Source organism: Lathyrus oleraceus, chromosome 3, assembly GCF_024323335.1.
Source record: "Lathyrus oleraceus cultivar Zhongwan6 chromosome 3, CAAS_Psat_ZW6_1.0, whole genome shotgun sequence".
Lineage (NCBI taxonomy): Eukaryota > Viridiplantae > Streptophyta > Magnoliopsida > Fabales > Fabaceae > Lathyrus > Lathyrus oleraceus.
In genome coordinates this window covers 57,097,292-57,169,380 of record NC_066581.1, presented here as the reverse complement: position 1 = coordinate 57,169,380, position 72,089 = coordinate 57,097,292, and the positions used below count along the sequence as shown (strand labels likewise).

At 38.2% G+C, this 72,089-nt stretch overlaps 3 non-coding genes across 3 annotated transcripts; 2 read left to right on the top strand and 1 right to left on the bottom strand.

Moving 5' to 3' along the window:
- The first annotated feature begins 32,034 nt into the window (after positions 1-32,034).
- Positions 32,035-32,141, top strand: LOC127133350 (small nucleolar RNA R71). The gene has a single exon (XR_007807331.1). It is a non-coding gene; the product is annotated as a small nucleolar RNA R71 (small nucleolar RNA).
- A 7,590-nt stretch (positions 32,142-39,731) lies between these two features.
- Positions 39,732-39,838, top strand: LOC127133530 (small nucleolar RNA R71). Its single transcript, XR_007807492.1, has one exon. It is a non-coding gene; the product is annotated as a small nucleolar RNA R71 (small nucleolar RNA).
- Positions 39,839-53,304: 13,466 nt separating this feature from the next.
- On the bottom strand, positions 53,305-53,411 carry LOC127134133 (small nucleolar RNA R71). The gene has a single exon (XR_007807900.1). It is a non-coding gene; the product is annotated as a small nucleolar RNA R71 (small nucleolar RNA).
- Positions 53,412-72,089: the final 18,678 nt, after the last annotated feature.

Genomic DNA, 72,089 nt, shown 5'->3' with positions numbered 1-72,089 from the left:
GACATGCCTGGGCTGGACACAGACATCGTGGTACACCGCTTGCCTCTCAAAGAAGGTTGTCCTCCGGTCAAGTAGAAGCTCAGAAGAACAAGACCAGAGATGGCTGTCAAGATAAAGGAAGAAGTGCAAAAGCAGTTGGATGCAGGGTTTCTAGCAGTCACCAATTATCCGCCATGGATTGCAAACATCGTCCCAGTACCTAAGAAGGATGGAAAGGTACGGATGTGTGTCGACTACCGGGATCTGAACAGAGCTAGCCCTAAAGATGATTTCCCATTACCTCACATCGACGTTTTGGTGGATAATATAGCTCAGTTCTCGGTATTCTCCTTCATGGATGGATTTTCTGGCTATAACCAAATCAAGATGGCACCAGAAGACATGGAAAAGACAACTTTCATAACCCCATGGGGCACCTTCTGCTACAAGGTGATGCCGTTTGGTCTGAAAAATGCCGGAGCAACATATCAGCGAGCGATGGTGACTTTGTTCCATGATATGATTCATCATGAAATCGAGGTTTATGTTGATGATATGATTGCCAAATCTCAGACAGAAGAAGAACATTTGGTGAATTTGCAGAAACTGTTTGAGCGTTTGAGGAAATTCAAACTGAGACTTAACCCGAACAAGTGCACTTTCGGGGTGAGATCGGGAAAATTGCTGGGTTTTATCGTTAGCGGAAAAGGGATTGAGGTGGATCCTGACAAAGTGAAAGCAATACAGGAAATTCCTGAGCCAAGAACAGAGAAGCAAGTCCATAGTTTCTTAGGGAGGTTGAACTACATTGCAAGGTTCATCTCTCACCTAACAACCACGTGTGAGCCAATTTTCAAATTGCTGAGGAAAGATCAGGCTATCAGGTGGAATGAAGATTGTCAAAGGGCTTTCGAGAAGATAAAAGAGTATCTACAGAAACCTCCAATCCTTATACCTCCAGTTCCTGGGAGACCTCTGATAATGTACCTGTCGGTGACTGAGAACTCGATGGGGTGTGTATTGGGACAGCATGACGAGTCTGGTCGAAAAGAGCATGCCATATATTACCTTAGCAAAAAGTTTACCGACTGTGAAGTCAAATATTCGCAGCTTAAGAAAACTTGTTGTGCTTTGGCCTGGGCTGCTCGCCGACTGAGGCAGTATATGTTGAACCATACTACCTTGTTGATTTCTAAGATGGATCCAGTGAAATACATATTCGAGAAGCCAGCTCTCACCGGAAGGGTCGCTCGTTGGCAAATGATTTTAACAGAGTATGATATTCAGTACACGTCACAGAAGGCCATCAAAGGTAGTATTCTGTCAGACTACCTTGCCGAGCAGCCGATTGATGATTATGAGCCGATGAAGTTTGAATTCCCTGATGAAGACATCATGTTCCTCAAGATGAAAGACTGTGAAGAGCCAGTTGTTGAGGAGGGACCTGATCCAAACGAAAAGTGGACTTTGTTGTTTGATGGGGCTGTCAATGCTAGAGGAAGTGGAATTGGTGTTGTCATTACAACTCCGAAAGGTGCCCACATACCTTTCACCGCTCGTTTGACTTTTGAGTGCATAAATAATGAAGCTGAGTACGAGGCCTGTATCTTGGGTATTGAGCAAGCCATTGATTTGAGAATCAAGACTTTGGACATCTTCGGAGATTCAGCTCTGGTGATCAATCAAGTGAATGGTGATTGGAATACTCTCCAGCCCACTCTGGTCCCCTACAGAGACTACACGAGAAGACTGTTGACTTTCTTCACAACAGTAAAATTGTATCATATACCTCGTGACGAGAACCAGATGGCAGACGCACTTGCTACTCTATCCTCCATGATCAAGGTAATTCGTTGGAACCATGCTCCCAGGATCGATGTGATGCGCCTTGACAGGGCCGCATATGTGTTTGCTGCTGAACTGGTAGTCGATGACAAGCCCTGGTATCACGATATCAAGTGCTTTCTGAAGAATCAAGAGTACCCTGCAGAGGCATCCAACAATGACAGAAAGACTTTGAGAAGATTGCCAGGCAGTTTCTTCTTGAACAAAGACGATGTGCTGTATAAGAGGAACTTCGACATGGTTTTGCTCAGATGCGTGGACAGGCACGAGGCGGACATGTTAATGCAGGAAGTTCATGAAGGTTCCTTCGGTACTCATGTCGGCGGACATGCAATGGCTAAGAAATTGTTGAGAGCGGGTTATTACTGGATGACCATGGAATCAGATTGCTTCAAATATGCTCGGAAGTGTCATAAATGCCAGATTTATGCTGATAAGGTGCATGTACCGCCGAATCCTCTGAATGTGATGTCTTCGTCGTGACCGTTTTCTATGTGAGGTATTGACATGATTGGAAAGATTGAACCGACTGCTTCCAATCGGCATCGCTTCATCCTTGTTGCCATCGACTATTTCACCAAGTGGGTCGAGGCAGCGTCGTTCGCGAATGTCACCAGACATGTGGTTGCCCGTTTCATCAAGAAAGAAATCATTTGTCGCTATGGGATTCCCGAAAGAATCATTACTGATAATGGTTCTAATCTCAACAACAAAATGATGAAGGAGTTGTGTCAGAACTTCAACATTCAGCATCACAATTTTTCCCCTTACCGCCCTAAGATGAACGGCGCTGTTGAGGAGGCAAATAAGAACATAAAGAAGATTGTGCAGAAGATGGTCGTCACGTACAGAGATTGGCATGAGATGCTACCCTTCGCCTTGCATGGGTACCGCACTTCAGTACGTACATCGACCGGGGCAACCCCTTACTCCCTGGTGTATGGTATGGAAGCAGTCCTACCTGTTGAAGTGGAGATTCCTTCTCTAAGAGTCTTGTTGGATGTCAAGTTAGACGAAGCCGAATGGATTCGGACAAGGTTCAATGAGTTGAGTCTTATCGAAGAGAAGCGAATGGCAGCCATTTGTCATGGGCAGTTGTATCAGAGTCGGATGAAGATAGCCTTTGATCAGAAAGTGCGTCCTCGTTGTTTCCAAGTCGGAGATTTAGTGTTGAAAAGGATCCTTCCTCCTCAGACAGATCACAGGGGCAAGTGGACTCCTAACTATGATGGACCGTATATTGTCACCAAGGTTTTTGATGGTGGGGCTTTAATGCTTGCAACTATGGATGGTGAAAACTTCACTTCCCCTGTGAACTCAGACGCAGTTAAAAAATACTTCGCATAAAATAGACCCGCTGGACAGTAAAAAGAATAGTCCAGGCAAAAAATGGGCATCCCGACGAATCAAGAAAATGAAAAGGTTCGGGCAAAAATTAGGGATTAAAAATGAAAAGATCGTACACCCGGTAAGTTGAAAACCTGAAAAGGCAACTTAGGCAAAAATGGGTATCCCGGTGGATTGAAAACCCGAAAAGGGCGATCCAGGCAAAAGTTAGGGATTAAGCGAATGACTGCGTTCTGAGTTAGTTCTGAATCTCATCTCATGTCGATGACTGGAAATTTTCGAAAGGTAGGAAACAGTCCAATCACCTTTTCAGAAGGCTGATCATCTGGAGGATCTTGAAGACGAGCAAGTCATAGCAGAATTGGAACCCAATAGAAATCCATTTCACATTGCCATTAGATTAATTTCTGTTTTTATCTTTTGTGCGATTACCTCTTTCCAGGGATTGCTTCCTGATGTAAATGCCTATTCAGAGGCCATTCAATCAATAAAATCATGTTATTCAGTATATCTATGTTTTCATTTTACTGTTTTGTTTGCAAAAATGACGTCCGAATTTTTGATAAACATTGCATCATGACACATAAGGGCTTTACAGGTACATGCTCAATAAACATTTAAAATTGCTGTAAATTTTAAGTGCTTTGGATCGTCTATTCAGAACAGGTACCCTCGGGGCATTTCCTTAAAATCCCCTGCAGATGATCGTGAATATCTTCCCCAGTGAAGTCGCCAACAGACGAATCTGGTGTCTTATCCCTGCAGAGCTGATCAGAGTGTTGGATTCTTCAATCCCCAGCAGGTTCTCACCACTGTACTTCCCCAAGCGTTTGTTTCAGGACATACACTCCCCAGTAGAGTTGATAGTGCCAGAATGTATACCCCCAACGGAGTTGACAGTGCCAGACTGTATCTTCCCAGCAGAAATGGCTACTCCTTAGAGTTCGAGGCCATATCGATAATCCCAATGCCAGATCCATGGTTTCTTTCCTTGAAGCAGAACCTCAGTACCGTATCAGTGTTTGCTTCCCCTGTTGAGTCATCTCTCGCAGATCGTGGTTGCCAGAACCACTATCGCTTTCCCCAACAACAGGTGTTCAGTGTCGTTCTCTCCCCAGTCAGAATCTCGGTATTTCGTCATTGCTAGAACACCGTGTGGCGGGTCATTTGCCCACAGAATTCTTTGCGATGTGCATCTCCAACAACCTTGCCAGGGTCCAGAAGATGGTGATCATTTCCCCAGTAGATCCCCTTGCCTCAGCTTGGCATTCTACCCAGCATTTCGCATCCCTGCATGTAGAATCATATTGCATTGCATCCTCCCAAATCGCGTAGCATTTCCATTTTCATGGAGCATTACGCCATTGAAAGATTCAAACATACGCATGTAAGCATAAAACATTCTCGGTATCCCAAGTGATAAGCTAGAAGTTGTTTCCAGTACTCAGACTGAAGATTGTTCATGACCCACCTTGGTTATCCCCAGCAAGTGTCATTGGCCCATGCGCCGCCTCTATTATCATTCCCTATTTCTGCCAATGCTGACAGGCATGAAGTTTTCCGATGTTCAGATCGAAGAAGTTTCCGACGTTCAGGTCGATGCAACTTGTGGCATTCAGGCCAGTTTTTCGGTATCCAGACCGAAGTGGCATTCAGGCCAGTTTTCCGGTATCCAGACCGAAGTGACATTCAGGCCAGTTTTTCGGTATCCAGACCGAAGTGGCATTCAGGCCAGTGTTCCGATGTTCAGATCGAAGAAGTTTCCGACGGTCAGTCGATGCGACTTGTGGCATTCAGGCCAGTGTTCCGATATTCAGATCGAAGTGGCATTCAGGCCAGTGTTCCGATATTCAGATCGAAGTGGCATTCAGGCCAGTTTTCCCGATATTCAGATCGAAGTGGCATTCAGGCAAAGTCTTTTCGATGTTCAGATCGAAGAAGTTTCCGACGTTCAGGTCGATGCGACTTGTGGCATTCAGGCCAATTTTCCGATGTTCAGATCGAAGTCCTTTCCAGTATTCAGACTGATGAGCGGCATTCAGGCCATGGTTATTTCTGTGTTACCATTTATTTTGGTATCCATTTTAACATTCATTTTCGATATTCAGACTGACTCTCACCGTACCAGACGGATTCTTCTTTCAAGGCCACCTCTTTGCCGATTCTGATAGGCATTGTCACTTCACTTCACTTCAGTGCAAATTTTTGGGCTTTTATTTTATTCAATCCCTTGATACCTCGAAAGTACGAAAGCAGCTGCCATCTTCTTTCCGGGTCTCCAGTTGATTGAATAGGGGCAGTTGTAATACCCCAAAATTTACCCTTCATTTTTCCTGGAAGCATATGCTTTACACCTCATACATGCATTCATTTTTAGGTCATTTAACATTAGATACATTGCATTTCATCATGTCAAACAGAATTAGATCCAAGAAACTAAAAATAATATAAAAAAAATAAAAATTAAAAAAATAAAAAAAACGAAAAAAAAACAAAAGAAGAAGTTAAAAATAAATAAATAAATAAAATTAATTAAATAAATAAATAAAATATAACAAATTTTTTTGGACTTGGGTCTCCCTCATTTGAGCCCACTACCCACGAAAATCAGTCTATAAATACTGAAGTTTCAGTAGAGGAAAAGACACTTGGAGTTACACTGGGAGATTCACTGGAGAAAAAGGAAGAGAAGCAAAATACTCTGAGGTTTCCTTGGAACAAAACCTTGGACAAAACCCGGAGAAAAACCTGACAGAGAACTCAGAGCAGCCTCCAAACCCTGAAGGGAACTCAACTGCACAGAATCACCTCTGCCTCACATAAACCCTAAAGATTGTTTTGTAAACCTCACGGGTGCAACTCAATTTCAATCAAGCTCTCCAATCAGGTTTGCCCTTCTTCCCATTACCTTTATGCTCTTAATTTGAATGCTCTAAATGTATGAGGTATTATGGGTGAATTTGATACCCTTTTGATGCATGTGTTTGACAAGAGGTTTAGGCCTCCTACCCTTGATTGCTTTTTGTGAGCTCTTTGTGAATTTTGATGGAATTATTCATGTGGTTACATTTTGATTTAGGGGCAACTCTTGGTTACCCTATTTTGTTTCTCTAACCTGTTTGTTGAGTTTTTTTTGTGAGGACTCACATGACGTTTGCAGGGATAACTTGCGTAGTTTCCCACTTTATTTGTGGGATACCCCCTGGAGGTTCATTCCGATTATCTGCACTGACCCACTTTCTTTGATGATGTTAGCTTGGAAGGATCTCAGGGTTTCCCATTCCTCTAATTGTTGTTACTTCGGATCTTTATCCGCGTGGTACTTTTACATTTTTCCCGCATTTTACTGCTTTCCTAGCTGAAAGACCTCGATAGGAGGCAATGTTTTTGTGTTTACTTTATGCAGGTTCCTTTGTCCAGGGTTAAGAGCTATGAGGTCTTATCCTCATTACCCTTTTGCATGCGCGTTCCTACAATGCAAACAAACCCTTCATTGATTTTTCTTCTCCATAACACACGTTTACTCCTTCTACTACAGGTGAGTAAGTCTCCAAAGGTCGAGCATCCGGTAGATTGCGTAGTAACGTCGTTCATCCAAAACCCAATCCATAACCCCGTAGTTAGCCGAACTACGGCTTGCTCTGATTCTCATTCCAGATGAGATACGTAGGCATAAGACGCGATGTCTTAGCGAGCACACATCCCCCCAACCCATAGGTCAGCCGAGCTACGAAGACTCTGATTCTCATATTCAGATGAGATACGTATGCAGTGGATGCGACATCCGCGCGAGTCATTTCTCTTAACCTTTTTAGTAAATAAACACATTAGGTAAACCCACACCCTTTAGACAAAAACCACAAAAGTGGATCCCGTAGAGTACTACGGATGCGTAGGGGTGCTAATACCTTCCCTTCGCATAACCGACTCCCGAACCCAAGATTTGGTTACGAGACCCCGTCTTGTCCTTTCCTTTTTCAGGTTTATTTCGAGCGTTTCCTTTCCCTCCTTTGGGATGAATAACGCAGGGTGGCGACTCTTCTGTTTTTTTCTTTCGCCGGTTGTTTTTTTCGCGCACTGTATTTTTCAAGTTGCGACAGCGTGGTACTTTTACATTTTTCCCGCATTTTACTGTTTTCCTAGCTGGAAGACCTCGATAGGAGGCAATGTTTTTGTGTGTTTATTTTTCCTTTATGCAGGTTCCTTCGTCAAGGACTGCCTTTTTGCATGAGTTTACCAAACCCTAACCGTTCATTGATTTTTCTTCTCCTAAACACACGTTTACTCCTTCTACTACAGGCGAGTAAGTCTCCAAAGGTCGAGCATCCGGTAGATTGCGCAGTAACGTCGTTCGTCCAAAACCTAATCCATAACCTCGTAGTTAGCCGAACTACGGCTTGCTCTGATTCTCATTCCAGATGAGATACGTAGGCATAAGATGCGATGTCTTAGCGAGCACACATCCTCCCAACCCATAGGTCAGCCGAGCTACGAAGACTCTGATTCTTATATTCAGATGAGATACGTATGTAGTGGATGCGACATCCGCGTGAGTCATTTTCATTTAACCCCTTTTTTAGTAGATAGCACAAGATAAACTCTCACCCTTTAGATAAGAACTACAAAAGTGGATCCCGTAGAGTACTACGGATGCGTAGGGGTGCTAATACCTTCCCTTCGCATAACCGACTCCCGAACCCAAGTTTTGGTTGCAAGACCTTGTCTTTTCCTTTCCTCTTTTCAGGTTTACTTCGAGCGTTTCCTTTCCCTCCTTTGGGATAAATAACGCACGGTGGCGACTCTTCTGTCATTTTCTTTCGCCGGTTGTTTTTTCGCACACTGTATTTTTCAGGTTGCGACAGCTGGCGACTCTGCTGGGGACCCGGTTTCCCTAAGCGAGTCCCTCATAGCTTTTGTAGTTTGTTTGTTTATTGGGTGTTCATGCTTTTGTACAATTGTTTATTTACCTGCTTTACCTTATTGCATTGTGTACATATCATTGTTGTATCTGTTGGCTAGCTATGACTGCTTGGTGATCTTTGTGAGATGAGTTCTATACCCGAACTCGAGTGCACTTAGGATAGGAGAATGGCATAGTCTTGTCGACTTGTGTGGAGTTATTCCTTAGCAAGTTGACTTGTAAGCCCATTCACTTGGTGGAGGTCATGTTGAGATCAATAATGTCACACAAGTAAGTTGTGGTTAGACATTACTTTTTCCAATATAGACCTTAGAAGCCGAGGACCTTAGTTTACCAAACCCATCTTGGCCTATTCGTAGGACCTAGTGCGAAAGTCGTTCAAGTGTAAGATTTAATACGATTGTTACGCGATACTACACTCATAAGAGTCTCTTTTGAGAATATTTTTGGAATACGAGTAGTCGTTCCTCCGATAATATCCGAAAGATGGGATTATGACTATGGGAACCTTTTGTAGAACATGTTTGGCAGGTTTAAACCTTAGTACACTCCTTTTGGGTGGTTCTTAACCTAAACTCCATGTTCGTGACTTGCAATAAACCCTTGATTCATGGTTGATCCGATCAGGTATCCTTAATATCAATAAAACTTGGGTGTTGATAAGGTGTAAACCATAATCCACCAAAATGGGTGGTTGATATTAAGGATAACATGATCCATCCCATGACCTTTGTTTGGTGTGCTCTTAATTTCTCTCTAGAAAGTGCAACCTGACAGATGTTCAAGCAGATACAACGATCCTGATTCCCATGCCACTGCACTGCATTCACATCATTTTGCATCACATCATTTTGCATTCATAATCATTCACACATGTTTATCCATTTCTGTGGGGTTTATATCTTCTACTTGATTCTAGTCGGAATTTTCTTGGTTCTCATCAACGGCTTAGTCTTTTTTTTTTACATCGTTTATCTATTGAGAGACTGGAATCAAGGGGGTAGAATACCTTTGGAATTGATAAACATGTCATTGCATTTACATATTCATTAGCATGTCTTGCATAACAGGTACCGCCACAGTGTTCTCAGTTTGTTTGGTGTTCCATTAGCAGGATAGCTGACCCAGGCATTCACCGGTGTGGTATCCGCAGAAACCAACAGAGAGTAATGGAAAGCCTACAGGAAGAGTTCGCCGAGATGAAAATCCGCATGAATCAATTCATGGATGTGGTTCAAGGGGTGGCTCAGGGACAGCAAGAGCTCAGGCAGATGATACAGAGGAATCCCCCTGCTCAACCAGAGACGGTGACTGATCCTCTAGCTGGAGAGGCTAACGGACCTAATGGATCGGGGCCTATCCCAATCCTACATGTCACCTCCTGTCAACAGCCCGTTCATGATGATCAGGACGATCAGTTCCCCCTGCTGCAGGAAGACTTTGGTATGGGTCATGGTGTGGATCCCATGTTTAGAAGATTGGAAGAGAGGTTGAAGGCAGTGGAAGGACATAATCCTCTGGGAGTAGATGTTGATGACTTGGGGCTGGTCCCAGGTGTGAGAGTGCCACAGAAATTCAAGGTCCCGATATTTGACAAATACAATGGCAACTCTTGCCCGAAGACCCATGTGCAAGCCTATTTCCGTAAAATGGTTGCATACTCCGATGACGAAAAGTTGCTTATGTACTTTTTCCAGGACAACCTAGCCGGGGCATCCCTGGAATGGTATATGAGACTGGACAGAGCCCACATCCGTTACTGGAGGGATTTGGCTGAGGCTTTCGTGAAGTAGTATCAGTATAATGCAGACATGGCTCCGGACAGAACTCAACTTCAAAATTTGTCTCTTAAAAGCAATGAGTGCTTCAGAGAATACGCTCAACGCTGGAGAGAAACAGCTTCCCGTGTTCAACCTCCTATGTTGGAGAAGGAAATGGCTAACATGTTCATGAGCACTCTGCCAGGACCTTATTTGGAGCGCCTGGTGGGTTACAATGCCTCCAATTTTGCTGATGTAGTCTCTACCGGAGAGAGGGTGGAGAATTACCTGAGGACATACAAGACCCAGAGTGGAGGTGGATCCTCATCAGGGGTGAAGAAGCCGTTCATTCAGGGACAGAAGAGGGGAGAAGGGGATGCAAGTGCCATATCTTCTTATCAAAACAGGGATAACCGGAGGAATAACTTTCAGAACTATCATCAGCAACCGTATGTTGCGGTTGTGACCATTCCATCTACAACACCACTACAACAACAACAACCACAGCGTAAACTAGCTCAGTACCAACTACAACAACCGGGTAACAGACCCGCCTATCAACCGAGGCCAAGGACGATGGACCGGAGTTTCGACACTCTTCCAATGTCGTACGCTCAATTGCTTTCTAGTCTTCAACAACTCAACTTTTGCAATTGCGCACTCTGGCTCCTCCCGTTGGTAGGCTTCCGGTGGGTTATGACGCCAACGCTAGGTGTAGCTTCCACTCTGGGGCACCTGGCTACAATATTGAGAACTGCAAAGCTTTTAAGCACGTAGTTCAGGACCTCATTGATTCAAAGGCCGTTAACTTTGCACCAGCTCCTAATGTCGTCAACAATCCCATGCCCTAGCATGGTGGAGCCAACGTTAACATGGTTGAAGGAGAAGTCAAATTAGTCTCTGCGGTCAACAATGAAGATGGGGATAGTGATTGCGACATCGATAACTGGGTGCGTCCGAGGATCCCGGGTGAAGTTCTCAACAATTGGTCTTTTGAGGAGATTGTCCAAGCCACTTGTCTGGAGGAGTAATTTTCTTTGTTTATTCATGCATATCCAAGTCTTACGTTCCGCCAGGGCGTAATGACTCATTGTAGGGCTCATTTATGTGACACTTGCATTTTTTATCATAAATAAAGGACGTCTTTTTGCATTCAAATATTTCGTTCCCTGTCTTTCTATTTTTGCAGTTTTTAAAAAAAATGGCAATGTTTTGTTTAGTTTCCACTTTTTTTCTTCTTTTTTTCACACTCATAAGCACATACCATCACTCATGCAGATGCACATCACCGGATCCTATTGATAACGGTTCTGCTATGGCTCACTTCGACTTTGAAAATCCAATCTTTCAAACTGAAGAAGAGGGTGATGAAGACTGTGAACTCCCTGAAGAACTTACCAGGTTATTAAAACAAGAGGAAAGGGTCATTCAACCGCATCAAGAGTCTGTTGAAGTGATTAATCTCGGCACCGAGGACGCCAAGAGAGAAATCAAGATAGGGGCTGCTTTGGAAGACAATGTGAAGAAGGGGTTGATTGAATTGCTGCAAGAGTATGTTGACATCTTCGCTTGGTCTTATCAGGACATGCCAGGGCTTGACACAGACATCGTGGTACATCGCCTGCCGCTCAAAGAAGGTTGTCCTCCGGTCAAGCAGAAACTCAGAAGAACAAGACCAGAGATGGCTGTCAAGATAAAGGAAGAAGTGCAAAAACAGTTGGATGCAGGGTTTCTAGCAGTCACAAATTATCCACCATGAGTTGCAAATATCGTTCCGGTACCTAAGAAGGATGGAAAGGTACGGATGTGTGTTGACTACCGGGATCTGAACATGGCTAGTCCTAAAGATGATTTCCCCTTACCTCACATTGACATTTTGGTGGATAACACGGCTCAGTTCTCGGTATTCTCCTTCATGGATGGTTTTTCTGGCTATAATCAAATTAATATGGCACCAGAAGACATGGAGAAGACAACATTCATAACCCCATGGGGCACCTTCTGCTACAAGGTGATGCCGTTTGGTCTGAAAAATGCCGGAGCAACATATCAGCGAGCGATGGTGACTCTGTTCCATGATATGATTCATCATGAAATCGAGGTTTATGTTGATGATATGATTGCCAAATCTCAGACAGAAGAAGAACATTTGGTGAATTTGCAGAAACTGTTTGAGCGTTTGAGGAAATTCAAGCTGAGGCTTAATCCAAACAAGTGTACTTTTGGGGTGAGATCTGGAAAACTACTGGGTTTTGTTGTTAGCGGAAAAGGGATTGAGGTGGATCCGGCCAAAGTAAAAGCGATACAGGAAATACCTGAGCCAAGAACAGAGAAACAAGTCTGTGGTTTCTTAGGGAGGTTGAACTACATTGCAAGTTTCATCTCTCACCTAACAGCCACGTGTGAGCCAATATTCAAATTGTTGAGAAAAGATCAGGCTATCAGGTGGAATGATGATTGTCAAAGGGCGTTCGAGAAGATAAAAGAGTATTTGCAGAATCCTCCTATCCTTGTGCCTCCGGTCCCAGGGAGACCGCTGATTATGTATTTGACAGTACTAGACAATTCCATGGGTTGTGTTCTCGGTCAACACGACGAGACAGATAGGAAAGAGCACGCCATCTACTACCTGAGTAAGAAATTCACAGATTGCGAGTCGAGATACTCAATGCTTGAAAAAACATGTTGTGCACTTGCATGGCCTGCGAAGGGATTGAGACAATACATGTTGTCTCACACAACCTTACTGATCTCCAAAATGGATCCAATCAAGTATATATTTGAGAAGCCAACTCTCACCGGAAGAGTTGCTCGTTGGCAAATGGTACTGACAGAGTACGACATCCAGTATACTTCCCAGAAAGCCATCAAGGGGAGTATTCTGTCAGACTATCTTGCTCAACAGCCGGTTGAAGATTATGAGCCGATGAAGTTTGATTTTCCAGATGAAGACATCATGTTCCTCAAGATGAAAGACTGTGAAGAGCCAGTTGTTGAAGAGGGACCTGATCCAGACGAAAAGTGGACTTTAATGTTTGATGGGGCCGTCAACGCCAGAGGAAGTGGAATTGGTGCTGTCATTACAACTCCGAAAGGTGCCCACATGCCTTTCACCGCTCGTCTGACTTTCGAGTGCACCAATAATGAAGCTGAGTATGAAGCCTGCATCTTGGGTATTGAGCAAGCCATTGATTTGAGAATCAAGACTATGGACATCTTCGGAGATTCAGCTTTGGTAATCAATCAAGTGAATGGTGATTGGAACACTCTCCAGCCTACTCTGGTCCCCTACATAGATTACACGAGAAGACTGTTGACTTTCTTCACAACACTAAAGTTGTACCATATACCTCGTGATGAGAACCAGATGGCAGATGCTCTTGCTACTCTATCCTCCATGATCACGGTGATCCGTTGGAACCATGCTCCCAAGATCAACGTGATACGCCTTGATAGGGCCGCGTATGTGTTTGCTGCTGAACTGGTAGTTGATGACAAGCCCTGGTATCACGACATCAAGTGCTTTATGAAGAATCAAGAGTACCCTGCAGGGGCATCCAACAATAATAGAAAGACTTTGAGAAGATTGGCAGGCAGTTTCTTCTTGAACAAAGACGATGTTCTGTATAAGAGGAACTTCGACATGATTTTGCTCAGATGTGTGGACAGACACGAAGCAGACATGTTAATGCAGGAAGTTCATGAAGGCTCCTTTGGTACTCATGCCGGCGAACATGGAATGGCTAAGAAATTGTTGAGAGCAGGTTATTACTGGATCACCATGGAATCTGATTGTTTCAAATATGCTCGGAAGTGCCATAAATGCCAGATTTATGCTGATAAGGTGCATGTGTCGCCGAATCCTTTGAATGTGATGTCTTCGCTGTGGCCTTTTTCTATGTGGGGCATCGATATGATTGGAAAGATTGAGCCAACCTCTTCCAATGGGCATCGCTTCATCCTTGTTGCCATCGACTATTTCACCAAGTGGGTCGAAGCAGCGTCATTTGCGAAGGTCACCAGACATGTGGTTGCCCGATTCATCAAGAAAGAAATCATTTATCGCTATGGGATTCCCGAAAGAATCATTACTAATAATGGTTTTAATCTCAACAACAAAATGATGAAGGAGTTGTGCCAGAACTTCAACATTCAGCATCACAATTCTTCCCCTTACCGCCCTAAGATGAACGGTGTTGTTGAAACGGCAAATAAGAACATAAAGAAGATTGTGCAGAAGATGGCCATTATGTACAGAGATTGGCATGAGATGCTACCTTTCGCCTTGCATGGGTACCGTGCTTCAATACGTACATCAACCGGGGCAACCCCTTACTCCCTTGTGTATGGTATGGAAGCAGTCCTACCTGTTGAAGTGGAGATTCCTTCTCTAAGAGTCCTGTTGGATGTCAAGTTAGACAAAGCTGAATGGATTCGGACAAGGTTCCATGAGTTGAGTCTTATCGAAGAGAAGCGAATGGCAGCCATTTGTCATGGGCAGTTGTATCAAAGTCGAATGAAGAGAGCCTTTGATCAGAAAGTGCGTCCTCGATGCTTCCAGGTCGGAGATTTGGTGTTGAAAAGGATCCTTCCTCCTCAGACAGATCACAGGGGCAAGTGGACTCCTAACTATGATGGACCGTATATTGTCACCAAGGTTTTTGATGGTGGGGCCTTAATGCTCGCAACGATGGATGGTGAAAACTTCACTTCCCCGATGAACTCAGACGCAGTTAAAAAATACTTCGCATGAAATAGACCCGCTGGACAATAAAAAGAGTAGTCCAGGCAAAAATGGGCATCCCGACGAACCAAGAAAATGAAAAAGGTTCGGGAAAAAATTAGGGATTAAAAGTGAAAAGATTGTACACCCGGTAAGTTGAAAACCTGAAAAGGCAACTTAGGCAAAAATGGGTATCCCGGTGGATTGAAAACCCGAAAAGGGCGATCCAGGCAAAAGTTAGGGATTAAGCGAATGACTGCGTTCTGAGTAGTTCTGAATCTCATCTCGTGTCAATGACTGGAAACTTTTGAAGGATAGGAAACAGTCCAATCAATCTTTCAGAAAGCTGATCATCTGGAGGATCTAGAAGACGAGCAAGTCATAGCAGAATTGGAACCCAATAGAAATCCATTTCACATTGCCATTAGATTAATGTCTGTTTTTATTTGTTGTGCGATTACCTCTTTCCAGGGATTTCTTCCTGATGTAAATGCCTATTCAGAGGCCGTTCAATCAATAAAATCATGTTATTCAGTATATCTCTGTTTTCATTTTCATTTTTCTGTTTTGTTTGCAAAAATGACGTCCAAATTTTTTGATAAACATTGCATCATGACACATAAGAGCTTTACAGGTACATGCTTAATAAACATTTAAAATTGCTGTAAATTTTAAGTGCTTTGGATCGTCTATTCAGAACAGATACCCTCGGGGCATTTCCTTAAAATCCCCTGCAGATGATCGTGAATGTTTTCCCCGCCATCAGACGAATTCGGTATCTTATCCCTGCAGAGCTGATCAGAGTGTTGGATTCTTCAATCCCCAGCAGGTTCTCACCACTGTACTTCCCCAAGCGTTTGTTTCAGGACATACACTCCCCAGTAGAGTTGATAGTGCCAGAATGTATACCCCCAGCGGAGTTGACAGTGCCAGACTGTATCTTCCCAGCAGAAGCGGCTGCTCCTCAGAGTTCGAGGCCAGATCGATAATCCCAATGCCAGATCCATGGTTTCTTTCCTTGAAGCAGAACCTCGGTACCGTATCGGTGTTTGCTTCCCCTGCTGAGTCATCTCTCGCAAATCGTGGTTGCCAGAACCACTATCGCTTTCCCCAACAACAGGTTTTCAGTGTCGTTCTCTCCCCAGTCAAAATCTCGGTATCTCGTCATTGCTAGAACACCGTGTGGCGGGTCATTTCCCCACAGAATTCTTTGCGTTGTGCATCTCCAGCAGCCTTTCCAGGGTCCAGAAGATGGTGATCATTTCCCCAGCAGATCCCCTTGCCTCAGCTTGGCATTCTACCCAGCATTTCGCATCCCTGCATGTAGAATCATATTGCATTGCATCGCCCAATCGTGTAGCATTTCCATTTTCATGGAGCATTACGCCATTGAAAAATTCAAACATACGCATGTAAGCATAAAACATTCCCGGTATCCCAAGTGATAAGCTAGAAGTTGTTTCCAGTACTCAGACTGAAGATTGTTCATGACTTACCTTTGTTATCCCCAGCAAGTGTCATTGGCCCATGCGCCGCCTCTATTATCATTCCCTATTTCTGTCGATGCTGACAGGCATGAAGTTTCCGGTATTCAGACCGAAGTGGCGTTCAGGCCAGTTTTCCGATGTTCAGATCGAAGAAGTTTCCGACGTTCAGGTCGATGCAACTTGTGGCGTTCAGACAGTTTTCCGATGTTCAAATTGAAGAAGTTTTTGAAGTTCAGGTCGATGCAACTTGTGGCGTTCAGGCCAGTTTTCCGATGTTCAGATCGAAGAAGTTTCCGACGTTCAGGGCGATGCAACTTGTGGCGTTCAGGCCAGTTTCCCGATGTTCAGATCGAAGAAGTTTCCGACGTTCAGGTCGATGCAACTTGTGGCGTTCAGGCCAGTTTTTCGATGTTCAGTACGAAGAAATTTCCGACGTTCAGGTCGATGCAACTTGTGGCATTTAGGCCAGTTTTCTGATGTTTAGATCGAAGAAGTTTTCGACATTCAGGTCGACGTAACTTGTGGCATTCAGGCCAGCCTCTCGGTGTTCAGACCGATATTAATAATCTCATATCTCCTGATGTTCAGATCGAAGTCTTTTTCGGTATTCAGACTGATGTGCGACATTCAGGCCATGGTTATTTCTGTGTTACCGTTTATTTTGGTATCCAGGTTAACATTCTTTTTCGGTATTCAGACTGACTCTCACCGTACCAGACGGATTCTTCTTTCAAGACCACCTCTTTGCCGATTCTGACAGGCATTGTTACTTCACTTCACTTTAGTGCAAATTTTCAGGATTTTATTGTATTCAATCCCTTGATACCTCAAAAGCACGAAAGCCGCTGCTATCTTCTTTCCAGGTCTCCAGTTGATTGATTAGGGGCAGCTGTAATACCCCAAAATTTACCCTTCATTTTTCCTGGAAGCATACGCTTTACACCTCATGCATGCATTCATTTTTAGGTCATTTAGCATTTGCATTTCATCATGGCAATCAGAATCGGATCCAAGAAGCTTGAACATCATCCAGGACACTTTGTGGGCTCTATTTTAGATGATTAGTCAACACAAGGGAAAGACTTGAGTTACTTCCAACAGGGGTCTATTCGTCAGTCAAAACGTTAATCTTGAAGGAGCAAAGGTTTGTTTATGAGTTGTCATGCTCGCTAGGCGAAGCCCACGTGTTTTGAAAAAAAAAACGGAAAACGAAAAAAAAAACGAAAAACGAAAATAAATAAATAAATAAATAAATAAAAGAAAAAATCTTGGACTTGTACCTCTCTCATTTGAGCCCACAGGTCCACAAAAATCAGGTTATAAATACTAGAGTTTCAGTGAAACAAAGATTAATTCTATTCCTATTACCCTGTCTGGGAAAACGATAGTGAGAAAAGAACCCTGAGGAAAAAGATAGTGAGAGAAGAGATAACAGAGTTCAGAGCAGCCTCCAAACCCTGAAGGGAACTCAACTGCACAGAATCACCTCTGCCTCACATAAACCCTAAAGATTGTTTTGTAAACCTCACAGGTGCAACTCAATTTCAATCAAGCTCTCCAATCAGGTTTGCCCTTATTCCCATTACCTTTGAGCTTTGAATTTGAATACTCTGAATGTTTGAGGTATTATGGGTGAATTTGATACCCTTTTGATGCATGTCTTTTTTGTGAATTTTAATGGCATGATTCACGTGGTTACATTTTGATTTGGGGGCAACCCTTGATTACCCTATTTTTTTTGTCTCTAACCTGCTTGTTGAGTTTTTGTGAGGGCTCACATGATTTTTGCAGGGATAACTTGCGTGGTTTTCCATTTTATTTGTGGGATACCCCCTAGAGGTTTCATTTCGATTACCTGTACTGACTCACTTTCTTTGATGGTGTTTAGCTTGGAAGGATCCCTGGGTTTCCCATTCCTCTAATTGATGTTACTTCAGATATTTATCCGCGTGGTACTTTTACATTTTTCCCGTATTTTACTGCTTTCCTAGTTGGAAGACCTCGATAGGAGGCAATGTTTTTGTGTGTTTATTGTTTCTTTATGCAGGTTCCTTCATCGAGGACTGCCTTTTTGCATGAGTTTACCAAACCCTAACCCTTCATTGATTTTTCTTCTCCTAAACACACGTTTACTCCTTCTACTACAGGCGAGTAAGTCTCCAAAGGTCGAGCATCCGGTAGATTGCGCAGTAACGTCGTTCGTCCAAAACCTAATCCATAACCCCGTAGTTAGCCGAACTACGGCTTGCTCTGATTCTCATTCCAGATGAGATACGTAGGCATAAGATGCGATGTCTTAGCGAGCACACATCCCCCCAACCCATAGGTCAGCCGAGCTACGAAGACTCTGATTCTTATATTCAGATGAGATACGTATGCAGTGGATGCGACATCCGCGTGAGTCATTTTCATTTAACCCCTTTTTTAGTAGATAACACAAGATAAACTCACACCCTTTAGACAAGAACTACAAAAGTGGATCCCGTAGAGTACTACGGATGCGTAGGGGTGCTACCTTCCCTTCGCATAACCGACTCCCGAACCCAAGATTTGGTTCCGAGACCTTGTCTTTTCCTTTCCTCTTTTCAGGTTTACTTCGAGCGTTTCCTTTCCCTCCTTTGGGATAAATAACGCACGGTGGCGACTCTTCTGTCATTTTCTTTCGCCGGTTGTTTTTTCGCACACTGTATTTTTCAGGTTGCGACAATATGGAATCATCCCACAATACATCATGCTAGGATTGCCTAGCATGAACAATGTTGCTGAAAGACGAAACTAGACTCTTAAGGATATGGTAAGGAGTATGATTTGTCATTCTACCTTGCCAGAGTCACTATGGGGAGAGATACTAAAGACTACAACTTATATTATAAATAGAGTACCAACAAAGGCAACTGCGAAAACACCTTACAAACTTTGGATTGAGCGAAAGCCTAGTCTAAAACATTTTCATATATGGGGATGTCCAGCCGAGGCAAGGCCTTACATGCCAAATGAAAAGAAATTGGACTCTCGAATAGTGAGCAACTACTTTATTGGCTATTCTGAAAGATCTAGGGGCTACAAATTTTATGATCCAAATTAAATTCAATTTTTGAGAGAGGAACAACCACATTCTTTGAGGACATTGAGTTTGGAGGGAAGAATAAAGTTAGATGCTTTATTTTAGAGGAAGAATAAATAACAATTCCAAAACTGATTCATACAGTTGCTTTTGATCAAGCAAGTAAGGAACCTCCACAAGACATTGCTGACTTTCCTCCTGCTTAAGATGATTTGGTAATTCATGAAGAATAAACTCAAAATCCTCAAGAGCAAGTGTTACAAGAACCAATACCTTTGCGGGGATCCACTAGAGAAAGGAGAAATGTTATTCCGGATGATTACATAGTCTTTCTCCAAGAACACGAGGAAAATAACATTATGATGGAAGATGATCCAATCAAATTCCGTTAGGCCATGCAAGATTCCAACTTGGAAAAGTGGATTGAAGCAATGAAGGAGGAGTATAAGTCCATGCAAGACAATAAAGTTTAGGAACTTGTCCCATTACCAGAAGGTGTGAAACTCATTGGTTGCAAATAGATTTTTAAGACCAAGCAGGATTCTAACAGTAATATGGATAGGTATAAAGCTCTTCTTATGGCTAAGGATTATACTCAAAAGTAAGGCATTGAATTTAAAGAAACTTTCTCTTTGGTTTCATAGAAAGACACTTTTAGGACAATCATGACTCTTGTTGCACATTAGGATTTGAACTATATCAAATGGATATGAAGACGACTTCCCTCAATAGAAACATTGATGAAATGATCTATATAATTTGTGTCAGGAGACTCAAAAAATATGCTTTGAAAATTAACAAAAACCATTTATGGACTAAAACATGCATCTCGTCAGTGGTACCACAAGTTTCATGAAGTAATTCTCTCATTTGGTTTTGAGGTGAATCTTGTTGAAGATTGGATGTATCAAAAATTCAATGGAAGAAAGTACATTTTCTTGGTCCTATATGTTGATCACATATTGCTTGCCACCAATGATATAAGCATGATGCATCTAACCAAGAAATTTCTATCAAGAACATTCGAAATAAAAGATCTTGGCGACACCTCCTTTGTATAGGAACTCAAATACATCAAGATCGATCTCGAGGTATTCTAGGATTATCAAAAAGGAGCTATATCGAAAAGGTACTTAAAAGGTTTGACATGTAGGAATGTAAACTAGAGGATACTCCAATTGCTACCGGAGACAAATCCAGTCTCAGGCAGTGCCCAAAAGGAAAATTTGAAATTCAAATGCAAAAGATTCCTTACACATCAGCTATAGGAAGTCAGATATATGCCCAAGTGTGTACGTGTCCAGATATTGCATTCATAGTTGGTTAGGAAGATATTTGAGCAATCCAGGAATGAATCATTGGAAAATAGCCAAAAAGGTTATGAGGTATTTAAAGAGAACAAAAGATTATATGCTCACATATATGAGGTCATACTAATTAGAGATCGGTGGATACTCTGGCTCAGATTTTGCTGGATGCCAATGAAGGAGATGGGCGATCAAAAATGCAACAGAATTTAAAATTTCTCCTTTAGTGATCCTTACGAATGGGCATGATCAGTGATAGAACGGTTACCTCTTGTGACGATTGAAACCTTTGATGCAGATCTACGGAGCGATCATGAACGTTGAACGACGACAACGCCTCTACTCAGTCCACATGAACGGATTCCTTCAATCTCAGTGTTAGCTGCTACGAATGAAGGCTTTGAGTGAGTGAGAGAGAGAGAGAGAGAGAGAGAGAACGAAAAATGCAACCGCACTAATGCTTCTGCACAAGGTTTCTATTTATAGAACCACTTGTGTGGGCTATAAGCTAAAAAGCCCACTTAAGTGTATGTGGCCCATATCTTATAATATGCCAAAATCACTTAAGCGCGTGGTACCTTACCATATTTTGTATTCTACTTAAGTACACTGTACCTTACGATGTTCTACAATTCACTTAAGTGCACCGTACCTTACGGTGTTCCTTAGTTACTCTATCTCTCATCAATTCGTCCTTTGTGTGTGACCCTGTAGGTTTTCGTGGCATTGGCAATTATATTAAATCACGTATTTAACATAATAAACAGTGGGCGGTATCTAGCAACACATCACTGCTACCCAAGACACGAAAATATCATGTGATCTGACAAATCCTTCTGTGATAATATTTATGTGTATAATTACCCTTTTACCATTATGTCTAGATTGAACACAAGGCATAGACTGTGTCATCCTTGTCCAGTTCAATATTGGGCCCATAGACATTTATCCTGTTACGCAGGATGGGCAAATTCCATCTAGGTCACTCATGTCCCTTAGCATGCTTCGTGGAGTACCCATCAACTGTCTTTATGGTCATCCAGTTACGGACAACGTTTGATCAGCAATAAAGCACTCGACTCTACATCTAGGGTCCATAGTGGTTTCAGGTCGAAGGGTGGTATACACCATTATCACCATGAGAATAACTTATGACTTTGCATAACATTCTATATAGTATTCTCATAGCGGGTCAATCCAGTATAAATATTACTCTTAATATTCATACTTATGTTTAAGACTTGATAACTCCTTATCCATGATCCATGAGATGTGATCATCAGTCTATATACATAATAATCTTAATGCTTTAATGTTATCCCACTTCACAATAAAGCTCGACTACAGATACTTTAAGAATAGTGTCCTTATGTTTAATGTGATCTCATGATTAAGTCATACTTGATACATTAAACGGACTAGCTATCCTAGGTACTTTATTAAACAAACATAATAAAGAAAAATCCTTTTAATTATTAATAAACAATTCGATACAAGTACCAAAAGTATTGGCCTCTAGGGCTTACACCAACAGCCAAGACAGTAAAAGATCCACTTCAGGCTATATCTACATGTTGGCTGGTGGTGTAGTTTCTTGGCGCAGTGCTAAGAAAACTCTTACGGCTTCATCCACCATGGTAGCGGATTTATAGCATGTTATGAGGCATCCAACCATGGGATTTGGCTAAGGAATCTTGTCATTGGGATGTGAACCGTGGAAGGAATTTAAAGGGAACTTAAGTTATACTGTGACAACAAATCAACCTTCCTATATTCCAACAATAATAGGAGCTCGGCCAAGTCAAAACATATTAAAATCAAGTTCCTAGTTGTTAAGGATAAGGTACAAAATGGACAGATTTCCATAGAACACTTGAAAAAAAACTACATGATAGTAGATCCTCTAACAAAAGGTCTTTCACCCAAGGTATTTCATGAGCACATTATTCGCATGAGTGTTTTACTGTTATAGGAGTCTATAGTTTATTGGGAGTTAGTTGATTATGAATTTTATGTTTTTGTGTTTGGATTATATATGCATAGTATGATCTTGGATATTTTCCAATTATTAAAGTTGATGTTCAGCAGTTTACATTTTGTACAATAACATTATTGAATGATCTCACTAAAGTCAAGAATGACCAGTTGAAAATCGACATATACATACCAACTTCATGTGATTTTCATGATGCGCATTTCATGATGGATTTATGTCATTTAATTGTGTCACTATTAGTAACCATTGAAGGGTTTAGTTATGATTGATATAACGATTACTTTGATTTTTTATACTAACATGACTAATTCACGAGATACTTTGGATATGCTTAAAGAATATAATGACAAATTTTGAGCTCATAAAGTCTAACACATATTAAGGTTACATATGTGACTGGTGGGAGATTGTTAGAATTTTTGGGTCACAAATCTAATATTGCATGTGTTAAGGCCATTATTTAATTTTCAAAACTAGAGTGGTCTAATTAATATTAAGTATGTGGATAAAAACATAAATGTCATGAAATATGAGATTGTTGTGTAGATACCGTAAGTCAATATATGATTTGATGAGAGGACAAATTAGAATATTGATGTCATGAAATATGAGATTGTTGTAGAGCGATTGAAAATAAGGCTCATCAGAAAAATTTATTCTGCATCCCCATCAGAGGAGATTCAAGAAGCCATAAGGAACTTTACAATTGGAAGATCACATGCCTGATAATCTTCAACTATTTTTAATGGAAAACTCAGGTACGCTTCCGCTTTCATTCTCATTATTGTATTCCGGTATGGGTATAAGAGACATGAGTCTATTTTTATCTTTCTCATAGAGATTTGTTTAGAGTTTTATTCTTGATTCTTATATCGATAGAAATCATAAGGTTATGAATAGATCTGACATAACAAATTAACAAGATGCACAATGAATCACAAAAAACATAATCTTGGTCTCAAACTCAAACTCAAACTCAATAACAACAACTAAACCCTAAACATATGGATTTTAAAACTTTACTAAGTATAACAATTAGACAACGAGAACAAAAATAACATCAAAAAATAAAAAACAACAATAAATAAATAAAACATTAACATTATCTCAATCTAAACAAGAACTAACTTTAAACAACAACTAGAAAAACCTGACAACAAAAATACAACTACATCAACAATAAACCTATAACATCAACAACAAACAACAACAACAACAACATTAATGAAACATGAATAGTAGTGATGTTAGAAGAACAACATATAACACAAAACCTTGAAGATTTTTTCCGTCTTACAATTCATCTCAAAGAATGATGTGTACGAGTCTGAAGCGGCTATATATGAGTTAAGTTTAGGGTAAAACTTAATGAACACGTATTTTTATAGTAAAACTTGATTATGTAACCCCTTGGTTATATAAGAAACCGAAGAAATAAATAATTTAATTTACAAATAAAAAATAAAATAAAAAGGGAGGCACCACTTATAAAAAAACAAAAACTGCATATGATGAGATTCGAAGCAAGTTCTGAATTATTCTTTCCCTCGATTATATTATTAAACCGATGGAATAAATGATTTAAAAATAAAATAAAATGCGGTGTGTTCTGATATTATTATACCTCGGTTTTAGTTCGATGAGATGAATTTTTTTCACAAAATATATTATTTGTAGTATATATATATATATATATATATATATATATATATATATATATATATATATATTATATATATATATATATATATATACTCCTTCCGTCTCATAAAAAGTGTATCATTTACATTTTTTATGTCTCAAAATAATTGTTCTTTTATAATATCAATGCAACATTTTTAATTATTTTTTAATTATTATATCTCTATTTATTAACTTTCATTTTATTCAACTACTCTATTAATTTCAATTAATAAGAGTATTATAGTAAATAATACCATTAATTTTATCATTAAAACTAACACATCTAATCATTTTCTTAATAAGCACACATTGTCCAAATAAGATATTTTTTATGAAATAGAGAAAGTAAATATCTAAACTATCATGATGTCACTATAAATAAAAAGATAGAATTTTTTACCCAAATAACCCAAATTTTCAAAAAAAAAATCCCAAAATAATCTACTTTTCAGATTATTTTCTAAAATACCCCATTTTGAAGAGGTGGCGGCGCCAGACCAATTGACGTCTGCTCTTAAACATAGAGAGGTGGCGCCAATTGAATTGGTTAGTGCACTTAGTGCTGTCAATCCAATTGGCGCCTATGTTAATTTATAAATGAGACGCCAATTGATCTGGCGCCTGTATGCGTTTCATAATTTTTTTTTGAAAAACATTGTACAATTTAGATAAAAGTCGAAATCGGACCAATTGATATTAATACTAATACATGTTTACACAAAAAAGCTAATGTCGTTGATCGGGAAGACCTAATCGACCTCTGGTACCACATCCCCTAGCTACCCGAACGGGTGACCCTAACCCACGTTGATGAATCACCCCAGGTGTTTGTATCTAAGGACCCAGGAACATCACCGCCAACTATAGGAGATTGCCTAAGATAATCATATAAATCTGCGTAGTCTTGTGTATGCATTGAAGCGCTACCGCCATAGCTGAGTGCATGACCCATGCCCGAGTAGTTGGGTTGTGTTTGAGTAATCGGAGGGCGACCAGGATGATTGAAGGGCGACATTAGTGTGAATGAAGCATCGAGGAAAGGTTGAAATGATTATTGTGGTGTTTGGTAGCCATATGGTTGTTGTAGGTTTTGGTTTTGTGATGTTTGGGCTTCTTGACTACAGTAGGAGGAGGGGCGGTTGGTGTTAAATGATCGTTGGGTGTTTTGGCTAAGGCATCTATGGTAGGGTGATGTGTTGGGTGCATAGCGATGTTGGGTGTATTGATGAGAATCTACTTGTTGGTGATGTTATGGGGTATGCTCTTGGTATTGCGGTTGGGTGTTTGGTATGTTATGGTTGTAGGTTTGTGTGTTTGTGGTTCGTAAGTTTTGATGGATAAGGGGTTGTGAATAACCGGTCTGACAATGTTGTTCGGGGTTAGATGTTGAACCTTCTTGTGTGTAAGTTTCCTGGCGTGGGTCGTATAGGTACATATCCTCGGCAATGAACTCAAATCCAACCGATCTATACCAAGGAATATAATTACGACTTGATTTTTTGTAGGTTGACATCACATCGTCAGTTAAGACATAGTCTTGGCGGTGCTTCCATTTTTGACACTCAGATCTGGCAAAGCTTTGCCAAGGGTTAAAGTTCCATTGATCGTCATTTCAACATTATCGTGATGAAGTTAGATTGTCTAATGCAGATGCGAGAATGTGGGTGGATAACATGCCATTAGAGCAGTGGACTAGGGCATTTGACAGAGGTTGTCGATGGAGCCACATGACAACAAACCTTGTGGAATGCATGAACGGCGTATTCAAAGACATTATAAATCTACCAATAACCGCATTGGTCATAACAACCTATTTTAGGTTGGCATCTACCTTCACAACCAGAGGTGAAAGATGAAGTGCAGTGTTAATGTCAGGTCAATTATTCAGTGAATGTTGTATGAAAGTGATGAAAGAGGAAACTCTTACAGGTAGCACACATGCGGTTACAATCTTTGATCGTCATAGACAAAAATTCAGTGTACAGGAAACAATGGACCACAACGAGGGGATGCCAAATTTATCCTATGTTATCAGACTAAATAGAAGTTGGTGCGACTGTGAAAAGTTTCAGGCCTTCCGTATTCCTTGCTCCCATGTCATTGTGGCATATGCACATACTCGCCAAGACGCTTATAGACATCTATTTGGTATTTACAAGGCCATTACCGTCATGAATGTCTATAACGAAAGCTTCTCAGTGCTAGCAATGGAGGAATATTGACCTCCATATGAAGGGGACATAGTTTGACACAACGATGAGATGTGAAGAAAGAAAAAAGGACGACCAAACAGCGCGCGTATTAGAACAAAAATGGATACAATTGATAAAATGATAAGATTATGTAGTATATGTCGTCAACCCGGACACAATAAGAACAAATGTCCAAATCTAGGAGCAACATCTGCATCATAATTTAGTACCTCCTATCAATTTTTGTAACATTGGATTTTTATATAAAATTAACTTTTTGTTACAACAAGGTTGGCAACAAACATCACTCCAACATAAGCACACTCCAACATCATTTCCCTAGCATCCTTATCAGTTTTTACTCGCACCCAACCAAATATACTAATCGAGTCTTTCAATACTTCTAATTTTTTTCCCTTCTGGTATTTTTCCATCTAACCAACGAACCAGCTCACTCTTTAGTTGATTGAAACGATAGATATTCCAGAAGAGCATCAACATTTGAGGCTTGTCTCTCGAATAAATTACTTTTTCATAGTGGCGACGAACACAAACATGTTTGCCATATGACGAAAAGAGATGTGGAAAAATGAATCACACAACACCTCTATTTATAAAAAAAAAATTGTACATTACACTGAGGCGTCAGACCAATTGGCACATCCTCTCACTTTATACACATGGACACCAATTGGATTGACAACACCATGTGATGTTGTCAATTCAATTGGCGTCCCCTCTTAAAAATTAAGGGTAGACGTCAATTGGTCTGACGCCTATGTCTTAAATTTTTTTTTAAAAAAACTGGAATAAATTGAAAATTTGTTTGAAAACTGGATTATTTTAAAAATTGTTTTGAAAATTTGAGGTATTAGAGTAAAAAATTCCAAATCTTTGCTAAATAAATACAGATAGATATATTAAATATAAAAAATATTTACTATGCATATTCTTTTAATACTAATGTTTCACATAATTTCAACAAAACCTCCATGTTTTCAAGCATAAATATATTTACAGTAACAATTTAAAATTTTCATTTTTTTTTGTTGAGATGGAACAAATTCTACAATATTCTTTGCAAGTTATTCACGACTCAGAAACTGCCAAAATAGAAATTTGTCTTCATGTGCTTTGTTTTTTCATTAACATGTTCTGAACTAAAAAATCTCTTCTCTCAATAATATAACAAGTTTATATAATATTAATATTGATATCTTTTCTTTGATTTCCTGTTTTTTCTGACATTATGAGCTTCTGGGGACCAGGTTATGTAGTTATGTCCTAATTCAACCATCCAATTTGGCATTAAAAGTATATTAATTAACTTCTCAATAGAAAGATGCTTCTAAAATTCTACTCTCCATAATCCACACCCTCATCTTATCTTATAGTTTCCCATATGTATGAGCTGTTCAGTTAAGTCAAACTCCAAATTCTCAAAAAAATGAATGTATGTATGTCTAATATATAATAATGCATACTCCATTATTTATTTTTAAAATATATAGTAATGTGTAGTCCATTATTCTTACTGTACATATAATATAAACACTTATAATATATTTCTGCTTCGTTGTCTTTGGATAATATTCACCAGAAAATATTCAATAGGGTTAATTATTTTTATGTTACTATTAGTGACAAAAAAATAAATTTGGTCAGCTACATATAATTGAACCATACCATAAATCAAAATATATGTCTATGTTTCTAGGACAAATGAATTATCAGTACTGTTTTAATTCTTAACTATAAATATGTTTTCTTATAATATGGAGGCAAATATTCATGGTGCATTTTTTTTTAAAATTTATAATTTAAAATTTAACTGAACCTTAATTATTGAAGATAATAATTAAGTGCCAATAGATATGTCAAAGTTCCCTTGAACCGTCCTAATAATAATCAAGACACAGACAATAGTTGAGACAAATCTAATCCAAAATCAATTGTACATTATTCTAAATATTATAATTAATTTGTCTCATCAATACTGAGCTGGGAATATATATAATATATAATATAATAATATATATATAATATATATATATATATAATATATATATATATATATATATATATATATTATATATATATATATAATATATATATATATATATATATATATATATATATATATATATATATATATTATGGGCCTAGGTGCCCTAGTTATATTGTGCAGCTAAGAGGGACTTATATAAGAAAAGAAATGTGTGACATTATTGTCCATAGGAATATGAGATATTAATCTTTGTAGGGCATACCTTAAATTAAGCTTATTATTCAGGTCCAATGCATAGTGCTATTCTATAATAAATAAGAGACTAAGAAAGGCTATATCTCCCTTTTAAAAAGATAAATGTAGTTAACTTTATTTAAATGTGTGGATTATAAGTCTTTTAAATAGATAGAAGGTCTAATCATATTTGGTCCCAAGCTAGCTTGTTTTATCAATGTGGACTTTTTCTCCTTCAATAATGAGTTAATCCAATTTAGTATTTTACTTTTTAAGTTACTACAATAAAGTTTTACATCAGTATTTCTATTTTTCTATAAAATAATTATTAATTTTCAAATATAATAATTTGTTTACATTAGTATATTATGTATTTTATTTAAAATGTATAATATCTCTTTTTATTTTTTATTTTCTATTCTCATGATTCATGATTGAAATTGAATTAAAAGTTATATAACTTAAAAGTTGAATTTTTTAATCAAATAATCCATTTTTTCAAAAAAAATCTCAAAATAATCTATTTTTCAAATTATTTCCCAAACTACCCCATTTTGAAGAGGTGATGGAAGATAAATCGGCACATGCTCTCTAAGTTAAAGAGGTGGCGCCAATTTGATTGACTTATGCATCTAGTGCTGTCAATCCAATTGGCGCATGTGTGTTAGGTTTTAAATGATGCGCCAATTGGTCTGACACCTATGTGTGTTGTGTAATTTTTTTGAAAAATAATGTACATTTTAGATAAAAGTCGAAATCGGACCAATTGATATTAATATTAATATGCGTTTACATACGATAACCAAAAAGACTAATGTCGTTGACCGGGATGACCTAACCGACCTCCGGTACCACATCCCCTAGCTACCTGAACGCGTGACCCTAACCCACGTTGATGATTCACCCCAGGTGTTTTGAGTATTTGAGGGACCAAGAACATCACCACCACCTGCAGGAGATTGCCTAAGATATTCAAGCAAATCTATGTAGTCCTGTGTATGCAATGAAGCGCTACTGCCATAGCTGAGTTCGTGACCCATGCTAGAGTAGTTGTGTTGTGTTTGAGTTATTGGAGGGCGACCAGGATGATTGAAGGGCGACATTGGTGTGAGCGATGCGTCGAAGAAAGGTTGAAATGATTGTTGTGGTGTTTGGTAGCCATATGATTGTTGCATGTTTTGGTTTTGTGATGTTTGGGCTTCTTGGCTATAGTAGGAGGAGGGACAGTTGGTGTTAAATGATCACTGAGTGTTTTGGCTAAAGCGGCTCTAATAGGATGATGTGTTGGGTGCATAGCGATGTTGGGTGTCTTGATGATGATCTACTTGTTGGTGTGCATGCAGTCCAAACAGATGCGTCTTGTTCGTTGATTTCATGGTCATGATCCAAGTTTAGATATTGACGCCAAATAAACTGAAATGTGAAAATATATTATATTATAAATGGGTGATATTAAAAAACAAATTATTACGAATTAATTAGGTTAATGGCAATACATTTGCTGGTTGAAGATGATCCAAGAGATTGCGGTACTGGGTAATACAGTGTCTAGGACATCTATTGTAACTCATACCACGTCCCGACCATCTACACCATAAAAGTAAATATATTATCCAATAGATTACCAGGTCATTACCGTCATGAATGTCTATAACGAAAACTTCTCAGTGCTAACAATGGAGGAATACTAGTCTCCATATCAATGGAACATTGTTTGGCACAACGATGAGACACGAAGAAAGAAAAAAAGACGGCCAAACAACATGCGTATTAGAACAGAAATGGATACGGCTGATAAAATGATAAGATTATGTAGTATATGTCGTCAAGCCGGACACAATAAGAAAAAATGTCCAAACTTAGGAGCAACCTCTGCATCATAATTTAGTACCTCCTTTCAATTCTTGTAACCTTTGATTTTGATATATTAATAACTTTTTGTTACAACAGGGTTAACAACAATCATCACTCCAACTTAAACACACTTAAAATTGAACAGGTCTGAATAAACAACACAAACAACAAATATCAAAACAGATAAAAATACTTAACCACAACATTTCTAACTTATTACAACAATGAAACTGATGTCATCTGGTCCAAACATCACTTCCCTAACATCCTTATCATTTTTACTCGCACTCAACCACGTAAGACATCGAGTATCTCAATACTTCTAATTTTTTTCACCTTCAGGTATGTTTCCGTCTAACCAACGAACCAACTCCCTCTTTGGTTGCTTGAAACGACATATGTTCTAGAACATCATCTTCATCGGAGACTTGTCACTTGAATAAATCATTTTTCCATAGCGGCGAGGAAGACGAAACATGTTTGTTATATAATGAAAAGAGGTGTGGAAAAATGAATCACCCAACACATCTATTTATACAAAAAAAAAATTACACAATACACGGAGGCGCTAGACCAATTGGCGCATCCTATCACTTTATACACATGGACGCCAATTGGATTGGCAACACCATGTGTTGTAGCCAATTCAATTGGCACCCCCTCTTTAAAATTAAGGGTAGGCGCCAATTGATCTGACACCTATGCATTAAAGTTTTTTTTTGAAAGTTGGGTAGTTTGGAAAATAAATTGAAAAGTGGGCTATTTTGGGATTTTTTTTGAAAAAGTAGGTTATTTGAGTAAAAAATTCCTAAAAGTTTCATGAACACTCACTTCAATGGGTGGACCTTTTTTGAAAAAATGATCCAAAAATATCTTATATTAAAAAGAATGATAAAAAAACCCTAATTTAAAGCTTTTTTTATTTTAACTTTTTTCTTATTTATTAGTTTAAAAAAAAACAAATCAATTTATTTATTGAAAATAGCCTGAAGACCATAGTTACATCAATATTGGGCTTAGTCAAGTGAATTTAGTTATTATGCGTGATTGCACACTAGGCCTGCCTATGAGCTTGGATGTTGTTGACCCGTTTAATATGCCCAATGCTACCCAACTCAAAAGAGGCTAAATGTTTTCTGATTTGAGAAATCAAATAGCCCTTGTGAGTTCTATCCTTAGATTAGTGCTTCCACCTTCCTAACAATGTTTTCACAGTCAGTAAGCACTATAATTTTTCTCAAACCCAACAATCGTGACACCATGAGTGTGTTGGTAACATCTTGGGCTTCCACTTCCATGGGGTTTGGATATCCTTTCTGATTGTATGTCATTTGAGCTTCTATATCGCCATTCTCCTTCTGAATAATGCTTCCACCTTAAGGGCTAAAGCGTCCATTTTTGCCTGCATCATGTCCATAGAGCTTATCTCATGTATTCCACCTTGGGTCTCCTTTTTCTCTATTGATGCTCGTTCGGTCCCCCATTGGTAATGGTTTTGGGCCATATCCTCAATTAGGTCACAAGCTTCAGGGTAAGGTTTGTTCATCAGCGCGCCACCAGCAGCAACGTCGATGCTCATCTTTGTGTTATAATGGAGTCCATTGTATAAGGTATGAACGATCAACCATTGTTCTAGGCCATGGTGTGGACAAACTCTTAATAGCTCTTTGTATCTCTCTCAAGCTTCAAAAAGTGATTCTCCTTGGTTTTGAGTAAATCTAGTTATTTGGTTTCGAAGAACAACAGTCTTACTGGGGGGAAAATATCTAGCAAGGAATACTCTCCTAAGATCTTCCCAGGTAGTTATTGAATTAGCTGGAAGTGAATCTAACCATGAACGTGCTCTATCCCTGAGGGAGAAAGGAAATAATCTTAAACGAATCGCATCAGGTGAAGCATTGTTGGATTTAAAGGTGCCGACTAGTTGGATAAAGACTTTTAAAAGTTGATTTGGGTTCTCAGTAGCGAGACCCGCGAATTGGTTTTGTTGCACTAATTGCAGTAAAGATGGTTTTAGTTCGAAATTATTGGCAGGAATGAGGGGGTTTACTATACTAGAACTAGGTTCCTCGTCAGAGGGTTGGGAAAATTCCTTAAGAGGTCTCCGATCGCGATTCTCGACCATAGCTTTCTTAATTCGGATGAGTAAGAGGCGTGTACGAGTGTAACGTTCGGGTTCCGCTAAAGGATCTACTAAATTTACGGTACTGCGGGTTCTTCGTATTTACCGGCTAATAATGTCTTAGTCTAGACGGTGTAACAACAGGGTACGAAATTTGACGAAGTTGGTCCCCGGCAACGGCGCCAAAAACTTGATCGCTCTATTCGCAAGTGCATGAATCGTGTCAGAGTAATATAAAAGAATATCGATCCCACAGAGACCAAATCGTCAATCTATCGATTACTATTACTACGATATTTATCTAAGGCGGTACAAAAGAGATATTGATGTCTCAAAATAATAGTAAATAAAGGAAATAATAAATACAGTGCAGATAAAGACAGGTTTGAATGTATTTCACGTCAGTTAAACGATGTTTCGATTGTCTAAATAGAACTGCTTATGGGGCAATATTTTCTACTCTTGAAAAGAATCCATTTAACAGGAATTGTCGCTTTCGCGTATTCAGAACCGAGTTTACCCTTAAATTAAGGCCTTTTATTGTCACTTATAAAAGGTGCACAGAACGCTAAAGTAGTAAACTTATTTTTAAGAAATAAGACTCGTAAACTTAGTTGAAAAGTGATTTTGATTTGGAAATTTTACCTAAGGAGTTTCCTGATTTTAAGTCTATCAACGCATCCGAAAACAGTTTCAAAAATTGTTTTTCCTTAAAGTGATAAAAATTCCTAGTTAACTAAGCCAGGGTGCTTTCGCACTCCTTGAGTAGTTAAAACTAACCGAGTTTGTTTCAGAAAACTCGAAATAAAAATCAAAACAACCTTTAAAGCATTTCTACAATATGTGAAACATCTCTTTAACCGCGATCCTTACATTCTAACCTTTGAAAGATTTAGCCAGACATGGTAATACAAACAAACACAACGATGTTGATCATGATGATAAGTTGTTTTAGAATGTAAGACGTAAAGAACAAGTAAAGCGTGTAAAATAATAAAATGAGCAATAAAGATAATGGCGAGAAATTTAAATAAAGTGAAGACAATGACAGGAATTAAATAAAGTAAAGCATAGCAAGAAATTAAATAAAGTAAAGCATAGCAAGAAATTAAATAAAGTAAAGCATAGCAAGAAATTAAAGAAAGTAAAACATGACAAGAAATTAAATAAAGTAAAGCATGACAAGTAAAATAAATAAAAGCGATTAAATTAGAACCTGCTCCAAACAGAGGCTTTAAATCTGGTACAAGGAAAATAAACCTTTGACTTTGAAGATAAAGACGACAGCAAAATCAAGGTGATCCAACTCAATTACATTACGGTGTGATAACCCCTCGATGTGACGGATTACCGCTTTTACAGATGATAATATAGTCTTAGTGTTGCAAACTAAGTTGGATGATTTGGAAATGAACTAGAACGACCTATTTATAGAGGGATTCAACAGCTTGCAAAGACCATGGTGCCCTTCAACTTCTCCTTAGTGGGAACGTAAAATGCAAAGGTGGCGCCCGCCACCCCTTCATGGCACCCGCCATGTGTGTGAATGGGAAAGTTCATGGGATCGTGGCGGTTACCTCCTGGTTGATGGCTGATGTGTCATGGCTTCTCCTATAGCGGCCTCCATGCATAACGCCATGTGTACAATATTTGCTGAAAAACCCTAATTTTTGGTCTTTTTGCTTCGTTTCTCTAAAATAGTCCCGAAAGAGCTAAATATCTGAAAACAACATAAAAGAGATCATAACACAAGCAAAATGATAATAAAGACCTAATAAACATGTGAAATCCGAGTCAAAAACGCGGTGTGATTCAGTGTGATCAAATTCTCCCACACTTAAACCTTTGCTTGTCCTCAAGCAAAACCCTTTATAGCTCATGCAAGAAAAACAGTATCAACCAGAGTTAATTCAAGGCAAAAAGGCTTATAAATTCATTCAAGGAATGTATCTATAGGTACTAACGAATCGAACTAAGGATATTATAGTGACACTTCCCACAAATGCGGTCATAGGCTTCGTTTCTATACAAATCAATCCACATCACCCCACCATACCTAGGCATTCTTTTCATCTTCTTCAAGTCCTTTTCATTCAGGTGCAATCACATTAAGCCCGTTATCCGTACATACTCGTAGTAAGGTGACCGGTTAGTGATTATGATCTTAAGCATGGGGCTCTGGTACATAAGTTGGTATAACCCCTTTATTTAACCCAAATTGTAGTTGTGGGGGATTGGATCGTAATCCACCCTACCAAGCTCAGCACCAGATACCTCTGAACCAACCAACAATAAGCATATCATTATATATTTTTTTTTTTATTTTTCTTCTACATGTTTCGCAAATGTCTTTATTTTGCTGGGTTAAATAACCGTGTGAGAGTCACCTAGCCCGGATTTTCATACAACTAGAGAACAAAACAGGAATTTTTGTGATCATTCACTTATTTTCATCGGTCCCCTACATAGAGCATGCTTAAGCCAGAGCAGACTGCAAGGATAAACTACTTAAGGACTTATTTGGAACAAAAATTAGGGCCATAACATATGGGGTATCGGGATCGACTCTTATAATCATGAAGCCTACGGTGTTAAGACAATATCGATTTTTAGAAAAAGTTTTCCCAAGTCTTTTACATCCCGTCATAAACCTGTCTTATAGCCTGAATATTCAAGATACACTGTTTTCTTTGCTCACAATTTTTTTTTTGGTAAGGTTAAAGAAATGGGAGAAGTACGGATACACTACACAGATGACTCGTCAAACACATGTTATTTATTGAAAGAAAAAGCAAACAACTAAAACACACAAAACATACTAAAAATAAAGGAAAGCGATAAAAAGCGATAAAAATCTCCTCCCACACTTAAACCGAACATTGTCCTCAATGTTTCGATATGAGATAGGGTAGGAGTAACCTGGAAGAGAGAGAGAGAGAGAGAGAGAGAGAGAGAGAGAGAGAGAGAGAGAGAGAGAGAGAAAACTATGGGTGATCACCAATACCGTCACCTTCACCGCCCTGGTCAGGATGCCTGGGTCGACGACGCCTGCTACGAGTACTAAGTCCTTCCTGCAGCTGCCTAGAGCGACCTATGAGAGACCCTTGGTTGGCCCCGATAAGTGCGAAGTGACGCTCATTAGCCTGTCGTTGGCAATGCTGCTCATTAGTGATCGCAAGTAAGGACTCAGTGATAGTCCGATGTCCTTGCTCACTACGCTATTGGGAGGCTACCATAAAACTCATATTATCTGTTAATTGTTGGTTTATGGTATTCAGAAGGGTGTCACGCCTTTCCTCTCGAGCCAGGTGCTCGCGCCACATCTCCTCAGTGATGTAAAAACCGGGAGCGGTACCTGCAAAATGGTCAGAAGAAGAAGGTGCAGTGTGTGCAGGTGATGTAGTAGGAATATCATGAGCAGGTGACTAGTCGTGCCGGTCATACTTATCATTGGTCCCTTGCTCATCGTCCATAGGAACATTAGGTGGCAAAGGACAGGTAAAAGGTGGAGAGTGACAATGCTATATGATATTTCTAACTTCTTCTTCTGGGACGCAACTTCGAAAGATGTTATATGTTCCTCTTTTAAAAAGGAGTGGTTCGTCCCAATAGAAATTTCTTATATCTTTAAAGAACTTCTTCTTTTGTTGATAATTGAGGTCAGGTGGTATGATATCAGCGGCTAGATAATTCACAAAATCAGCGTACCATGGTACTCTGCTAATTTCTGAAATTGTACCAAAGTTGTCTCTATCAGGTTCAAGGGGAACAATATCTAACTTAGCTATCAATCTGTCATAGGTGAAATCATAATTTATAGGTAAATGGTCTGGCTTCAAATGCTCTAGTCTGGAAAGATGGTAAGCAACTACGTTTTCTGTTCCTTTTTTGTCTCGAATATCTAAGTCAAAGTCTTGTAGCAAAAGGATCCATCTGAGTAATTTAGGTTTCACATCCTTTTTGCTTAGAAGGTAACGGATAGCTGCACGGTCTATATAGACTATAATCTTAGATCCGACAAGATAAGACCTAAATTTATCAATTGCAAAAACCACAACTAGGAGTTCCTTCTCTGTTGTTGTATAATTTAGTTGAGTGACATCTAGGGTTCTACTAGCGTAATATATTACATGTAATTTCTTATCTTTTCTTTGCCCTAAAACAGCTCCTATAGCGAAATCGCTAGCATCACACATTATTTCAAAGGGTTGAGTCCAATCCGGAGTTTGTAAAATGGGTGCTGCAATTAGTGCTTGTTTTAAACGATTAAAGGCTTCGATACATTTTTCATTGAAAATGAATTCAACATCTTCCATCAGAAGGCCGGTCAGGGGTTTTGTTATTTTAGAGAAATCTTTGATGAAGCGTCGGTAGAAACCGGCGTGTCCAAGAAAACTTCGGACTTCTCTAATAGCCTTAGGAGGGTTAAGGTTTCCTATAACTTCTATCTTTGCTTTGTCGACCTCAATGCCTCTTTCAGATATTATATATCCTAACATTGTGCCTTCTTTAACCATAAAGTGACACTTCTCCCAGTTTAACACAGGGTTAACTTCTACGCATCTCTCTAGGATTTTCTCAAGATTAATGAGGCAATTCTCAAAGTCGAACCCACATACCGAGAAATCGTCCATAAATACTTCCATAATTCCGTCGAGATAATCTGCGAAGATTGACATCATACAACGTTGGAAAGTAGCTGACGCATTACAGAGTCCAAACGGCATTCGTCTGTAAGCAAACGTTCCGTAAGGACAGGTGAATGTTGTTTTCTCTTGATCCTCGGGGTGTACGGGTAATTGGAAAAATCCAGAATATCTATCCAGATAACAAAAGTAAGAGTGTCTGGCAAGACGCTCAAGCATTTGATCTATGAATGGAAGGGGGAAATGGTCTTTCCTAGTTTCCTTATTGAGCTTCCTATAATCTATGCACATACGCCACCCGCCTTCTATATGTTTAGCTACATGCTCGCCCTTCTCGTTCTGCACGACTGTGATGCCTCCCTTTTTGGGTACCACATGTACAGGACTTACCCATTTACTATCAGAGATCTAATAGATTATACCAGCTTCTAGCAGTTTAAGGACTTCCTTCTTTACCACCTCACTCATTACAGGGTTGATTCTTCTCTGATGTTCTCTAGAAGGTTTTGAATCTTCCTCTAGCGATATCTTGTGCATACACACGGATGGGCTTATACCTTTTAAATCAAAGATGTTGTATCCTAAGGCAGAGGGGTATCTTCGTAAAACATTCAAGAGTTGGTTTGTCTCGTCTTGGTTTAAGGTGGCACTAACTATTACTGGGCGGTTTATTTCTTTATCCAAAAACTCGTATCTCAGGTTCTTGGGCAGTTCCTTAAGTTCTTGAGCTGGTTTTTGAGAATTTGGTGAAAGGTCAGGAGTAAGGGCCAAACATTCGTTAGTGTGAGGTTCCGTTTCCTTTATCTTGTCATCCTTTTCATTCGGGTTTGAAAATGGTTCGATCACAGGTTCTTCTTGATCAAATTCCCTTATGCATTCATCTATGATATCAATTGCGTAACATGCGTCTCATATGATTGGTGCCATCAGGAACTTTGAAATAATAAACTCTATCTTTTCATCCCCTACTTCGAAAGTTAATTTTCCTCTTTTAACATCTATTATAGCTCCGGTTGTTGATAAAAATGGTCTACCTAAAAGGATAGCGATATCGTCGTCTTCCTTGATATCCATGACCACAAAGTCTGTTGGGATATAAAGTTGGCCGATCCTAACGGGGATGTCTTCTAATATGCCTACGGGATACTTAACAGATCTATCGGCTAATTAGAGGGACATCTTAGTCGGTTGTAATTCTCCTAAGTTTAACCTTTTACACACAGCTAAGGGCATTAAACACACACTGACGCCTAAGTCTAGGAAAGCTTTGTCGATCACATGACTCCCTAGAATGCAAGGTATAGAAAAACTACCAGGGGCTTTCTCCTTCTTAGCAAGTTTATTCTTAGAAATAAAGTTGCATTCCAAGGGTTTGGGATCGTCAAGCCTACGCTTGTTGGTTAAGATGTCTTTGAGAAATTTGGCGTAAGATGGAATTTGGGTGATGGCTTCGGTGAAGGAATCTCTATATGAAGCTTCTCTATTACTTTTATAAACTTTTGGTATTGGTTATTTATTTTGGTTTGTTTAAGTCTTTGCGGATATGGGATTGGTGATTTGTAGGGGGGGGGGGGGGGGGGGGATGGTTTGTAAGTTTTATCCTTGGCTTCTCCTTCTTGGTCGGTTTGTTTTTCGGGTTCCACTGGTTCTTCTCCTTGGTTTGTAGGTATATTTTCTTTAGAAGCTTTGGACTCACTCATTGCTGGGTTATGAGGCCCTTCGTAAGCGGTCCCACTTCGTAATGAGATAGAGTTAGCTTGCCCTCGAGGGTTAAGTTGAGGTTGTCCAGGGAATTATCCTCCAGGTGTAGTTTGTGGGGCTTGGTTTTGTGCTACCTGCGAGATCTGGGTTTCAAGCATCTTGTTGTGAGTGATTATCTGATCAACCTTGGTCCCTAATTGCGTTATCAGTTCGTTTACGTGAATGTTTTGGTTTAGGAATTCTTTATTTTGCTGAGGCTGACCTGATATAAAGCTCTTCATGATCTTCTCAAGGTTAGGCTTCTGGGGCACAACTTGCATAGGTTGATTTGGTTTTTGGGCTTGATAACCTTGTGGTCTTTGAGGTGCATAATTTTGGATAGGGTTCTGGTTTTTATAGGAAAAATTTGGGTGATTCTTTCATACAGGGTTGTAGGTGTTTAAAAATGGGTTACCTTGGGCGTAATTCACTTGGTCGGTGTTCAGGTAATTCAAAAGGTTACATTTCGCCGATTCGTGTCCTTTAGATCCACAAAGTTCACACTCTGTGTGGACTACCGCTGCGGTGTTAGTGTTTGTAGATCCTTCTGAATAATGCTTCCACCTTAAGGGCTAAAGCGTCTATTTTCGCCTACATCATGTCCATAGAGCTTATCTCATGTGTTCCACCTTGGGTCTCCTTTTTCTCTATTGATGCTCGTTCAGTCCCCCATTGGTAATGGTTTTGGGCCATATCCTCAATTAGGCCACAAGCTTCAGGGTAAGGTTTGTTCATCAGCGCGCCACCAGCGGCAGCGTCGATGCTCATCTTTGTGTTATAATGGAGTCCATTGTAGAAGGTATGAACGATCAACCATTGTTCTAGGCCATGGTGTGGACAGACTCTTAACAGCTCTTTATATCTCTCTCAAGCTTCAAAAAGTGATTCTCCTTGGTTTTGAGTAAATCTAGTTATTTGGTTTCGAAGAACAACAGTCTTACTAGGGGAAAAATATCTAGCAAGGAATACTCTCCTAAGGTCTTCCCAGGTAGTTATTGAATTAGCTGGAAGTGAATCTAACCATGAACGTGCTCTATCCCTGAGGGAGAAAGGAAATAATCTTAAACGAATCGCATCAGGTGAACCACCATTGGATTTAAAGGTGTCGGCCAGTTGGATAAAGACTTTTAAATATTGATTTGGGTTCTCAGTAGCGAGACCCGCGAATTGGTTATGTTGCACTAATTGCAGTAAAGATGGTTTTAGTTCGAAATTGTTGGCAGGAATGAGGGGGTTTACTATACTAGAACTAGGTTCTTCGTCAGAGGGTTGGGAAAATTCCTTAAGAGGTCTCCGGTCGCGATTCTCGGCCATAGCTTTCTTAATTCGGATGAGTAAGAGGCGTGTACGAGTTTAACGTTCAGGTTCCGCTAAAGGATCTACTAAATTTCCGGTACTACGAGTTCTTCGCATTTACCAGCTAATAATGCCTTAGTCTAGATGGTGTAACAATAGGGTACGAAATTTGACAAAGTTGGTCCCCGACAACGGCGCCAAAAACTTGATCGCTCTATTCGCAAGTGCACGAATCACATTAGAGTAATATAAAAGAATATTGATCCCACAGAGACCAAATCGTCAATCTATCGATTACTATTGTTACGATGTTTATCTAAGGCGGTACAAAAGAGATATTGATGTCTCAAAATAACAGTAAATAAAGGAAATAATAAATATAGTGCAAATAAAGACAGGTTTGAATGTATTTCACGTCAGTTAATCGATGTTTCGATCGTCTAAATAGAACTGCTTATGGGGAAATATTTTCTACTCTTGAAAAGAATCCATTTAACAGGAACTGTCGCTTTCACGTATTCAGAATCGAGTTTACCCTTAAATTAAGGCCTTTTATTGTCACTTATAAAAGGTGCGCAGAACGCTAAAGTAGTAAACTTATCTTTAAGAAATAAGACTCGTAAACTTAGTTGAAAAGTGATTTTGATTTGGAAAGTTTACCCAAGGAGTTTCCTGATTTTAAATCTATCAACGCGTCCGAAAACTGTTTCAAAAATCGTTTTTCCTTAAAGTGATAAAAATTCCTAGTTAACTAAGCCAGGGTGATTTCACACTCCTTGAGTAGTTAAAACTAACCGAGTTTGTTTCAGAAAACTCGAATTAAAAATCAAAACGGCCTTTAAAGCATTTCTACAAATTCAATATGTGAAACATCTCTTTAACTGCGATCCTTACATTCTAACCTTTGAAAGATTTAGCCAGACATGGTAATACAAACAAACACAACGATATTGATCATGATGAAAAGTTGTTTTAGAATGTAAGGCGTAAAGAACAAGTAAAGCGTGTAAAATAATTAAAACAAGCAATAAAGATAATGGCGAGAAATTTAAATAAAGTGAAGACATTGACAGGAATTAAATAAAGTAAAGCATAACAGGAAATTAAATAAAGTAAAGCATAGCAAGAAAATAAATAAAGTAAAGCATAACAAGAAATTAAATAAAGTAAAGAATGACAAGTAAAATAAATAAAAGCGATTAAATTAGAACCTGCTCCAAACGGAGGCTTTAAATCTGGTACAAGGAAAATAAACCTTTGACTTTGAAGATAAAGACGACAGCAAAATCAAAGTGATCCAACTCAATTACACTACGGTGCGATAACCCCTCGATGTGACGGATTACCGCTTTTACAGATGATAATATAGTCTTAGTGTTGCAAACTAAGTTGGATGATTTGGAAATGAACTAGAACGACCTATTTATAGAGGAGTTCAGTAGCTTGTAAAGACCATGGTGCCCTTCAACTTCTCCTTAGTGGGAATGTGAAATGCAAAGGTGGCGCCCGCCACCCCTTCATGGCACCCGCCATGTGTGTGAATGGGAAAGTTCATGGGATCGTGGCGGTTACCTCCTGGTTGAGGGTTGATGTGTCATGGCTTCTCCTATAGCGGCCTCCATGCATAACTCCATGTGTACAATATTTGCCGGAAAACCATAATTTTTGGTCTTTTTGCTTCGTTTCTTCTAAAAAGGTCCCGAAAGAGCTAAATATCTGAAAATAACATAAAAGAGAGCATAACACAAGCAAAATGATAATAAAGACCTAATAAACATGTGAAATCCGAGTCAAAAACGCGGTGTGATTCAGTTTGATCACCTTTATCGATATCTTTAAAGCACACATGTTTGTTTTTATTCTCTCTGACCATGTGAATTCTCCGCTTCCCTTTCAGATTCTTTATACACTGGTCCTATTTATTTTGTCTCAGAGTTTGGCGATGATCCTTATCAATATCTTCAATGCTCACTGGTTTATTTTTATTGTCTCTGACCATGTGAATTCTCTGTTTACTCATCTGATTCTTTAGACTAATCATATTATACTCTTTCTTGTTGATGAGCATGTAAGTATCAATTCTGTTAATAATCTTTGATTTGCTTCCTTTAATACCAGCCCTTCCATCTGGCAAAGTGGTTTGTTGGTCTTCCGTTGAATTTTTGTTACAATTATGATAAATATTACTACACTCGTTGATGTTATTTTCCTTCTGGTCTTGAATGCCAAAATGTTTCTCCTACTTATCTTCATCATGGATCTCCTTAATAGCATTGTGTTAAACATTGATCTCTTTCCAGGTATCCCTCTTATGCCTATCATGATCTTTGGTATTATTTCTGGTATCATTTTCCTTCATTTTTGGCTCTTCTTATTTATGATATCCTGCCCCTTCTTGGACTCTAAGGGCTTGTGTGTGTGAATACTATTATATTATTGTTTGTTCTGTCTGTCTTTAGTCATATGCTTAAAGTTAGAGTTATGATGCTTTTGGTTTGTTTCATGGTTGACCTCTACATAAGGTCGGGTATCCTTAGTTATTTCTTTTCTTATACTTTCCCATTGTTCTGGTTGTTTCTGTTATGGTTGATTAGGTAACTATCATAGTTAAGGATCTCCTCAATAGTGATAATAGTGTAATCGAAAACTTCTCTGTTTCTAGCTCACCAGATGCAGTAAAGATAGGTCACCACTTTTCTATAGTTTCTTTATTTGTAGTTTCAATAGTTTGAAACAACCAACGATGACTTGGATGTTTGGGTCCGCGACAATATTATTGTTTAGGCATGAACCAAACCGAATTCTTCTATTCTTATGACATCTTAGAAAAATGTGGTCAAGAATTTCCTCCTGTTAAAGACAATTAGGGTAGAAAATGAGGCAGGGGGTTCCCTTGTTGTTAAGGGCACTACAAGTCGGAATATCTTTAGTGAGGTTTCTCCAGCCAAAAACTTTAATTTTCGGTTGAGTATTAATACTCTAGTATTTTTGTCACATCTTCTTAGACCTTTCCCGATTAGACGATTCAGGTGTCTCACTAGTAGTCTGATTCAGAAATCAATGATATCCTATTTCAACCGTATAATTATCGTCCTTAGTAGCCATCCATGTTATGAAATTATTTCCCTCTCTATTACCTAGAGAGATTTTGAGAATTCTCTCAATATCATAGGGAAGGAACGTCTGCTCAACGAATTGAGAGTTCCAACTTTGCCCATCCTTAACAATTAGACCCCTAACCCAAAACACTTTGGAATCCAAATGTTTCCAAGTTAGGATTGTAAACCTGTCTTGGTAAGGTAGCCAATGGTCCTCCCAAATCTTTATGTTGTTATCATTTCCTTTCTTCTAGCATCAACCTTTAAAATATTTCTCCTTAGTATGAATTAAATTTTTCATAGGTGGCTATCATTAGGTTTATTACTGGACTCATTTATGTCATTGTGATGAAAATATTTAGCTTTTAAACACTTGTGCACCAAAGTATCCTTATTTATCATAGCTCTCCACATCTTCTTAGCAATAAGGGGCTCATTGAATGAGCTCATACTTCTGAAACCCATTCCCCTTTTATCCTTGGCATTAAACTTATTCTCCAAGCTATACCAACACATCTTCCTTTCCTTATCTTTAGTTCCCCGCCAAAAAAATCCGGATGACTTTGTTTATGTCTTTAAAAAGGGTATCCAGTAATTCCAGATGACTTTGTTTATGTTTTTACCAACATAGAAAAATTTCTGCTTTTTCCAACCATTCACTTTCTTCTGAATTCTGTCAAGTATATAACTAAAATCTTTTCTTTTAGACCTCTTAATTAGGGTAGGCAAACTAAGATAGTTCCCTATTTTATATTAATTGTGTAAACCTAACAAAAAATTGAACATTCCCATTTTATTGGTCAAGTTCCTTATAAAGACACTCAAAGAAGAAATGTTATAAGATTTATTAGTCTAACAATTTAGTGGCTGGAAGATATTCAGGTTTGCGTTGTAGTATAATGTATAGAACATAACTGATTTGATAAAATATATTAGGACTCTTTTTAATATGAAATATTTTACTTTATTTTTATAAAATTGAATTATCTTTAATTAAAGTCTCATAAAATAATAAAATAATATGAAGTATTTCGGATTTCTTTTTTATTTCTTTTTTATTGCTTCAGTTATAAAATGTGTCAATGATCTTTATATTTTATTGACTTTATATAATAATTTATTTTTATTGTGTCAAAAAATGGTTTTAGAAATAATATTCTTCATAATATTTTTATAATCTTACATTTATTTTTGCAAAGCCTATCTTATCATATGGAAAGCTTTAATAAGTAAATCCAAGTAAAAGCAAAAAGTGTGATGTGAAATTTTTGAAGTAAAATTCATGAATGAAAATATTAGAAGATCATAATTATAGACATTTGAAATAGAGGGAGACATAATCTATTTGCCCTTGAAAACTATAAGATGCCTTTGCATTATCCTTAATACAATGCCTTTTCCACATCTAATCCTACAATATTTAGACAACTAATTGACAAGATATTAGAGCATTGATGTCATTCATAATTTCATTATATCATATCATTTATATCTTTGCTTAGTGTAATGGCAATAGTTATCATTTTGAGAAATATAAATAATTTGATTAAAAATAAGCAACAAGACACTATGTTATTGATCATGCTAAATTGGGCAATTAAGAGAGAGGTTGGAAACATAAGCACATGCAAATTTCTTGTGTTTTAGTTAACATCAACTTGATTATCTTTATGTCTTATCAAAACAATAGCGATATGATGAATGAAACATGAGTGTCTTTTTCATGAGGTTACATAAGGAAGATTAAGATCCAACTAATAATCATTATTATTAAGTTATTTTTAGATTGATTTCTTTCTCCATTAGTCATTGAGGTTAGTTACTTTATCAAGTGAAGTACACCATCTAAATATTAGGGTTTTTTTTTTCATATTTATTTATTTTGAAATAAATAAAAATTTGAATTAATTTTATTTAATAATGGAATATCAATATTTGATTAAATATAAGCCCTTAAGAAAGCCCTTTAATTAATAAACAAAAGCATTGTATGGTTAAAATGTTCCTTTGTAACTATTAAAATTATTACATTTATCACTTTAACTTTGTATAGTGGGAAATTTATAGTCAACTTTATTGCTAATTTACATGATTACAATTGATTTTGGGAGGGAACTTGCTCTTGGAAATAAACTATATGAAATTATAATAAGCATTATAATTATATAAATATATATATATAGAACCGACAATTTATAATGAAAATGTGTCAATGTCTAATACCACTAATATATGTAATGGTTTTCCAATTTTTTAAAATTATAATTGGTTTTTATATGTAAACATTGTGTTTGATGTATGTGTCTCTTTTTGTGGTTCTTAAATTAGTTATTTAGGTCTTCTCAATTAATGAATTTGGAATTTGTATTAGAGTTTGGGGAATTCTTAAAATTTTAGATTAAAGTGGTCTAATCAAACTCATGAAGAAAAAGGAAAAAAAACTAAGATAAAACTTATGCATGAAATCTGACAACCCAATATCTACTTCAATCATCCTTGGAGCTAGTAATTGGTAACTTTACAAAACACCTTAATTAATTAATATTTAATACATATGAGTCAATCATAACTTTAATGGTTTTTCCTCAACATGCGAGTGTGTACCAATCTACGCATGATATTACCATCAGCTTCTTGTTAGAATTGCCAGCTTTCATATTTATGGTCTTTGCATGCATGTGGTTATTGGACTGATATAAGGCTTCAAGGTCACAAATCCAGCCACAAACAAGTGTGGGCCTAGGACCCAATACCATACATTCAAACGCACAATTTAAGTCCAAACATCCTATCACATAAGAAAACTTTATCATATATCCTAACAATTATACTCACATCCCTATCTTTTTAAAAATATTTTATTTATAGTGTTATATTTGTGAATGATATGTCTAGGACGATAATTATAGGTCACCTCAAGAGCGGGTGGTAATCATGTATCTCCCACGGAGGTATCACCTCGTTCATCAAAGCCTACCTATCGTACATTCATGGGAAACATGGGATAAGATATTTTCTAGGGCAGATAGAAGTCTGGGTCAATAATTGAATCATGTCCTCTTTGGAAATAGGGATTCAACTATCCACTATTGACTAGGTAAACGTCGACCCTTCCCAAGAAAACGCTAGACCCAAAACCTCTATAAATACCTTCCATAAGAAGGAAAAAAGACAAATTTTAACTACTACAGATCACACCCTTCATACGTTTACACACAAGCAGCCAACACATATACAAGGTCTCTCACCTCACGCGAGCGGAACCTAAAAACCACCACAAAACATCATCGTACATGGTTTCTCGTCGTCACCATACATCGCAATATACATACTAAGGTCTCTAAGCATCCTGCCGTTTAACGAGTGACATCCACACCTACACGTTTTGACTAGTATAATGATCCCCACTGTGGGGCCCTATTAAAGCTAACCTCGACCACACCTCTTTCACTCTTACTTCTTCCATCTTCCTTTGAAGATGGCATGCAAAACACTACATTCTAACACCAAAATCATAACTAGAGGGTTCTTTGGTGGACGTATATATAATTCCACCCGAAAGAAATACGTAAGGCAGGTGCTTGCGGAAAATGTAATATCTTTTGGTTTCCCTAGATGCGCGTGAGGGAAAACAGGAGTTAACATTACCTTTTTTGACGAGGAAGTCGTCAGAGTCAACCCTCATGATAACGACCCCCTGGTCATTACGATGCAACATGACAACTGAGATATCAAACGAGTCTTGATAGATCATTATAACTTTGTTGATATATTGTTCTAAGATGCTTTCCAGAAATTACAACTCAATCGTAGCGATGTCAAAGTGCTTGGTGGCACGCTAATAGCATTGTCAGGCGAACAAGTACAAGTGAAGGGCTATGTGTAACCTTAGAGACCATATGCTTATATGTACAATATTATATTTGTTACCTTTTTCAAAAACCTGAACATCACCTAGTTTCCACTTATGTTATCTCCATATACGTCTTCATGTATACATAAACTTATTGAAGTTGGTTTTGTCAATAATTGTCATTTGGTTCAGTTGAAGATGAAGTTTGTCTGTCAACTACCTCCGATCAATGACCTTGGAGAGAGAAATATAGTGAAGGTACAAGAGAATGAGAAATAACATATGTAGATTGCATAAGATATTGGGAACACGATGCTATGGTACACACACCAACGAGACAACATCTGGAAGAACCAATAATTAGACTTCATGAAGATTAACACTTTTGTATGATCGAGATTGCACATAAATTTTTGAATGGTCGAGATTGGACCAACACTTTTGTATGTTAACTTTATGTTAAAATGTTGTTAAGGTTATCTTAACTTTATGCTATGTAATGTTATGTCAAAATGTTGTTAAATTTATGTTATGTTAAAATATTGTTAAGTTTATTTTAAAATTATGTTGACTTTATGTTTTCTTATATCTCGTTAATAAATAAATAAATGAAATTATTAATAATTAAAAAAACCTACTTCAACTCACTTATACCGGTTATTTTGCAAAGTCCGATGGCAATCAAAATATAATATCAAATTTTTCAAAAAATTTGATAGAAACTCATCCATTCTACTAAATTTTCTAAAAACTCGGTATCATCCCACATTGTACACCATATTTTACAAATATTTTGATTAAAACTCAAATTTTTTATACCAATTATATTCCAAATTCAGTATAAATGCAAATAATTGATGAATTTATACCAAATTTGTATCAAATATTAGCAATATCCGATGTAAACAAAAGAAAGAAAAAGACAGACGTACAACAGTTTTAAAAATTATGGAAAAAGTAATTTAACTATTTTATATTTTTAAATTAAAGGACAATATATTTATTTCATTGAAAGTGTGGGGGTGTCATGTATAACTCCGGAGATGTTAGTAAATTCCTTCACAAGATCTATTAAAAAATTTTAAATTACGTATTTTATATTAAGATTATCCAATTCATATACACTAAAAACCTTGTAAAACTGAAACATTATCAAAAGATAACATAATGAAAAAATTATTTTACAATTGAACAAAATAACCATACATATCGAAAATATTTAATTCATTAATCCTGCATATTTTTCATCAATATATATTTTTTTTTAAATTGTTGAAATTATAAATATCAATAATTTGTTTACAATAATATAAATAAATATTTTGTTGATAATAATCGGACTTTATATCAGTTATTTACAATAATTTAAATTATATAATAAAGTCGAGTTATCTCACTCACACTGCTATATTATAGAGCCTAAAGAAAAAATTAATTAAAGTCTTTCATCTCTATTCCCTTTAATCACTCTCATATTCACTAAAAAAAATAAAAAAATGTTTTATAAGAAAAAGAAATTAAAAATATATTGAATTTTCAAATAACTTAAAATAAAAAATATAATAATAAAAAAACATATACTATATAAATTAGAAAAGTGTATTTCTCTCATTGTATATATGTATTATTGTATATTGTCTATTTGTTTCATTTTCATAATATCTACATTATATAAATTGATTTTGATTACAATTTTAATATTCATGTTGTATAATTTTATATATATTTTTAATTAATTAAGAGAAAATTAATCATAATTTTATATATATATATATATATATATATATATAATATATATTATATATATATTATATATATATATATATATATATATATATATATATATATGAAAAATTATGATTAATTAATTTCTCTTAATTAATTGAAAAAAAAATCACTTTTCTAATTAGTGCAATGTTCTCTATAGAAAAAGGAATGTATCTGTGTTTTATCCAAATAAAAAAAACACAATATCCTTTAACTGACAAAGAAAATTTTCACTATGATGGCAGCAAGTTTCAAAGCTATGACAATTGAGAAAAATTAAACACTTGCAACCATTTCAGTTCATTGAAAATAAAATAAAATGGAGGCCTAAACTTTTATATAAATAGTAATGTACTTTTTTATTTGGTGGCGTATATATTTTTAGAAAATTGGAATTTCGTAATGCACCTTATATTTTATTATTACACCACGTGATAATACTTAAATATTTTTAAACTTAGGAGATGCATCTCTGGATGCATTCAAGTATCAGTTAAAGTTAAAATATTTCTGAGATGCATTTTCAAATTTATTTTGGAGATGCATATCCGGAATGTTTTGGAGCTTAAATCGCGTCAGACCATTCTCATTCCTCATTTATGATATTTCTAAAAACCTCTTCAAACTCTCTCAAATTTGTTTTTGCCACCAAGTCCAAAATCAAACAACCAAACTCAAAGGATCTTCAATCAACATCAGAAAGATCACCCAACACTAAATCAAGCTCAAATTTGTAAGTTTTTTAATGTTTTGAAAAGTTTGAGTTTTTGCGTAAATGAATAGAAATTGATGATTAAGCTTAGAAATGAGTAGAAATTGCATGAATGATAGTTTAGACATAGTGTAAAATATGTTTGTTGGCTGAAAATGATGATCAAAGCATTATTTTTTGTGTTTTCATGTGTGCATTGGCGTCATTGTCGTACCTATTGTGTTGTAGAAAATTATGGAGATGCATCTCCAGAATTTTCTCAATTTTTTTTCTTGCTTGTATTATTGCTTGCTTGCACTAATTGTCTAGTTTACTTTATCTTTCAGGATTTATGGCTAATAGACACAATAGACTGAGGCACATGAGGATTGCATAACATACATCAGTGCGGCAGAAAAAAGTTGGGCTTCAGAGGCTCATGTTCTCTCTGGCCATGCAGAGACATCTATTTCTAGGGCTCATGTTTCTCCTCATGTTTCTCCATCTTCTTCTTCTCGTAGGAGCGAGTTTCAGCTATGGATGCATCACTCCTTCCATCCTCACGTAGTCGTCAGATTTCACCTATTCAGGAACCAGAGGTACCCGAGTAACCGATGGTACCAGAGGCATCGTCTACTACTGATACTACTAATGCTTCTGAGCCAATACCATATTTTACTGTTGATGTTGCTGAGCCAGTGCCACCTCTAGATGGTGAGGCTGTTGAGGATGCAAGTCATAGGCATTTGGAGAAGGTTCTGTAGAGTTGTCAGATATATCTAGGACGGAGAGGTAGCATTAGTTGGATTCATTTTTTTAATTTACATTTATTTTAATTGACAAGTTTTTGACATTGTTTTTATTTTATGCAGGACCATGATCCGCTGAAGTTTATTAACAACAGGCTGAAGATTACTGGCATGCCTCAGCCGAATGAGGATTGGTTTCAGGCAGCTATGTCCCTATCTAGAATGAAGGAGTTGTGCATGACCAGTTACGTTACGGTCAACCACACAATGCTTAATGCATTCGTGGAGAGATGACACTTAGAGACCTCATCATTTTATTTCCTGCTTGGTGAGATGTATATCACAATTAACGATGTGTCGTGTTTGCTACATCTTCCGATCAGGGGGAGACTTCTACATCATGAGAGGATTACCAAAGACGACGCACTCAAGATGATGACAAACTATTTGGGGGATGACCCAGCAGAGGTTGAGGAGGATTTGGATATGACCAAAGGGCTCATGCTAGGTTTGAATACTTGAAAATGGTATATACATATGAGCTCAAGAGAGCACATCAGGCTACAGGTGATGAGGAATATGTGGGACTCCACATAGCGCATGCTTTGAGAGCATTCCTACTATATTTGACTGGAACTATGATTTTTGTGGACAAGAGTGCCACTTATACAAATGTCATCTACCTACGGTGCTTTCAGGATTTTGAGTGGATCCATGAGTGCAACTGATAACCACGAAACATATCATGTTTGTGACTCGATACATATGATAATTTAATCCATTTTATTTCCTTTTTATGCTGGTATATTGTGTTTGTTTCAGGTATTTTCCAAGAAGGAGTATTTGTGCGAGAAATCGAGACGAAAATGGCAAAGAACGGAGAAAAGGGGCAAGTTCTACACTCATGGCGTTTGCCATGACACGGCAGTTATGGTGCCTCTTCACCACCAAGCAAAATCCAAAAGGGATACACTCAACACTCATGGCGTTCGTCATGAGGTCATGGCATTCACTATGGACTTCAAACCCGTGTCCTACCAAATTTTCATTCATGGCGTTCGCCATGCTGTCATGGCGTCCGACATGGACTTTTAGGCCAGAAAAATAACAACCGCCAGACCTAGTCTTCTCCCACTTCATCTGATAACTCTCCCACTCCTCCTACACAATTGCAAACTCTTTTCATCAGTTGCCAGCTTTATAAATAGACCTTAGTTTTAGGTTTTCATCATCCAAAATTTAGAGCAATTATATTTGGGCAGAAATTATACCATTGTAAAAGCAGTAGTTTCTCACATTGAGGAACTGCTACATCTTAGAAATATGAATTTGCTGTTTGTACTTGGATCAACTTTATAACAATCTTGCCGAATTTCGTTTTCAGATTTTAATTTCAGAAATCAGTTTTATTTCCAGATTTTATTTGCAGGCTCTATTTTATTTATAACTTTTTATTTTTTATTTTAATTTTGAGTTCTTCTTCTTCTTCTTCTTATTATTTATTATTATTATTATTATTATTATTATTATTATTATTATTATTATTATTATTATTATTATTATTAATTTTCTATATTGATTTGCATTATTTTTACTTTACACACGTGTATATATCAGTTTTGGTAAAACTGGTATATATTACACGGGTACTATATATATATATATATATATATATATATATAATATATATTATATATATATATATATATAATATATTATATATATATATATATATATATATATATATATATATATATATATATATACTGTTTCTTTTAAATTAAATTAATAATTATGGTTAGTTTAATATATTCACAATTAAATAACAATATGTTTCCTATAACCATGTCCGATTAAGTTCTTAGTGTCTGAGATATGAGGATTGTCATTTCGACGAGACTCGTTAAAATATGTTAGCTCTGATTTTCAATATTAAAATGATTTTTTGATTCTAAATTTTGCTTCCAAAAGTCAAAAGCGAAAGCGCTCAGATACCTGTTTCAGCGCGAAAGTGTGAAAGCGGTATCCGATCATAAAGTTTGGATTTTTAATTTTTAAAAAGAGCGACAATGCTTTATTAGTTAATTAGGATTTCTCGGTTTTCAAAAAGTGTTTCGAAATTGTAACTTGTACGTGCGACATCAAGCAGCTACTTTTCCAAAACATAACATGGGTTGCGCCCGTATTTTTAAATTAGTAATTCCTCTAAAAATGATTTTTAAAATCAAACAAAATGCTGAATTTTATCTGAGTCTGGAAGGTACCCGAAAATCATATTTCGGTCTCTGTTTAATATAATTCTCAAACTAGTTATTTTAGATTCATTCTCAAACAAAACATTTTCTGATAGCTTTAGATTTACAAAGAGATATCAGATCATAGTAGGTTGACATTGGTCTCCGTAGGTTCGACATTTTTTATACTATAACTGATTTTTTCGTGCACTTGCGGATAGCACACATCAAGTTTTCGGCGCCGTTGCCGGGTACCAACAGTCAATAATGTGATTCCGGTGTAGCAACATATAGACTAAGATACTTTATATTTTTCTTTTTATCGGTTTATGTCGAACACTCGCTCAACCGTAGACGGGTTAGAACAACCGATTATTGAAACCGGGTGTTTCATTAACCTTAAACACCAAATACAAGAACTTAGAGCCATATTTGATCCTATGGCTGAACCAGATAATTGTCATCTTGAAGACTTCGCAGTACCATCCCAAGACGAGCCGCACTCAAGCATTATTCCACCTGCAATCCAGGAAAACACCTTCGAATTGAAACCTTATTTGCTGCAAATCGTGCAACAGAACCAGTTCTCAGAAGCGAACTAAAGAAGACGTTCTTAGCCAAATATTTCCCTTTGAGCAAAACAATTGTGCTTGGAACGAACTAAAGAAGGAATTCTTAGCCAGATATTCCCCTTTGAGCAAAACAGCAGTGCTAAGAAATCACATAACTACGTTCGGACAGACAGATGGAGAGTCACTTTTTGAAGCTTGGGGGTGATATAAGGACATGATGAGATTATGTTTTCATCACGGTCTAGAGAAATGGCTCATCTTCCATACGTTCTATAATGGTCTACTTTATAACATAAGAATGACCATAGACGCTACAGCTGGCGGTGCTTTAATGGATAAACCCTTCAATGAAGCTTACCAGCTTAGTGAGAACATGACCCAGAACCATTATCAATGGGGCATCAAACATGCTCAAATAGAGAAAACACCACAAAATGGAGGCATGTTTGAAGTAAATGGCTTAGACTATGTGAGTGCTAAGGTCGATGCACTCACTCAAAAGATCAACAACCTAACCATTACCCCTCAAATTATTATAGCTTTTGTGACTCCAAACTGGGAGATTTGTGGAGTCCAAGGACATATCACTACTAATTGTTAGCTTTTGACAGGGACTGTACCAGACCAAGTTAACTATGCGCAAAGAAATCCCTATTCAAACACTTATAATCCAGGATGGAGAAATCATCCAAACCTTTCCTACAAAAACAACGTGTTTTTTTCTCCCAGCCCACCACCAGCAACACCTCCAAATTTCCAAAAGGGAGCTATTGTTGCTCCCTCCGCTCCTAGAAAATCAAATTTGGAGCTAATGATGGAAAACTTCATCATAACTCAAACTCGGCAGAATAAATAATTTATGAACCAAAATGTTCACACAAATGAGTTGGTGAAACAATTAGTGGACAAGGTTGATGCCATGGCCACACGTGATAAGATGATTGAGACACAAATCTCTCAAGTAGCCCAGCAACAAGCGGCTCCTGCTGCTCATGCTGGCACATTTCCATGACAATCTCAACCCAACCTTAAAGGTCATGCTAATGCCATCACACTACGAAGTGGGATGGAACTAGATGGACATGTTGACCCAAGAGTTTCAAAACCTGCGATGTATAGGAAAGTTTAGAGCGAACCAGAGAAAGCAGCTAAAGAGAACCAAGAAGAACCACAAAAAGTTGATAATGAGGAGACAACCAAAACCAACGAAACTGTTGAAAAAGAGAAGCCATATGTACCTCCACCTCCTTATAAACCAAAAGTACCATACCCTTAAAGACTCATCAAATCAAAGAATGAGGGTTAGTTCAAGAAATTCATAGAGCTTCTAAAGAAACTTCATATCATTATACCTTTCACATAAGCCATTACATAAATGCCCTCTTACGCCAAGTTCCTAAAGGAAATCATGTCCAATAAAAAGAAACTTAAAGATGACGAGACAATGACACTCACTACAGAGTGTAGCGTCGTTATCCAAAACGACATGGCCCCAAAGCTGAAAGACCTTGGTAGTTTTTCTATTCCATGTGTGATAAGCAAGTTTGTCATTGACAAGACACTTTGTGACTTAGGATCTAGATTCAATCTTATGCCCCCTTTCGATTTGTGAGAAGCTAAACTTAGGATACTTAAGACCTACTAGGATGTCCCTTCAGTTGACCGATCGCTCCGTTAAATACCATGTAGGAGTGTTGGAGAATATTCCAGTATGCATTGGACAATTCTATAATCCTACATACGTCATAATAATGAATATAAAGGAAGACTCTAATATACCTATCATATTAGGTATACCTTTCTTAGCCACTGCTGGTGCGATAATAGATGTAAAACGAGAGAAATTAACATTCGAAGTAGGTGAAGAGAATATTGGGTTTATTATTTCTCAATTTCTTAAAGCCCCGTTTATAAACGACACATGTTGTTTCATAAATATTATTGATGAATGCATAAAATAATTAGCATCTGAACGACCACCACCAATTAAGGAATTGATCGAACTTCTAGCTGAAGCTATGCTAGAAGAAAATGAGGCTGGACATTATCAACATGAAAGCCTAAAAGAATGTCTTGCACTTACACCTGACCCTATGCTAAGCGCTAAGCAACCTTCAGTAGGACTTAAAGTACTACCCAAATATCTAACATATGATTTTCTAGATGGACACATTGATCACCCAATTATAGTTAATGTTGATCTTGATAAAGAAGACACTAAGAAACTCTTGGTAGTGTTGAAAAAGTACCATGTTGCTTTAGGCTATAACATTTCAGATCTAAAAGGGATAAGCCCCTTTGTGTGTATGCACACAATTATGCTAGAAGAGGACTTTAAAGCCTCTAGAGAGCACCAGAGGAGGATTAATCCTATCATGGATGATATAGTTAGGAAGGAAGTGCTAAAACTTCTTGAAGCTGGAATAATTTATCCGTTCTCAGATAGTCAATGGGTTAGCCCAGTGCATGTCATACCTAAGAAAGGAGGTGTCACGGTAGTTCATAATGAAAAAGGAGAATATGTAGCTAAACGTGTGGAAGCTGGATGGGGAATGCGTATTGATTACGAAAGCTAAACAATCAAACCTCCCAGAAGGACCATTTCCCTCTTCCGTTCATTGATCAGATGCTTGAACATTTGGCTAGACACTCATATTTCTGTTACTTATATGATTATGCAGGATTTTTCCAAATAATAGTTCATCCTGATGACCAGGAAAAGACTACATTGACATGTCATTATGGAACATTCATTTACCATCGAATGCCATTAAGATTATGCAATGCTCCCGCAACCTTCCAGAGATGTATGATGGCGATATTCATAGACTTCCTAGATGATATCATGGAAGTATTTATGGATGAATTCTACGTATGCAGATCAAGCTTTGAAGGGTGCCTTGCTAATTTAGAAAAGGTACTAGAAAGATGCGTGAAAGTCAATTTAGTCCCTAATTGGAAGAAATGCCATTTCATGGTAAAAGAAGGTATAGTCTTAGGACACATAGTATCCAAGAGAGGACTATAGGTTGACAAAGAAAAAATCGAAGTTATTGAGAACGTCCAACCACCCAAGACGGTCAGAGAAGTCCAAAGTTTTCTTGGACACGCTGGCTTCAATCGGCATTTTATTAAAGATTTATCTAAGATCACTAAACCTTTAACCGGTCTCTTGATGAAAGACTCTGAATTTATCTTTGACCAAATATGCCTTGAGTCATTTAATCTCCATAAACACGCCTTGATCTCTACACCTATTATGCAACCTCCTGATTGGAGTCAACCATTTGAGATCACGTGCGATGCAAGTGATTATGTCGTAGGCGCTGTTTTAGGACATCAGAAAAATAAGAAATTACATGTCATTTATTATGCAAGCAGAACCCTTGATGTAGCTCAAATGAATTATGCCACAACCGAAAAGGAACTCTTAGTTGTGGTATTCGCTATTGACAAATTCCATTCTTATTTAGTAAAAGATAAAATCATTATCTACACAGATCATGCTGATATAAGATACTTATTATGTAAGAAAGATACGAAGCCAAGATTACTTGGGTGGATCTGTAAGACCCTAATTTTGACCCTAAGATCCCTCATGGCATCATATCATTGCACTTTGCATTTGACTCAAGGATCATATCATCTTGGCTCCTTAACCCTTGGTTTGGGACTTGTGTGAGTTGGTTTGAGACCACCAAGCATGCTTGAATTGTATATTATTGCTTTTCTTATTTTTGTTTCCTAACCAAAAGCACAAAAATATGTCACTAACATCTTTTGTTTTGTAGCTTGAGCAATCATAAGACCCAAGGCTCCTAGGAGGCCCCTATACTCATTGATGTGGCCAGATGAAGTTGAAAGCAAGCATGGCAATGGTTCCCAAAGCTCTCAATCATCATATATGCCTCCTAAGTATCTCAATTTGTCAATTTGATCAAAGCAAACCAAAGGTCTTGAGGATTGTTTCCCAAGGAAACCCTAATTCATCTATGCATTGACTGTGCCTTCTCATGAAGAAACCTCAACCCATGATCAAATACAATAAAGGTAAGTTCTTTAATTAATCATTTCATGCATATTTGAGCTTATTTGAGTGTCCTAAATCAACAATTCATTAAGATATGAAGTTTGGACTTGAGGAGTTGATCAGTCAATTCATCTAACCATTTTGAAATCCACTGAGACCTAACTTTTGATGTGTTTGTCAAATGAAGATAACCCCAAGAGGAAATATTTTCTTAAGAACCATATTAACAACTTTCATGTTCATCAAAAATTTATTTGAAGCTTGGAAGATCATCATCCATTTCAATACATTATAAGTCATTTTGACTGAAACCCTAATTTTGGGTCAACTTCCCAAGGACATAACTCACTCATTTTTCATGATTTTGAGGTGGGATCAAATGAATTGGAAATTTTAAGATGTCTACTTAATTTTCTATGTTGAACAAAGTTTCATAATCCTAAAATAATTACATGTGATAATACAAAACATTATAGGTCATTTTGGACCAAAGCCATTGAATCTTGAAAAAGTCCAACTTCAAGTGCCCATAACTTTCTCATCAAAAATCCAAATGATGCAAAATTTAAGTTCAAATTTATTGTCTTGAAACTATATACAACTTTTTTATTGAAGGTTTTGTCATTTGAGACTTGCATCATTGAAACATAAGGGCTTGAAGTTAGTCCATTTTGGCAAAATTCACATACACATGTTTTTTACCTTGAAATTCATGATCAGTTTTCATAAATTTCCCAACTCCAAATGGATTTTTGTTCAACATAACAATTTTTCCTCATGTCAAGACCTTTCCAACCATTATACACATGACCATGTTTCAATTTGGCAAAGCTCATTTTCGAAGAGATGAAGATTTATGTTCATTTATGGAAACCTTGTCAAATATTTGTGCACAAGCCAATTCCATCGGATTTGCACATCCAATTCATCTTGCTTACATCTTAGCACTCAATTTCCATTGCATTTGGGCCTCCCATGCGCCTGTACAGGCCCGTGCATGGAGGCCCTCATTCCAAATGCACATGAATTTTGCCTTGCTTGCATAAGCTTTCACTGTAAATACAAGTGCTCAGCTTCACCCATTCCCAACCTTAAGGCACCTAAATTGCTGCAGAACTGAATCCTCACCCTTCACCTAAAGGAATTTTGCATTTTCTCTTCAATTTTTCAGTTTCAGTTTTCAACTTCCTTGGTTGATTATTGAACTCCAATTCCTTAGCCTAACTTCATTTCCATCTCAAGATCAAGCTGCAACCGAGAATTGGAAGAGATCTTGCCTTGTAGAGCTGCACTTCAAAGGTTGTTGTTCAAACTTTTTCCATTCGAATCTCCCTGGATCTTGCTCATTTCTTGTGTTTGTTGGTTCCTCTGAAGTCCTCTCATAAGAGGCAATTGTTTGGTGCATTTAATTTCATGAATTGAGCAAACTCAGATTGAACTCCATAATTTTCTATCTCAGATTTCTCTTTCTATGAGAGTCTAGAGGAGAAATAAATGGCACAAGGATGATGTACATCACCCCATCTTTCCAATGATATGAGGATCGTACGTTTTGGTGAGGTTTTGCAAACCTGCAACTCTGGCTGGAGCTGGCTTGCTCGCCGGAGAAGACAATGGTGTACACCACCATCCACCACACCCGTTTGCATCTAGACCGTTGGTTGATATTTCTAGATCAAATCCCAGCCATGCAATGTTATGACTATTTTAAATACAACGTGTTTCTCATTTGACTCTGATCCATCGTGCGCGCGCATCCCTCATCCCTCTGATGTGCCACCTCATTTAATGAGTTTGATCCAACGCGCCAGGATTTTTACAATTTCTCATTTATTTCATTTTATTTTTCTTTATTTCATTTTATTTCAAAAATTCATAACTCTTTCATTTTAAATAAAAAAAATATGGGACCAATTGCATTATTTCCCTTTTTAATTCTAGTTTCTGAAAATGTTTTTTTAAATATTTTTTATGATGTCATTTAATATTTTTTTGTGAATTTTCTCTTTTCTAGTTATTATTAATTCATTTAAAATAGTTTCCAATATTCAAAAAATGAAAAAATATTTTCTTAACATCTTTGAATGATGATGAATCTATGAAAAATATTCTCATCAATTTCTTAATTGATTTGAGATTTATTTGAGATTTTAGTTCAATTATGTTATTTTTTATTCATTTTTAATTGTTTAAAAATAGTTTCTGGTTTCCAAAAATGCTGAATTTTTTTGTCAAACTTTGTTTGACCTTGTTGAACTTAGGATGATCCATTTGGACTTTTCCAAGTTGATTTGAAATGGATTTAAAGTTTGACCTTTATTTGTTTATTTTAATTCAAGTATTATTTTAATTCTCAAAAATACCAAAAATATTTTATTTGTTTCTTACTTCTAAGCTTCATCTTACTTCTGTTTACCATTGATTGACTTTGATTCTATTCATGTTTGATCAATGTGTGTTGGATATTTCATTTGAATTCCATTTATGTACATTTCCATTTCTTCTTCTTCTTCTTCTTTTTCTTTTTGATCAATGAGTTAAAGATTGGTGGTTAGCCTTGACATATGAGAGGCTTAACCTTCCTTGGTTCAAATCTAATTCATCTTGATCAAAGATCAAGTGAATGGCTTTTCATTAAGGATAGGTTGCTTCTTGGTCAAGCAAAAAACCTAAACCAATACAAGATCATTCTTCTTTTCTTTTGGCATGGAAAGTTGTAGGAGCTTGGCTTACTAGTCATGGTCTCTAACTTGTGTTTGTTGCCTATAGTTTTATTGACCGGCCTCAGATAGGTGTGGCTACTACATTAGTCCACTTATGATTGCTTAACATAGCGCTAAATTGCCTTATGGCACACTAACACTAACTAATGACCACTAACTTTTAATTAAAGCATTTAATTCTTGCAATTTACTTTTATGCAATTTAATATCTTGTTCATTAATTCATTTGCTTTTGCCCTTCGCTCACTTGAGCTCATGTTTATGTTAATGCAATTTGCCTTTTGCTCACTTGAACATATTATTGTGTATATATCATCGTGCTTGTTTTGTTTTGATTGTGTGAACCCAATGCAAATGGACAAAGGACTTAGTTTTAGGACCTTACCTATGCTAATGGAGTTTGAAGAGCAACTAGGCCTCATGCCTTTAGAGTGCTAAAATGTCAAAGAGAAACTAGGCCTCATGCCTTTAGAATGCTTAATGTTGAAGATGAATTGAAAGAACCTAATTCTAAACTCACTCTTGTCCATTCTTTCTATTGCATTGTGGAACTTTTTGATTTGTGTGTTCTTGTGTGCTAGGGATCCCAAACTTGCCAAGTAGAAGAACCATTGTCATGAGCATCCAAAGTGAGAGATACAAAAGCCAATTGGAAGTTTCCTAGGAGCTTGTTTGATTGTGTACTTGATTGCTTGAGTTATTTGCTTATTGCTTGCTAATTCCAAAGGAAAGGGAACAACTTGGATCATCACTATGATCTCAAGAAGGGAACTCCATGTGGTTTTATTTCTCATCCTTCATCTTTGCATGTTTAGGACTTAGCCATTCTCTTATTCTCCCCACTCTAACCCAAGCCAAACTTTTGTGCAAACAATAACATTGTTTTCAAAATTAGAAACCTAAGCACTATGCTTTTGATTTTTTAAACTCCTTTCATAACACTTATTTTGAATTGAATCCTAAGTCAACTTTGACCTTACTTTGTAAATACTTTTCATTGGTAAATACAACTCACTCAATTGTTTTTGTGGTTTCAATGGCCACTTTTGCCAAAGCTTTTCATAAATATTAGCTATTAGGTTTGAGTTATCCTAGAGGTTGATATAATACTCACCTATATCCTTAGTGATGGACAATAAGTCTTCCATGCTTATTATAGGGTTAACCCCTCACTAGCATGTTGAAGCTCTCCTCACATGGTGGATTTGTGGTTTTAGGTTGAGTTTTCTCCTTTTAATAACAAAAGACCTTAAGGCTTTTGAACAATCAATTCACCAACTTCTTTTGAGATTTTTACCCTGAACTACGAGGTTTTGATCCTACCTTTTTAAGATGGTACGTAGGCAATGGGTTTATCCATTCAAACACAAAAATTGTAAATAACTTGTATATTCTTTTCTCACCCCCCCCCCCCCCCAATCATGTTTGCACAAATAATTTTCACAAATACCAACCTACCTTACAACATTAGTGAAAAGGGCTCCCTTAGAGTATTAAGGATGTTTTGGGTGCTTAAAACCTTCCCATTGCATAACCAACCCCCTTACCCAGATCTCATACATTTTTATTAGTTTTTGATTTGATAAAACTTCTAGATCTTTGTTCGCTTTCTAACCTTTCCTTTGGATAAATAGAAGTGTGGTGGTGACTCGAATTGTATGATTCACTTTTGATTTAGTAAATAAATCTAAAGGTAACGAATACCCCGCTACAGAAAAGTGGCGACTCTGCTAGGGATCAAAGATTTGCCTAGTGGGTTTTGCCTACTTTTTACCTTTGTTGTATTGTATTGTTTATATTATTTGTGACATATTTTTGTGCAAATTTGGGAATAATGTATTGTTTGTAATGTATGAATTGTTTGGTATATCAATTGCTTGTGTGCTTGATGGTCTCTTGTGAGATGAGTTCTATACCCGAACTCGAGTGCACTTATGATAGGAGAATGGCATGGTCTTGTTAACTTGTGTGGAGTTATTCCTTAGCAAGTTGACTTGCAAGCGCATTCACTTGGTGGAGGTTATGTTGGGATAAATAATGTCACACGAGTAGTCGTGGTTAGGCATTACTCTTTCCAATATAAACCTTAGAAGCCAAGGACCTTAGTTTACCAAGCCCATCTTGGCCTATTTTAGGACGTAGTGCGAAGATCGTTCAAGTGTAAGATTTGATACGATTGTTACGCGATACTACACTCATAAGAGTCTCTCTTGAGAATATTTTTGGAATACGAGTAGTCGTTTATTCGATAATATCTGAAAGATGGGATGATGACTATGGGAACCTCTTGTAGAACATGATTGTCAGGTTTAACCCTAGTACACTCCCTTTGGGTGGTTCTTAACCGAGACTCCATGCTCGTGACTTGCAACAAACCCTTGATTCATGGTTGATTCGTTCTTGTGTATCCTTAATATCAATGGAACTTGGGTGTTGATAAGGTGTAAACCATAATCCACCAAAATGGATGATTGATATTAAGGATGACTTGATCTATCCCATGACCTTTGTGTGGTGTGATTTGCTTGATCCTTGAGTGTGATTGTTGCATCCATGCATTCATGCATTCATACACATCCATATCATCAACAATGAGAAAATTTTCAAGGAACTTAAGAGGTCTATTTGCAAATTTTCAGACATGGATAAGCAAAGAAGGAATACGAAGAAGTAAAGTTTCAGACAACCCGACTTGAAAGAGTTAAGGAGTTTGACATCCTATGTATAAGACCCCTTGGAGTTCAAGGCTCGTCATGGGAAGCTTTTGTCTATCCTTGCTATTCAGGTGGATGAAGGTCTGATGAGTGTGTTGGTGCAGTTCTATGATCCCTTGTACCGTTGCTTCACTTTTCCGGATTTTCAGCTTTTGCCTATGCTTGAGGAGTATGCCTATCTTGTGGGTATACCTATTCTAGATCAGTTGCCGTTTAGTGGTTTGGAGAGAGTCCCTACTTCTCAAGAGATTGCTGATATGTTGCATATAGAGGAATCTATTATTGGTGCTCATATGACTACCAAAGATGGAATTCAAGGTCTCCCATCTGATTTCCTCATTGCTCAAGCTACTATGTATGGGAAGGCCATGAGTGAGGACGTCTTTGAGGCCATATTTGTACTTCTCATCTATGGGCTAGTGTTATTTCCCAACATCGACAAGTTTGTGGATGTGAACGCTATTAGGATTTTCTCTACTCTTAATCCCGTTCCGAATCTGTTGGGTGACACTTATTTATCTTTGCATATGAGGAATGCAAAGGGTGGTGGTACCATTGTGTGTTGTTTGCCTCTGTTGTCAAGTGGTTTATTTCGCACTTGCCACAGACGGTCGCCTTCAAGGAGAACATAGGATGTCTACGGTGGTCCACGAGACTTATGTCTCTCACTAATGATGATATCTTTTGGTATAACCGTGTGTATGATGGTATGCCGATTATTGACTCTTGTGGTGAAATCTCCAATGTGCCTCTTCTTGGTACATGTGGTCGAATCAACTACAACCCTGTTTTAGCACGTCGTCAGCTTGGGTTCCCCTTGAAGGATAAACCTAATAAGGTTCTGTTATAAGGTGTGTTATTTCAAGAGGGTAAATATCCTCAAAACTTGAAGGGCAGGATGGTCCGCGCTTGGCGCGAGATTCATAGGAAGGGAAGGAAAAAGCTTGGTTCGAAGAATTGTATTGCTTTGGAACCCTATACCTTATGGGTTAGGAGGAGAGCTTCTGAGTACCTTATACTTTATGAATACCCGAGACCTACACCTATGGTTATGGTTGGGCCTTCAACCCTCCCTGACCAAGGAGTAGAGGAGTTGAGAGATGAAGATCGTTCGCGTGCTTGGGTCCGTGAGCGAGAGGAGCTACTTCAGCAGCTTAGAGATAAGGATGCTTTGATATAGTTTCTGGAGCATCAGGTTATTGACGAGCCTGATGATGTGGTCACTTCTCTTCTTCCTCAGTCTTCCAGGTTTGGGAAGAGGAAGTACGATCGACTCGCCAAAGAGAAGGCAGATATGGAGGCAGCCAATGAGATCGAGGTGAAGAGGCTTCGTGCGACCTATCTTCCGGTCTCGAGAGCTTTGGACGATTCTTTCTAGGGTTCCATAGGATGTTCATTTTCCTTCTCTCTTATATTGTATTTGGTTACCAAGACTGTACTTCTTTGGTGTAAAATTTTTTCCAAATATTATTGATGAGATTATTCCATATATGTCTAAAGTGATTAATATTTCCAAATGTTTGCAAATAGAACTCTAAAGTTCCTCTGATTAAAAAACAAAATCATATGCATAAGCAGGTTTTGTTCCAGAGCTTCTTGTTCAGTGGTATAACTCTATGTTCTTCATTTATTTTGAAGACAAGCTGACGCATCGGTACTACACCAGAGCCAACTCATCAAAGCTAATGGATCACCTAGAACAAGAGAACAGAGAATTGAAGGAGGAAGTGGCAAGATTGACAACCCTGATGGAGTCTTTCTTGGCCGCCCAAAGCCATTCGTCTCTAACGCCTTCAACTCCTCCCCAAAGGACGATCATCTCAGAGGTTGCTTCCTCTACCGTGCCTGCTTCCAGTGCCCACTTTGCGCCTACTGCTATGCCAACCGGGTTTCCCTGGGGGATGCCCGCTAACTTTGTTCCAGAGGGTCTCGCCCCAACTTTTGCTTCTTTACCGGCATCTAGCCCGGTCCTTGCTGTGCCACCTCCAGTCGTGCATACTTTGCCGAGAGTAGATGACACCATTTACCACTCTGAGCCATCTGAGGGCCCAGACGTGTATGAGAAAATGGACTCTATGAATGATTAATTCCTTGAGCTTCGCAAGGAACTTAAAACACTCAGAGGGAAAGACCTCTTTGGCAAATCTACTGCTGAGCTTTGCCTTGTTCCTAATGTCAAGATTCCTGTCAAATTCAAAGTGCCTGACTTTGAAAAGTACAAAGGAAACACTTGCCCACTCAGCCATCTTGTTATGTATGCATGCAAGATGTCGACTTAGACCGACAACGATAAACTCCTGATCCACTACTTCTAGGACAGCCTATCCGGTGCCGCTTTGAGATGGTACATGGGCCTGGGTAGTGTGAACATCCGCTCCTTCAACGACCTTGGAGAAGCCTTCGTCAAGCAATACAAATATAATGTTGATATGGCTCCCGATAGGGACCAACTGAGGGCCATGTCCCAGAAGGAGAAAGAAACTTTTAAGGAGTACGCCCAGAGGTGGCGAGAATTGGATGCACAAATCGTGCCTCCGCTAGAAGAGAAGGAAATGACCAAGATCTTTCTGAAGACCTTGAGTTCATTCTATTATGAGCGGATGATTGCTAGTGCTCCTTCTGATTTCACCGAGATGGTGAACACGGGGATGCGGCTAGAGGAAGGAGTCAGGGAAGGGCGCCTGGCTAGAGAAGAAGGCTCTTCTGCCAAACGTTATGGGGCGTTTGCCAAGAAGAAAGATGGAGAGGCACATGCTGTGACCTCCCACGCTAAATCAAGAAGACCCTCTGTGAAAAGGAAGACTGTGCGTCCGGCCAGTAACCAGCACCAGGTGGCTCATATGACACCTATTTTTAGAGAAAATCAGCAATATCAATATCATAATTAGAACCAGCAACAACAACATCAACAATATCGGCAACAACAGCAGGCCTACCAGCCTCAAAACAACAATCAAACCAGCACTAGCTATGATAGGAAGGGGGTCACTTTTGATCCTATTCCAATGACTTATGCAGAGTTATATCCTTCATTGATTGAAAGGAAGCTGATCACTCCACGTGACCCACCTGCTATACCTACCAACCCTTAGTGGTGATATAAGCCCGAGCTTTACTGTGTTTATCATTCCGGTGCTCCCGAACATGATGTGGAGAACTGTTACCCTCTCAAGACCAAGGTTCAGGACCTTGTTAGAAGTGGTATTCTATTTTTCGAGGACATAGGTCCTAATGTAAAGAAGAACCCATTGCCCGAGCATGGGAAATCTGCTGTCAATATGGTTCAGGGTTGCCCTGGAAAATATAAGGTCAGATATGTCAGCCATATCTGACAATCTTTGGTCGAGATGCACAGACTGTTGTGTGAATACAGTCACTACGAGCATGACCATGACAGTTGTCGTGTATGCATTGTCAATGAGAGAGGATGTCGTCAAGTCAGAAAAGACATCCAAGAAATGCTGGATCAGGGTGTGATAGAGATACTTCAGAATCGTGATGAGGATGATGAAGTTAATGTGATATCCCCTGTCTTCAGGATTCCTCAGCCTGTTGTTGTCAAATACGATGGCAACAAGCAGAAGGTTTCTCCTACTCTCATTATTAAGCCAGCTGGCCTTGTTCCATACTCTTCCAACAAAGTTGTTCCCTATCATTATAATGTTGTTGCATTGGAAGATGGGAAGGAGGTGCCCATACCCTCTACTTCTATTGTGAATATTGCTGATGCCAGTGGTTTGACCCGCAGTGGTCGTGTATTCTCGGCGCCGCCGAAACCCCAGACTAACACCAGAAGAACTGATGCTGCTGATAGTGCCACCCGTCCTTTGGGAAATTCTTCCAATTCTCCGAATCCGCCACTTGCTGTTGACAGACTTGCCGCTGCCGTTAGAACTCTTGTCCCTGCTGGCCAGAATGGCATGATGAAAGAGGATTGTGATGAGATGCTAAGGCTCATCAAGAGGAGTGAGTACAATGTTGTAGGTCAGCGTCTACAAACTCCTTCAAAGATCTATGTGCTATCTTTGTTGATGAACTCCAAGCCACACCGAGAAGCTTTGCAGAAGGTGTTGGATGTGGCGTATGTAGATCATGACGTCACCATAGAACAATTTGATAGCATTGTTGCAAACATTACTGCTTGTAACAATCTGAGTTTCTGTGATGCTGATCTCCCCGAGGAGGGAAGAGACCACAATTTGGCACTTCACATCTCAATGAACTGCAAGGATGATGCCTTGTCTAATGTGCTGGTAGACATTGGATCATCGCTAAATGTGTTTCCAAAATCCACTCTGGCGAAACTTTCATACCATGGGCCTCCCATGAGGCAGAGTGGAGTGGTCGTCAAAGCTTTTGATGGATCCCGCAAGACAGTGATTGGCGAGGTTGAACTCCCAATCAAGATAGGACCTAGTGATTTCCAGATCATTTTTCAGGTCATGGATATCCACCCATCATATAACTGTTTGTTGGGCAGACCATGGATTCACGAGGCAGGCGCCGTGACATCCACCCTACACCAAAAGTTGAAGTTCGTGAAGAACAAAAAGTTGGTGGTGGTAGGGGGAGAGAAGGCTCTCTTGGTTAGCCATCTGTCTTCCTTTTCTTATATTGATGCTGAGGATGAGGTTGGGACGCCGTTCCAAGCCTTGTCTATTGCTGAGCCTTCTAAGAAAGGAACTTCTTCATTTGCATCCTATAATGATGCGAAGTTGGCCATTGAGCATGGCACAACTACTGGTTTAGGACAAATGATCAAGCTGGAAGACAATAAATCCCGGGCTGACATAAGGTACTCTTCAGGCACTTTCAACGAGCACGACCTGTTTCAGAGTGGTGGTTGCATCCACACGGTCGAAGACCAAGAAGTTGCTGCTGTTGTGGGAGATGATGCAGAGGAAGATTCTGGCAACTTTGTCATCCCTGGAGGGGTCTGCAATAATTGGGTCGCTGTTGATGTTCCAATAGTTGTCCATAAGTCTATGTAATGTTCATTTTTTGTTTAAAAACCCTTCTCCCATGCCAAAAGGAGAAGTGGTGACATTGTTGGCCCATAAATACAATAATATTCATTTAATAAATTCATGTTAAATATTTGTTTTTCCAAATTATTTTCACTTTTTGCTTTTGCATTGAAATTGGTGATCACAAAAAACCCTAAAAAGAGAATAAAATCGATCTTTTCATCTGCATAATGATTTGCTTTGTTTGAATTCTAAAATCTCTTTTATATCTAAAATCATTATGCAGGTTGATCAAACCCATTGAACATAATGGTCCAACACCATCTCCAAACTTTGAGTTCCCTATATTTGAGGCCGAAGAAGATGATGTTGAAGAGATTCCTAATGAGATTACCCGTTTGCTTGAGCACGAAGAGAAGATCATTCAGCCACATCTTGAGAATCTGAAAACAATCAATTTGGGGTCTGAGGATTGTGTTCGTGAGGTGAAGATTGGGGCACTTCTGGAAGAATATGTAAAGAAGGGGTTGATTGAGTTGCTACGAGAATATGTCGACGTCTTTGCCTGGTCATATGAAGACATGCATGGTCTGGATACTGATATCGTGCAACATTTCCTGCCTTTGAAGCCTGAGTGTGTGCCAGTGAAGCAAAAGCTCAGAAGAACTCATCCTGATATGGCAGTGAAGATTAAAGAAGAAGTTCAGAAGCAAATTGATGCGGGGTTTCTGGTGACTTCTACATATCCTCAATGGGTGTCCAATATTGTGTCAGTGCCTAAGAAAGATGGAAAAGTCTGAATGTGTGTGGACTATAAAGACTTGAATAAAGCTAGTCCAAAAGATGATTTCCCTCTACCACATATTGATATGTTGGTAGATAATACAGCTAAATTCAATGTCTTCTCATTTATGGACGGATTTTCCGGATATAATCAGATTAAGATGGCACCCGAGGATATGGAGAAGACAACAATTATTACACCTTAGGGAACATTCTGTTATCGAGTGATGCCCATCGGTTTGAAGAACACCGGAGCCACGTACCAACGAGCTATGACTACCTTGTTTCATGATATGATGCACAAAGAGATCGAGGTATATGTTTATGATATGATTGCAAATTCAAGAACGAAAGTTGAACATGTAGGGCACTTGTTGAAGCTTTTTCAGCGTTTGAGGAAGTATAAGCTTCGTCTGAATCCGAACAAGTGTACATTTGGAGTCTGTTCCGGCAAGTTATTGGGCTTTATTGTCAGTGAGAGAGGTATTGAGGTTGTTCCTGCCAAGGTCAAAGCAATACAAGAGATGCCTGCGCCCAAAACTGAGAAGCAAGTCCGAGGTTTTCTTGGCCGCTTGAATTATATTTCCAGATTTATATCCCACATGTCTGCCACATGTGCGCCTATATTCAAGCTCCTCCGGAAAGATCAGCGCCATGATTGGACCGAGGATTTCCAGAAGACCTTTGACAGTATCAAAGAGTATTTGTCTGAGTCTCCGATTCTGTCTCCGCCTGTGGAAGGGAGACCCTTGATTATGTATCTGACTGTTCTTGAAGACTCTATGGGTTGTGTCCTAGGTCAGCAAGATGAATCAGGGAAGAAAGAGTATGCCATCTACTACTTGAGTAAGAAGTTCACCGATTGTGAGTCTCGATACTCAATGCTTGAGAATACATGTTGTGCTTCGGCTTGGGATGCTAAGCGCTTACGCCAGTATATGTTGAATCATACGACTTGGTTAATATCCAAAATGGATCCAATCAAGTATATCTTTGAGAAGCTTGCTTTAACTGGGAGAATTGCCCGTTGGCAGATGCTGTTGTCTGAGTATGATATCAAGTATCGAGCTCAGAAAGCTATTAAGGGTAGTATCTTGGCTGACCACTTGGCACATCAACCAATTGAGGATTATTAGTCAGTTCAGTATGACTTCCTAGATGAGGAGACTCTGTATTTGAAGATGAAATATTGCGATGAGCCTACGCTCGATGAAGGGCCAGAGCCTGGTTCCTGATGGAGCATGGTGTTTGATGGCGCTGTAAATCAATATAGAAATGGTATTGGGGCAGCGATTATTACTCCTCAGAGCATACATTTTCCTTTTACAGCAAGGCTAACTTTCAAATGCATGAATAATATGGCGGAGTATGAGGCCTGTATTATGGGTTTAGAAGAGTGTATTGATCTTAGGATCAAACATCTTGATGTTTATGGTGATTCGGCCCTTGTTGTTAATCAGATTAAGGGTGAATAGGAGACGAATCATCCTGGCCTCATCCCATATAGAGATTATGTGAGGAGAATTTCAACTTTCTTTATTGAGGTTGACTTCCGTCACATTCCTCGAGATGAGAATCGGATGGAAGATGCGCTTGCTACACTTGCTTCGACGATTGTGGTGAAGTTCTGGAATGAAGTCCCCAATATTACTGTGATGCGCTTGGATAGACCAGCTCATGTATTTGCAGTAGAAGAAGTGAAAGATGATAAGCCATGGTATTATGATATCAAGTGTTTTCTTCAGAGTTAGATTTACCCGCCTGGGGCATATGTTAAAGACAAGAAGACTTTGAGGAGATTATCTGGCAGTTTCTACCTCAATGGCGATGTGCTTTATAAGAGGAATTTTAACATGGTTCTGCTCAGATGCGTGGATAGACATGAAGCATACCTGTTGATGACTGAAGTCCATGAGGGTTCATTTGGTACTCATTCCAATGGACATGCCATGGCAAAGAAGATGTTGAGAGCAGGCTACTATTGGCTGACAATGGAGTCTGACTGTTGCAAATATGTGAAGAAATGCCATAAGTGTCAAATTTATACGGATAAGATTCATATTCCCCCGACACTTCTAAATGTGATTTCGTCACCATGGCCTTTCTCTATGTGGGGAATTGACATGATTGGCATGATAGAGCCAAAAGCGTCCAACGGTCACCGTTTTATTCTCGTAGCAATTGATTACTTCACCAAGTGGGTTGAAGCGGCATCATATGTGAACGTGACCGGGCAGGTGGTTGTGAAGTTTATTAAGAATCAACTCATATGTCGTTATGGTGTGCTAGACAGGATCATTACTGATAATGGATCTAACTTGAACAACAGGATGATGAAAGAGATGTGCAGCGAGTTCAAGATTACACATCATAATTCTTATCCTTACAGACCCAAGATGAATGGGGTTGTTGAAGGTGCTAACAAGAATATCAAGAAGATTATCTAGAAGATGGTTGTTACGTACAAAGATTGGCATGAGATGCTGCCATTTGCTTTGCATGGCTATCGTACATCTGTCCGCACTTCAACAAGGGCAACCCCTTTCTCCCTTGTATATGGAATGGAGGTTGTGCTCCCAATAGAGGAGGAGATCCCATCAATGAGAGCCTTGATGGAAGCCAAGTTGACTGAGGCTGAATGGTTTCAGAGTCGTTATGACCAGCTGAATTTAATTGAAGAGAAGAGATTAACTGCCATGTGCCATGGTCAGTTATATCAGCAAAGGATGAAGAAAGCCTTTGATAAGAAGGTCAAGCCTCGTGTGTTCCGAGAAGGTGACCTCGTGCTCAAGAAAGTTTTGTCTTTCGCGCCCGATTCTAGGGGCAAGTGGACTCCAAACTATGAAGGTCCGTATGTTGTTAAGAAAGCCTTTTCAGGCGGTGCTTTGATACTTACAACTATGGATGGGGAGGATTTCACTCATCCTGTGAATTCAGATGCAGTCAAGAAATACTTCGCCTAAAATAAAAGCAGAATAGCTTGCTAAGTTGAAAACCCGAAAGGGCGGCTTAGGCAAAAATGAGCGTCTCGGTGGATTGAAAACCCGAAAGGGCGATCCAGGAAAAAGTTATAGACATATAAAAAAAATGAATGATGAATATATATTCCGCTAGAGTGAGTACCTCACCCTGGGGCAATCTAGGCAAAAACTAGGGATTCGGCAAGTAACTGCATTCTGACAAGACTTTGTTCTTCAACCGTCTTCTGTCAAAGAATTTCGCTCAGTCATCGTCAACTGAAGCTTCAAATACATTGGATTCCGAGTTGGTGGAGAAATGGTCATTATGTTCAATGTAGTCTTTTTCCAATATATATCACCGATTTCAAATTTGTAAAGATCCATGGAGTCTCTCCATTTGCAGACTACCATTCTATCAAATAAGTTTGAGCCTTTATCCAATTCTTTGCACTCTTATTTGTTTCTGTTCAACAAATGTTTGCATGTTTTAATTGATAAATATCATTGTTTTAAACAAATAAAGTTTTCATAAAATTGTTGTTAAAACAAAGTGAACATTCACAAAGGACTGAAAAGGATAATTGGGACACCTTCAGTGCTCTCCCAGGATAGTATGATCTCCAAAAGGGTAAGACATTTGTTCATATTCCTAGCATATCTGTGTTTCTCTTCATCATCTCTCAGGATTGTCTCCTCCGCGAGCGCATAAGAAGATTATGCATCACCAAATTCCCCAGAGAGTCT